At 38.3% G+C, this 72,089-nt stretch overlaps 2 protein-coding genes and 1 long non-coding RNA gene across 4 annotated transcripts; all 3 read right to left on the bottom strand.

Annotated features, from left to right (window-relative positions):
• Positions 1 to 11,562: 11,562 nt before the first annotated feature.
• Positions 11,563 to 27,883, bottom strand: LOC131989807 (uncharacterized). 2 transcript variants are annotated; one of them, XR_009395989.1, is made up of 3 exons: positions 27,751 to 27,883; positions 12,577 to 12,662; positions 11,563 to 11,779 (listed from the first exon to the last, which is right to left on the bottom strand). It is a non-coding gene; the product is annotated as an uncharacterized LOC131989807 (long non-coding RNA). The 2 variants fall into 2 exon arrangements; XR_009395988.1 differs by lacking the exon at positions 11,563 to 11,779 and adding an exon at positions 12,358 to 12,465.
• A 9,781-nt stretch (positions 27,884 to 37,664) lies between these two features.
• LOC131989800 (carboxypeptidase Z-like) lies at positions 37,665 to 51,137 on the bottom strand. Its single transcript, XM_059355132.1, has 11 exons — positions 50,668 to 51,137; positions 50,186 to 50,215; positions 49,297 to 49,671; positions 46,017 to 46,244; positions 45,200 to 45,432; positions 42,543 to 42,704; positions 42,224 to 42,382; positions 41,352 to 41,487; positions 41,070 to 41,209; positions 40,096 to 40,195; positions 37,665 to 39,056 (listed from the first exon to the last, which is right to left on the bottom strand). Exons 1-11 carry the CDS (start codon positions 50,738 to 50,740, stop codon positions 38,707 to 38,709), a joined length of 1,986 nt encoding a protein of 661 aa, XP_059211115.1. The 5' UTR covers positions 50,741 to 51,137; the 3' UTR covers positions 37,665 to 38,706.
• Positions 51,138 to 54,108: 2,971 nt separating this feature from the next.
• gpr78b (G protein-coupled receptor 78b) lies at positions 54,109 to 60,780 on the bottom strand. Its single transcript, XM_059355135.1, has 3 exons — positions 59,446 to 60,780; positions 59,224 to 59,337; positions 54,109 to 56,723 (listed from the first exon to the last, which is right to left on the bottom strand). Exons 1-3 carry the CDS (start codon positions 60,114 to 60,116, stop codon positions 56,486 to 56,488), a joined length of 1,023 nt encoding a protein of 340 aa, XP_059211118.1. The 5' UTR covers positions 60,117 to 60,780; the 3' UTR covers positions 54,109 to 56,485.
• Between the last annotated feature and the right edge of the window lie 11,309 nt (positions 60,781 to 72,089).

The following is a 72,089-nucleotide window of genomic DNA, read 5'->3' as shown; positions in this document are numbered from 1 at the left end:
ACACATGTGGGCACTTGGAAAAGTGCCAATTTGTAAAAAATAATTTATCAGAAAAAATCTTTCAAAAATGTTTTCTTCTTTTTTATGATTTGTGTCATTATAAATGTGTAATTCTGCACAAAAACATTTTTGAGTTGTTCCCACGTCTAGCCATAGTTGTGCTGATTCCCCAGAGCTGCAGGACTTATATATATATATATACATATATATATATATGTATATATATATATATATATATATATATATACATATATATATATATGTATATATATATATATATATATATATATATTTAATAGGCTCTGTTGTACATACAGCAGCCATATAACCTCTCACTGTGTGTCCATGTGTCCTGACGGATCTTCATCCTGTCTTGGTTTGAGCAGCTCGACATGTTGTCACGTTTCATTTCATCTCCTTCACACCGAGTGACAACTCTGATTGAGATTTCCCCATCAATCATTGACCAGCGGCCTCCATCGTAACTAGACCTCAACGTCTCAATGAAGGAGCCATTCAATCTCTGCACTACTTGTTGGTGCTCCACGCTGGAAAAAAAAAAAAAAGAACAGGCCTGTTTCGCCTTGAGCTTTCTTTGTGCATTCTCAGATGGGATTTATAATTACTACCAATTACTGTTGGAGCTGCCTGGAGGAAGCAGCTCCTCACTGTGAACACTGAGCTGTTAACATGATGCAGCAGAAGTCAGCTGGAAAATACTACAACTGTTTGTTCTGTCTTCTCATTGAGGCAGATAGTAAACAGTGAGTGTTGGCAAGTAATGTGAGCCAGTGAATCAGTATTTTAGAGCTGCCAGATATACACGAGACCATTAAACACCAATGTGATCAAAGGGATGATAGATGGCAATGAGGAAAACTGGCTAACTGATGTTTTTGGATTATAAGGCAGGACATTAATTTACTTATCATTTTTTCTCACTCGAAATGGAAATTGAGATTATTGTAATTTTCTTTTTTTTACTCTCTCTGTATTTGCTACATGGCTGTTGATTGTAATGGGACAGAGCATTTCCATTGTATTGTCTATATTACATTACAAGTAGTTGGATATTTGTTTTTTGTGGCCACGGTGTGTTGTTTTGTTGTTGTTTGTGTCTATGTTGGAAAATGTAATAAAAATATTATTCAAACACCAATGTGATGTTGTCAATTATATAATTAATATAATATTATGTCAATGCATAATAAAAATAGACTTTAAATAAAGATGGATGATGCATCTACTCTCCTCTCACTGTACAGAAATGAAGCCAAAATAATGTGGATGCCCTGCTGCTGCATCCAGGTCCACCCAGACACCTGCTGCATTCACCTGCATGTCATTTATAGCATCGAGTCTATCTATAACAGCAAGAAGTGTGTGTGTGTGTGTGTGTGTGTGCGTGTGTGTGTGACCGTTTGTCAGACTGACCTCAGATTTCCTATGTGGCTTGCACATGGCACGAAGGTGTGCATCCTCGATTTTGAATTCATTTTTCAAAATATCATTATTTACGTAGGACGTGTTGCTGCATTGCACTGTTTCCGATCAGACGCCTTTTAGGGGAGCTCCGCCCCCTTTTAGGGGAGCTCCGCCCCATTGTGTGATAGGCCTACACCTGGTCAGTAACACAATTCGCTCTGGATTTACACCCTGACTCATCTCATTTGTAAGTCTATTTAGCCTACCTATCTTTAGGAGTTTAAAAGTGGCTTCAAGGTTTGAATAATATTCGTTTCCAATAATATTCGAATAGTTCCCAGCGAATACCAATGTTCAATGTGTGTGTGCTGGATGGTGTGCGTATCATATGAAAACTAAGTGTTTTATGGAGTTGCAGATGTTATTGTGGCGCAATTAGCATGCTAAGCGGAGATTTAGCTTTATTCACTTCTTATGTTGCATTACTATGTAATTCAGGGATGACATTCATGTTGCTTACACACAACCTCATTTGGCCAGAATTTAAAAATCTACTTCATCTCCCACAATAGGAATACATACTTCCTATGGGCACTGCACTAGTAGCTAATTAAAAAAACTAATCTTGCAACATTAACAAAAGTGAAAAATAACTTGTGTATCAGTCCTGTGATTCGCATCCCGCCATATTTTGGTGGGTTCATTGTTGGCCAGTAGTTTTCCCATAATCCTTCTGACTCTCCTTGACGGAGCTCTTGATGATGTAAAGGGACAGTTCACCATCAAGTCAAGACTACACATTTATCCTACCTACAATCCTACAATCCTACAGTGTCATTTAGCAGACACTTTTATCCAAAGCGATGTACAAATGAGAGTTAATACTACACAAGCAAAGATGAAGTCAAGAAACATAGCAGAGTCAGTGCCGTGGGTCAGTTTGAGTCCATTAGGAAAGGGAGCCACAGGGAGCCACTGGGAGCCATTGCAGACGGCCTGAAGGGCCACATGTGGCTGCCTCCGCCTGGTGTAGATAGTTTGGGTGTGAGTTGCCGTGTGAAGGAATGTGCATCAGGGATGAGAGGCTTGTGCTTGTGTGACGTTAGCTAGTTTAGGAAAGTTAGCAGTATGGAACTCTACCTTCAGCATGATGATACGGGTTACAGCTGTAGTTCAGTAAAAAGGAAAACAGTGCCTTTGTTAAACTGCTCACAACAAGGGCTGTGGACGATCTTGAGAAAAGCAGGTTGTGATTTCTGCAGAGAGATATTACTGTTGGGTTTACCAAATGTATTATTTAGTGACATATAGTTCAATGATATTCTAGAGAAGGCAGACTTCTCTGCAGCCAATCTCTCCAAAACTCAACACACTGAACTGTCGCTTTAACTTAAATTCTGCAGTGAAATTCCCCATACTTACTGTTATTACTAATAATTACTGTTTCAAGGTTAATGAAAGGGTGTGTTTTGCTACATGACATTTGAAGAAATCCAGAAAATATAGTCCAGGAAACAACTTATTATCCCATTTGAGAAGAGCATGCTGAGTGACCTTCAGGTCTCTGTAACGTCCGGACTACTGCAGAACTACAGCGACTATAAGGACCAACATGGTGTAAACCCACTGAGGGGTTGAGATGTTTCATTTGACCCACCAGGAAATCCCCAAACAGACAGATTTCTACCTTTAATTTCTCTCACACCAAAAGCAAAATGTTTCACTGTTGTGCCATGATCCTACAGTCAAATTACATTTAAATACTCAAAACAGTTCTTCTGGGATTATGGTACAAGGAGAAATAAAAGCAGAACAAGAGCTATTTGCTCCAAATCAGAAGCTGCTTTCTCACTAACACAAACTCAACAGAGAGTATTTATTGGTAAAGATGGAAACATGACACATTAAATGTCACCCAAAGGGATTTATTGTTCTGCTGCCACGGTGTCAAAATAAAACTGTACCTTTATTCTATTTTTTATTGTTAATAGAGCTTAAATGCGGACACATTATTATCAGCAAAATAAAGAGAAAAAGTACTAATTATACAGAATATCGCCTCTTAAGGCACTATAATTCTTTTTTATCACTATCAAATTCATGTAAGTGCCCTTTAATTTTAGATACTTTGTTTGCATACTAGTAAGTCATTTACTAGTATAGTATTCCATCATATCAGCATATTTTTATGTTAAAAAATAACTAAAAGTGCTCAATAAATGTAGTCGAGTAAAAAGTACAATAGTGAAATGAAATATCTAGTATATAGTCGAAAAAAATGGACATACTAAAGTAAAAGTTTGTCAAAATTATATTTAGCACATAACTATTCCACAACTTTTTATAAGCTATTATTAAGAATAACATTTGGGTTGCCAGGTTGTAAAAAAGCATCCCTTTTGGTTGGTGTTTATGCTCCCAAATGTTGGTGATCATACAATAAATAGAAGCTCGGTGGTTTCTTACTTTTATAAAGCATCAAGTATGTGATTATAAATATTATTAAGTCATTCATAAAGTGGTTTTACAATAATCAATCATGGCATGTAAGAGGAAAATGACCAGTTAAAATGAACTTTTCACAACCTGGCAACACACAAGTTCTTCTGATTAATTGTGTATCAAAACGTTGGTTGAATTTTTCCTCATTTTCCTCATCACATCTCTGACACTGAGATGGCGGTTTGTCCAGAGGACTCAGTGACGCTGCACTTTACAACATAAACAACAGCCCATTCATTATGACTGGTAAGTTGATAGCCACCGGAGGGATCTGGTCCCTCCGCCAGGCTTTCAGAGGGTTATTGATCCATTAATCTGGTCGACTTTAGTGGTCTGCAGTGACAGAGTGCCTCTGTAAATTGAATGGGGGCTGAGGGATTACAATGACCGTATCTGATGAAAAGGTCCTGCATGACATAAATAAAGCCAAAGGTCGTCCATCTTCCTCTCTCTGCTGCATCAGGAGGGTCTCGTCTCTGACGGCCCCTAGCGGCTAATATGACACAGCAGTGAAGAGCCACATGTCAGCATATGCTCTTCACACTTTGAGACACACAGGAAGCAGTCTGGATTTCTAATTGATTGGTACTAACTGAATCAGGCTGTTTCCTCAATAAATGGTGCTTTCTATCATATCAAACAGAGCCATGAGCTCTTAATGATGACACTCAGATCATGTCTGAGGCTTCTGAAAGTTCCTATTATGTGTACATTTCAGTTGTTCAGTCAAATACTAAAAAGGAGCCAGGATGATAATCATCTATTTTATATCAGAATTATCTCACTAAGGAGCCTTCTGTCCCATAATTAACATCATCAGTCCATGCCGGCTTAAACACTGAAAGTTCACTCTTTATCTTGGAAACAGAAAATGACAAAATAAAAATCTGACTGGGTTTGTTGTGAGATTTATTTCAGCTATCCATTTTATACATATTTTACATAAAACATAATACATAACTCACAAACATCTTTGTTTTATGGGACCTGTTTTATTTGCTGCAGAGCATTTGTTTTTTTATTACATCATTTAAATTAATAAAAAACCTGTTGTCACTTAAGCAAATACATCTAAAATGTTTTAAATATTACATCCACGGGCCTACTGTTTCTCATCTTTTGATGCAGTAATATTCATATTAATATTTTGTATATGTTTTGTATTAGAAACCTTTTAAGTATGACTTTTAAGTCACAGCCTCGACTTTTTGCATAAACAACAAATTATATACAACTCAAATATTGAGTGTGTATATTTCCAAAAACAGATATGTATTAGTTTGAGCATCAGATATATTTTAATTGAATGCAAGCCGAAAAGGATTTGCAAATCATTGCATTCTGTTTCTATTAATTTTTTCACAACGTCCCAACTTCCCTGATATATACTCTATGTAGTATATATCATATTGATTTTAGTATTTTTTTGTTTGTTTTTTATGATTTTATGTGTATACGTGCCTATTTTATTTTTTGCAGGCAGTGCATTATATTTATTGTGATCTTTTTCTATTTTATCTTATTCTATTTTATCGTTTTATTGTCTATTTATCTTTTATTGTGTTATCTATTTATTGTATTTATGCAGCACTTTGACAACTCTGTGTTTGCTATAAACGTGCTATATAAATAAAGTGGATTGGATATGGTCATTGTATGGGACTTTAGCTTTTGTAATGTCTATATTTAAATCCTTAATTTCTTATTCCGTTTTATTTATTAAGTAATTCTGTTATTTGACTCATTTCCTGAGACTGCTTCTTGTGCTGCTGCATCACATTAACCCTTTATCAGGCGAAGAACTATATTTGGTAACTTCAGTGGATATCAAAATGGGGTCGAGAAAAAAGTTGCAAATTTACTAGATTAAAGTGGCAAATCTACAAGAAAAAAAGTCGCAGATTTAAGAGATTTAAAGTGGTAAATCTGCGAGAAAAGTTGCTTTTTTCCCCACTTTTTCTCGTAAATGTGTGACTTTTTTCCATGCAGATTTGCCACTTTAAATCTCGTAAATCTGCAACTCTTTTTCTTGTAGATTTGCCACTTTCACATAGTAAATTTGCAACTTTTTTCTCAAAATATTTTAATTTCGGATATCTACTGAAGTTACCAAATACGGTTCTTTGCCTGATAAAGGGTTAAAACAAACATCACATCATATGTCATTATCTTGTCTCATGTAGGACACTTCAGTGTTTCTGAGGTCTGATGTGACACTTTAAAGCAACAGATGCAGGCGAGTGTTGGAGAGACGTAGCCTCCAGGGACGTCGCAGCATGTTGTGTTTGCTGTGTGGAAACAGGTCACTTCTCCGAGGCCTCGGAGATGAAAAGCCCTGACCTCCCAACTCTAAACTACAAGACCTTTGATCCAGGATCAGATGTCACCACACCAAGATGAGCAGTAATAAGACTAGCAGAGCCACTCAGAGTGACAGGAGTTATTAAAACCATTCAATAAGTAGTAGAATATGGAGGAACTTGGAGCCCATCAAGCTGTCCCCGTCTTTAAGATCAGTGCACACGCTCCGTTACTGAAGACACACCGGGATCAATAGTACAAGTTGGAGGAAACAGATACTTGAGACTAATGGACACTGGGAACTGCAGCTGATGGGCGCAAAGGGCTGAAATTCATATTGATAGGAAGATCACAGGCAGTGGGCTCCAAGGGGGCGAGAGGAGGTCACAGGTTGCTTTGACAACCTCGCCCCTCTTAATGGAAGCCTATCGACTGAACTGGGAAGAAGCTTCAGGGACGAACTGGGAGGCTCCTGGAGCATGAACGTGTCTGAAGGGCTGCTGGTACATGTGCACCTTTAATGTGACTGAAATGAGACGGATCAGTTTCTCAGCATCCTGAGAGGCTCTCTGTCATCAAGCAGGTTATTAGTGGCTCAATAAGACGTTTTCTGCTCAGGACGGTGCACTGGTTGGAATATGAAAAAGACAATCTTGCTTTTTATTTGTTCTCCAGTAAGACATATTATTTATTTACTGCTGTTTAATGATTGTTAGTATGATTTGCAGGCTTATGGGGACAGAATGTACTGTATGTTTTCTTCAAAAGATAGCCAAAAATACACCGTTTATGTTAAAACAAAAGAAACTGTTAAAACAGGCGTTATCATTGGAATTTGAACCGTCTTTGAACGGATCATATGTTAGGAAATATTTACTGAAATCACAGAGCTGCAGACTGTTTACACAGAGCAGAGGGGAGAGGACAGGAGAGTTTGTACAAGTAGAGGTTGTAAAAATGTAAATAGTTCAATATTTATAGCATGTGAAGACCCATTTTCCCCCAATACTCATGACACTTGTGGGACCATTGTGAGCTTCAATGCCTATTTTTATTTAGTATTTTTATATATTTAATATTTATTCATGTTTTTAGTAAGTTGTGGTACAGTAGTGCACATTTTTATTTTTATTTTTTTACTTTTTTATTTAAATTTATATTTATAGATGGAATGTTTGTATTTTTTATTTTCTCATATTGTAATTTAAATAACATTTTCTTTTTGTTGATATCATTCATTTTTTTCAGCTGAATTATATTTAGTTTAGTTTGAATATATATATATATATATATATATATTTAAGTGTAAGGAAAATATATTATTTTTATTTTTGTTTATTTGTTGTTTTTATTCTACACGGTCGCCCATAAAGTTGGAATAATTTTGTTTTCAGACACTATCCTCATTTTCCTTTTGATACGTTTGGGATTGATTAATAACGTTTTGAGAATATATACACTTTATCTGTCAAGAATAAATCACATTGTTACAATCGTTTCATGGAAAGAGGTAAAAAAAAAAAAAAACATTATTCCAACTTTATGGGCGACTGTGTATTTTGTTACATTTTTCTTATTACTACAAATGTTTTATTCTTTTTTAACATGTTCACATAAAGAGAGATCAATCAATCAATATAAAGCATGTTGAGCATGGTTTCATTTGAGTTGGAGGAAGTAAAACTTTACAAAAAAAGAAAAATAAGCTAAATTTACATGTATGAACAGAAAGTAGTTTATTCTTCTTTTCTGACTCATCAATAATCTCATGGCTTGTCAGATTTATCTCTTCACTGCAGTGTGGAGTCCCAACCCTCTTTTGGTGTACTTCTTAAATATGCCTGCAGCTCATGGCCACATAGAGCACAAAGTTAATGGAGAAACAAACGGAGCAAGAAGCTATTTTCAGTGTATTTTACTAAGCCTCAGTTCAATATACTGGATGTTTTTACCCCAAGCACAACTTGAACCTTTACCGCCAACTGCTAAAACATCTTCCAGTAATAATACTTCAACTTTAGTCCACAAAGTGCTGACTCAGTATGGGATTGGAGTGTGAAAGTGACAGTTAAATGACAGCTGGTGTATTTCCTGCTGATTTAGCCTCCTCTTCCAGGCAATTGGCGACAGGACGGTAACCTGACCCACATCTCTCACCACAGAATGTCGTAATGTGCGCTCTAACCATTTTGCTTCCTTCTGAATTGGCGGCATGTGCTCCCAGCCTCCCCGCTCTCCCCGAGGGCCGAGCAGCTGCACATCGCTCCGCTCATCCAGTGTGACAGCCCGAAATCACAAGTGCAACAGCCCAGTCATGGGAATTTATCATCGGTAAACACACATATCAGTGAGCAATCAGCGGCTGAGTGGAACACAAGTGGAGCCGTGGTTGATGCAGTGAAAAGGACAACTGCTCCCCAAATAGGGATCATTGGATTGTGAGCTAATAGCCCGAGTGGCAGCCTGCCAGGTAGATGCACCTGCGGCTTTAAACAGGCTGTGTCATCACTGCAGTTAAAGCATTACACATCAGAGGACCAAGAGAGTGGTTTACCCTCAGCTGCTGAGAAACAAGCTTCACACTCAGCAGCACAACAACCACATCTATTCATCATCATATCTACGTATCAACACTAAATCATGATACACTTACTGTACAAACATAGATTCAAACAGATTACTTTGATTTACCAGTCTAAATAGAGCCCTGAGTCTTACTGTGTTTGTTAGAAAACAATTCACTATCATAGACAGCGTACACACCGCAATAAAAGATAATATAATAAAGTTAAAAAGTAGAGGTTACTTGTTTCAGTTGCAATAAATTCCTACATTACAAGACTGATTTGAACAATTAGAATCATTCCCCCAGACTGAAATAGGCCATTAGCCCTCAACATTTTCATCTGGCGAACTTTTTGGATTTACAGCAACTCACAGGATTGTTTTCTTGCTCTGACACTATTTTGCAGCTGAAAAACGTCCAAGCCCACTATATGACAACTAGCAACTACTGTACGAATTTCCATGCCATTAGATGCAACATGAGTGCATATTTAATAGAGTTGGTCATAACAGAGGTGGCTTTGATATTAACTGCTTATTACTTGTGTTTGAATACCTTATACCAAGGATCATATTAAAGAGGAAAAAGAGGATGCACAGGCACAAACTGAAGTGTTTTAGTTGTGCAAAGTAGAAATAGACCCTTTTCTGATGTATACAATGATGACGTAAAATTCACATCATTCTTTAGCATTTTGCAAACAATATGGTCACTGAACATAAAGCATAATGTGTGGGCTGTGCAGGAAAAACCTTCTTATAACTTCGCTATGAGCAGTGGTGGAATTATTCAGATACCTTACTAAAGTAAAAGTACTAATACACACTGTGACATTACTCCACTACAAGTAAAAGCCCTGCCTTCAAAGTTAATGAAGTAAAAGTACAAAAGTATCAGCATCAAAATGTACTTAAAGTATTAAAAGTAAAAGTACTCATTATGTTTTCTCATGTCAAATAATTTTCATGTCAAAAGTAGCTGTCAGGTAAACGTAGTGGAGAAAAAAGTACAATATCTTAGAATGTAGTGAAGTAGAAGTATTAAGTTACATAAAAAGGTAATACTCAAGTAGAGTACAAGTACCTCAATATTTTACTTAAATACAGTACTTGAGTAAATGTACTTGGTTACATTCCACCACTGACGATGAGTGACTGAAGTTTTATTTCAGCTGTGTGCTGTTTGATTCTGTGGCCTGATAGTGAATCCTACCTGTTCCCCACTGACAGCCACTCTGGTTCAAAGCTTCACCCTCAATCAAACACAACCACGTCGCACTGTTTGACAATAACCCAGACACCATGTGACAGTAGGATTGTTTTCAGAGTGAAGAATTAATCAGCAGTTTCCCGCTCCACTTGCCCTCTAAGGCAGCACTGGTCCCATCAGAGCTGCACAACAGTCTCAGTGATGCTGCACAGTGATGCTCATAGTGCTGCTGCACAGTGATGCTACACAGTGATGCTGCACAGTGATGCTGCACAGTGATGCTGCACAGTGAAGCTGCACAGTGCTGCTGCCTCGCTGCCAGGGCTCTGACCCGTTCACCAGCTCTTTGGCCCTCGCTGGAATCCCAAATGAAACACAATTTGTAACAGTCCAGCTCTTTCTGTTGGAGCCACTCATCTGAAACAAATGCCGTGGCTCTGGGTGATATGCAGATACAGATGGTGCAACAAGACAAACTGTTCTGTTAATCACTGCATGACGATACTCTGATATGATGACCTGTGCAGAAAACAACCGTCTCCATTTAGAAAATGCCAAAAAGTCAACAAAAACAATAAAGAAATGCGATATCTGCTGAGACGGGGGATGAAGGCCTGAGGATGCTCTCCACACTGCATCTCAGCTGACAAACGCATCCAGCATGACAGCAGCCTGAGGTTGAACTCTCATCATGATCCGACGCTCAAAAGACTCTCATAGGATCCGTCATCTGCTCTCCAAGCCTCTATTAACACGGCTGTCACATCACTCATCAGCTGGGATGAATGATGAGCAGCAAAGGCTGCAGTTCACAGCCACTTCAGACTGTCAACAAATGTCCAAGTCCTTTCAGATCAGTGTCAAAAAAAACACTTTCATCTATGTTCTTTAAATCATTTAACTTTTGACCTATAAATCTACTATAAACAAAAACTGAATGTGTTAGCGTTGTGTTAATTTGTCAGATTCTTTTCCCATAAATTAAAAGCTCAGAAACATCTTTTTTATATATATATCACAAAATATAACTTTCTAGGCACAGAAATGATTAAATTCAGCAAATCAGAAGAGAAGGAAGTTCTCTGAGGGAGAGTACAACAAGAACTAATAACAGTGTATTGATAAAAAACAAACAAACGTTAAAAAAAAAAAAAATAGTGTAGCTAGAGGTTTAGTTGTACCTCTACTATTCATTTCTGTCACGTGCTGTGAGAAAAGTAGGTTATAAATGAATAAAAGTCCAAACAAAGCTAAAGATCTCACACTTTTTCTTCAAATTTTGATGTCTGACTCTACAAAGGTGACATCATGTTTAAAGGGGCACTCAGGTAAATTAGTATGACACTTCGATTCTCTGCCTGATATAAAAAGCGATGGGAGTTGGATGGCCTACATTTCCCATAATGCAACTTAATAAACTTTTTTTAGACCCTCTATGCCTAGCAAACGCTCATGTATTAAAACTTCATGTGTCCAATTTGTATGAAGATTGTTAGTATATCGCTTCACAATGTTTTCACATAGTTATTACTCAACATGATACGCAAATTGGCCTTAAATGTTTAATGTTGTAAAAAGTGAGATTTTCATGTCTTTTTGATTAAAAAGCAGGTCTCGATGCTGTATAAATACTGTGAAAGGATCAAAACACTTGCACACAGCACATATTCAGAAACGGCCTTAAAACGAGCTGTCAGGACTTCTGTAAGGTTGTGATGTCGCAACTATATAGCGCCGTTACAGTCATTCCCCGGCTGCAATGATGGTGCAGAGATGCTGAAAGCAAAGATGCAAAAGACACAGAAAAACTTACCAATCAGAGCAGACTGGCCTCTTCGGGGGGTCTTAAAGAGACAGGCCCTTAAACGAACTGACTGAGGGTGAATACAGCTATATTCAGACAGACAGTATGTGAAAAATAATGTGTTTTTTAACATTAAAGTATGTTAACATGCTCTAGTAGAAACCCAAAATGCAAGTATGACCCTGGAAATAAACAGAATATGTCCCCTTTAAGGCATTTTATTTTGAAGACAAGAGAAGTCTAGTTTTCTGGTTCATAGTTTCTAAATTACATAAAATATGTCCTCTGTACTACTGCATTCAGAATTTCTAGTAGAAACCCAAAATACAAGTATGTTCCTGGAAGGCTTCCGGTTATGAAGCAAATTTGCGTCTTTGTATCACATGGAGAACGTTGGCCAGCGATTTCTGACCTCTGCCAAAAACAAAGATTGGACTATAAACTAGCACTCCAATATCAATGTGTGTCACATATTGATTGACCACATTAACCTCAGTAGGGGATGGACCTCACTGTCTGCCTAAAACTAAAAGTCTTCACTGAACCTCTCATTAAATTCAGTACAAACTCGCTGATATTTAATATGATTTTATCCATGATCCACATACAGTATGTAATAACTTTCTTTTCTTCTATAGCATCAGTAGGTTGCCATCAGCTGGGAAAGAACAAAGCCAAAAGGTGATTTCCTGGGTTATTGTGTCTACAGTGCTTTTAAAACAGTTGAGTGGTGACTGGATAGTTTGTTGTGGAATCAAACAACACTTACCTTCAGATCCCTGCTGTCCAGAGGAGGCAGCTCAGAGAGACGGATGCTTTCAGCCATGTATTATTCACCACTTTAATTCTGCAGCCCTACAAAAGAGAAAACAGAAGACTTGGTGTTTATTTTATTCATCTCTTAAATCCACAAATAGATAGCTGCAAAATGTTCCTGGTTAAAGATTTATAGAGAACCTTTGCTCGTGTTGCCCTGGAAGAGTTAGGGCCAATATCTGCGTCCAAACAATCGACAAATGTAGAGGGGAAAAAAATCAGAAACTGAGGACTTTTGGTTTTTCATATTTCTTTTTCGTGCAAAGTAGAACTTGCCTGAAAAAAAAAGTCCTAAAAATTAAATTCTCTGCATTTGAGAGCCAGTTAATAACACTGAAATTAATTGTCAACTCCCCACAAATATATCTCAGTATAAGACAGAATAGTTTGCAAACTTCAAGTTTATTTGAGTTCTGAGAAGATTGATAGCACCCTCATGTTAGTACGTCCATTAGACTACAGAGATGAAGCCAGGAGCTGATTAGCTTAGCTTAGCTTAGCACAAATACTGGAGGCAGGGGGAAACAGCGAGTCTAGCTCTCTATGAAGTTCAAAAACACACTGTTAGAAATATGTTTGTTTAGTCCTAAAACAAACAGTCAACAAGACAGTTTATAGTTTTATGAGGACTTTAACGCTGCAACTGTTTCTTGGTAAATAAGGAGCCAAACTGTCCGACCTGACCAGTGTGAAGGCATATACTTGCTACTCGCTCGCCAAGGATATTTTGGGTGTCATGTCTATGCTTTTTAAAGCTTTTTGAGTGCCATTTAAAATACTTGGTTAGGTCTATTAATCGATTATGGTTTGGGTTCAAATATGTGTGTTTTTATGCATTAAGTAATTTCAACGTGGGCTTTTGGTTACACATGGGACACAAACAGCAGTGTCCTGGGTCAAAGTCATGCGTTTGTTTGACCCATACATCCACCCAGCCTCCTCCCTAAGAGGACGTTGTTGCTCATTATACTAGCATACTAGCATTAAACGAGCATCTAAACGTTCTGCTGCGTGAAAAGCATATATATATATATATATATATATATATATATATATATATATATATATATATATATATAGGGAAAACAGGCATAATGACATGCTTTTCAAAAAAGGAAAATGATCAAGATATTAATTTGCCATTTGGTGATATCAGGCTTCACCAGCTCCCTACATCATTCTCAGTTGACACTTGGGCTGCAGTGCTGCTTGTCAGAAACATGTTTACATTTAGAAGAAGAGTTTATTTCTGGAAGTCAACAATAACCTGTACAGCTGCATACATCTTATACACACTTGTTGTCATTTTCTATGCTTATTTTTATCAATGTAGCTGGATTGTTGGCTCGCTATATGAGGACGTCCTTTTTCCTATTACTGAGGTCTGATTGACTGTTTCATTCTCCAATTGGTGGTAATAATTATCGATGAGGAAAAACAACAAGCATATTCAAAACCTGAACAAATTGGGATGCAGACAGAGAGAAAAATGCCAACAAATGACTGGGTGACTTCCAGGAAGTAGCCACAGCCAACTCTGCTTCCAGCCTATATGCTAAGCTAAGCTAATCACCTCCTGGCTCTGGTTTCATATAAACACTCTGACTTGTACCAATCTTCTCATCTTAATTTTAGGAAAAAACAGAGCTTGCTGAAAATTGGCAAAGTTTCCCTTTAACACTATTAATAAACAGCACATGTTGTGCTATAGGAACCCTCTCAGTGATCCTATTGTGTGCCGTTTTTTTTCCTCTAAGGACTTTTACCACTGTGACATGAGGAACAAGGCAATAAATAAATAAATAAATAAATAAAAGCTGTCAGAGATGAGGGCCAGTCAAAGCCATATTTCAAACTCAATTGTGTTTAAACTCATTCCTACCGAGAGGTTTTCAAACCATCCGCTGCTCCCGACCCAAGCGCTCTCCAAAAATGCTTTGAGATTTAGAGGGAAGTGGCTGAACAGATTGTTATGTCACCATTAGGGAGCTGTAATAAAGTCATATTTCTTTTGCATTTTGCATGACTGGAGGGCCTTCCACTCTCGCCTGTCTGCTCCTCTCACATCAGCCTCCTTAAGTGGAGCAGTTCTGGGCTGCAGGTTTCGCCTCGCTGCTGCCAGAGAGTGTCTGAGCCAGATAGCGTTGCATGATTACACTCGGCAGCGCACAATTTTGTAGACAGCGTTATAGCAGGAGAATAAAATATCTTAGGCCTCATTAAACGCCCACACATTTTGGAAATTAGAAACCAGTTATTCTTCATTGGGGATATCAAAATTAAGTGGTTTATAACGGGTTATTTAGAAGCTACTGCTTAATGAAAAAGCTGTGTGATAACGGCCGAACCTCTGCTCCAAATTACCCATAAAGCAGCAGTGAATGGACAAATTCGACTTTAGAAGATGCTTGTGATGTTTTTTTCTTTAAAATGATCTTGTGTGGTGCTTTTACAAGCTGAGAGATGCACAACAAAATGCCCAGTATGTTTTCCTTCCTTATTGCACCCTGGTGCCAGATACAGAGCATCGCTTGCATGTGTCACAGCTTCTGGAGTAAAACTGGAAATGATTCTGATACTGATAAACAGTGACAATGAAGTGCATAAAATTCATTGTGTTTCCTCTGAGCTGTAAAACACTAAAGCTGTTCTGACAGATTTTTTTTTCCTTTTTTTGCCAGGAGCTGATGCAAACAGAACAATAATGTTTTCTGCTGTTTTTGTGCTTTAAAAAAGAGACTGCTGTCATGTTAATGTTCTGATTTTTAAGTGGTTTTCTGCATATGGGGCCCAAAGTTTGCATGGCTGCTCATGAATATTTGACCAGTTGCTAAATTAATAAAAAATCCTCATTGTCAACTAGTAAATTATAAGGCAGCGGGCGTCTTTATGTGGATGTCTCCTTTTGGTCTGCTGCTTCAGGCAGAAAGTCTTTATTTTACCTTAAATTTGTGAAATTTAGAAGGAAAATAATTATCTTGAATACTTAAATTAATACTGAAACATTCACTGCAGTGAATGTTTATCACTTAATGGATTTTATATTATAAACGGACAAAAGACCTACATTGCACCATAAAATGCCAGCACAAGTGTCGTTTAATGATCGAAAAGAGGTTTATTTATAACGAGTATAATGAACATAAGTAGTGAATAACACAGTGAGGTTAGGGTTAGAGAGAAAATGGCCACCTCTGAAATAGATCAAAGAAAAGCTCATCTGAAATCAGAAAAAGCACCATTTACTATATCTGCCCATCACCTTCACGGTTATTTTAGTTTTTGTAAAAGTAAAAGTAGCAATCTACAACACATGTATATGCTTGTTCTATATAGACTATTAAAATGTTATTAAATCAATAATTTCTTTGGTATTTTTTTGTCATATACTGATATGCAGTGATGATTGCTGGGTAATATGAATGGTGATGTTGTCTAATGCCTCTGTTTGATCATGTGACAAAACTAAACCATATATTTTAGCTAGTAAAGCACAAAATCTGTCCAGACTAACAACCTGCTTTCTCTTTGACCTCTCTACTCTCCCATTTCAATAAACAATTCAATAAGTAACTCATTTCGAGTATGTTGTTGGAAAAATATACATATACATATGTCTAAGGGTGTGTGTTCTTTATTACTACTAACGTGTGTGTTCTAGCCAATGGTGGAATGTAACTAAGTACATTTACTCAAGTACTGTGCTCAGGTACAAATATGAGGTAGTTGTACTACATTTTGAGGTAAATATTGCACTTTTTACTCCACTATATTTAGCCGACAGCTTTAGTTATTTTTCAGGTTGAGATTTAACATAAAAAACATGATCAACTTCAAATGATTATGCTTTATTTTAATAAAGTAAACAACATAGCAGTATATTAAGTAGTTAAAATTAGCCCTAGCTTGAGAAAATGCTAACGCTGCTCACAGAAATGCATCAATAACAACAAACTAATCATATATATTTGGAATATATAATGCAATCTAAGTGCAGACATTCAGCATAATGATTACTTTTACTTTTCATACTTTAAGTACATTTTCTGATACTTCTGTAATTTTACTTAAGTAAGTTTTGAATGCAGGACATTTACTTGTAGTGGAGTCATTTCACAGGATTTCTGAATACTTCTTCCATCACTGGCACTAAGACCTGTCATAAAAGCATGCACTCAGGTCCTTAAAGATGGTTACGACTCAGTAAACACACGAGACAACAGACTGAATCACTGGACAGAAACATCTGGAGTTCTGACGGCAGACGATCCAACAAAACCTGCTAGAACACCAGTTGTTGCACCAAAACAAAGACGGATGGCAACCAGCAGCTTGTGCTGTTTATATGCTGTGTAACAAGGCCAAAAAGTGAAGAAACAAGCAAGACCTGGTAAGATCCTGGTGGTCAGCTCAGACTGGACAGGCTGCAGAGTGAACTGGAGCTGAGTGAACCTGAAACGAACTTCAGACTTGAGATTAGAATCTTTACATATCACACACTGTATGATTTCTGACTGTCGACACCAGTGTTCATAGAACAGACCCGCCACAACTCGGTCCCACTGGATTCATGTCCCCCTGTTTTCTAAGCATTACTATAGAGAGAACTGGTGAAAACAGAGGAAGAAGTGGTGTCTTTAAAGCCCTCTGTGGGCTTCAAAAAGTCGACACCAAGTTTCAGGGACATGTAAACAATCCACCACTAAGACTCCCAGACCTCAACGATATTCATCTCTTTGATCCAGACTCCGTAATGACTATAGTTAGCTATGAAAAATGAATGGTGTTCAGAGAGTCAGGCCCATATTACCCACTCTGTGATACCGAACAAACTTGTTGAAGGATTAGATTACGGGCCTTTCTCAAGTGGGCATAGCTGCAGCTCCGGCTCTTCCTCGTGCCTCTCTGGGTTTGATTTGAGCCAAAAGAGCCACAGGATACAACTTCCAAGGCATTAGCATTCTCAGCAGTCACCCGAAAACATTTCAGATCATGCTAGTTCGAAGTGACAGGGTGCTTAAACTATAGTACATGGGTGTGAGAAACAAGCGCCTCATGCTAACTACAAACACATTATGTAAGGAGCAGTGATGGGCTCATGGCCTTTCATCTGTTTCTTACAGTATTTCCCAACACTATAATGTTACATCTCCTGGCTACGCACATGCTAATGCCTTTCAAGCACTGATTTTATGATGTGGTTCAATTGGAATACTGTGATGAGACCAACAATTGATCTTTAACTCACAGTCCAAGTGTTTTGTCTAACTCAGGCAAGATAAAGACTTCAACGTCCAGCATTTAACTCAACCTGCCAGTTTATCTGTTGTTGTCGCTACATTCTACTAAAAAGTGGATTCCACTTTTATTTTGAAAGGGACATTACTCTGATTCTACTTGGACATTTAACCAGACCTTAATGTTAAAAACACATTATATTTCTCATACTGTCTGTCTGAATAACCTGTATTCAGCCCAGGAGAGGGTCTTAAAGAGACAGGCACTAAAATGGAGCATTTCAGCCAGTCTGCTCTGATTGGCCGGTGTTTAAGGGTTTCAGTGTATTCGCACACATCATTGCAGCCGGGGAATGACTGTCCCATCACCGGGAAAACTTAAACAGGCACCAGCACGTAGAAAGATCTCAAGCTTGTAGAACAGCCTATAAGAAGTGTTAGAAGGCACTTCATCACATCTTTTACTCGGAAAAGGGGCAACAAGGGAGGCGGTCCTGCACCTCACTTTTTACAATATGGGACTTTTACAATAATTTATAAAAGCAAAGTTTTCGCTAGAACCTGCAGAAATGACTTGATTACACACAAATGCATCTTTAATACAGCAGTGCTATGCAGGATATGCCAGCTCTTATGTCAGATCTTACCGAATTGTTGGAACGTAATAGGCTAAATCAGGTTTCTAAAACTTTGGTATATTTCTATTATAAGAAAAAAATACCCGATACCTCTTTTTATACTACAGCAATGAAGGAAAATGTCCTTCGCACACAAAAAAGGATTATGGTTTTCTTTTCTTTTTTGTTTAATTTACAACCTGCACACTGTGCTTGTACAAAAAGTCACTGAACATATACCAGCTGTAGCAGCTCATTTCTGTTGCATCTCTGCATCCTTGGGTTGAAAGTAGCTAAAGGAGATCATAAGTTGTGCTTTTCAGGTGACAGTGTTTAATATAAAAATAAAAACTGTTTCAAGATTTTATTCTACTTCTTCTATTTTTAGATTTATCTTAGCTTTACTGTTTCACTGTGATAACAAACAAAGTTGGTTGAGTGGATTATTTATCTGCTGTTGTATGCTTCTTCTCTTTTTCTCCAGGAATCAAACACATTTAAGCTGAGTGGAGAAGTAACAAATATATGGACAACAGTACGTTTTTTCCTTTTATCCGTTTGCCTTTAAGCCATGCCCGCTGCTACACCCCCTTCAGTCCAGCTGGAATGACTGGTCTCCTCTTTTTTCCTTGCTCATAACCACAGTTTCCACAAACTTTCAGTTGAAATCCATTCATAACATTTTGAAACATCCTGTTTACAGGCAGAGTGGGCTGGAAACAGAGCCCTGACTGACTCCAAATGGTGAGAGTAATTTGGTGTAATTGCACCACGGTGAAACCTTTGAAGAGCCAGTTTGCTTTGTGACTGAAACAATGATGATTAGAGCTTGTTCACTTGTCAACTGCAAACAGGAGAACCAGCACAGCAGATCTTTCTATTATGCAAAACTCCATATTAAATAGAACCTTAAAAAACGTGTTTAATATGACAACCGTTTGGTTTATTAGCCCTAATTATCCAAACGACTGACCGAGAGGTTAACCAACTATACACATTTACATTTTACCTGCAGGGAAAACTGTTTCAGTGACAAACAATAAGAGCAGGAGCTGACTCACACCACATGATATAGATTAGCTTTAGAGAAATCTGGGCACCAATTAACACGGCTGTTTGATCTCAGTGGCACAAATTGATCCAAGGTGAAGAAATTGTTGCGTAATTATGATTGATGATGACAAAAGGGGGAAATGATTTGTACCTTTGAATTCTCAGTAAGAAAGTTGTTCCTGAGTTAAAAGTCGAGCTTCAGGAAGCGAAATGTGGAGATTCAGCTGGTGAGTAGTAATTGTAGATCTACAATGCTTTACATATGGTTGATTAGATTATTTCCTATCATTTAGGTCAGAATAACTTATTCTTATTTTTACAGTATTTTTATCAAAGTGAGAGGGTATTTAGCTTCTGGTTGGTTTCTGATTATGCACAGTCCCACTAATACTGGCCTTTTGAGGGCAATAAAGAAAGAAAATACTGGATGATATTGGTATTTATTGGTAATTATAAACAAACACGGTTAAGGATTCTTTCAAATAATGTCCTAAAGTTGAGCCTAAAGGTTAAAAAATATACCTTGAAAATAGCAGTTTGACAAAAAAGTCACAGCACAAAATCCACTTGCTGTAAATAATCAGGAGCTTTCAGGTTTTCAAACCTTGTGCTCAAAAGTTTTTTGTCAAATTGTCTAAATTTAAAGAATTGTGACCAAGATCCACACTGAACAAGCCTAAGAGTCTGCTTAAGAGAATGTTTAGCAGGTTAGCATGCCAACATTTGCTAATTAGCCCCAGTTATAAAATACAGTTGAGGCTAATAGAGAATCTCATCAATTTTGCAGGTATTTGGTCATAAACCTAATATAAAAATAATATTGGTCATTACAAAAAGTCACAAAGTCCTTTAGAGTGGCGCTAGAGAAAGGTTTATAATCATAATAAATCAGTCTGACAGCTGTTACAGGTCCCACATTGTAAAAAGTGACATTTCCATGTCTTTTTTAATTAAAAACAGGTCTTAGTGTCATAAAAACACAGAAAGGGCTTAATCTACAGAGAAATACACACTGCCCGTATTCAGAAACTGTGCCTTTAAACGAGTTGTCAGGACTTCTGTAAGGCTGTGATGTCATCATGATACTAATATATATATAGCACATTCTACCTATATATATATATATATATATATATATATAGGTAGAATGTGCTGCCACAGTGCTGAAAGGGCCGTTCTCCGGCTGCATGACAGTGCAGAGATGTCAATATGTGGAAGACCCGGAAACACTGACCAATCAGAGTAAACCAGGCTGTGGACTATAGGCTGTTAGAGAGAGTGAATACCGGTATATTCAAACAGACAGTATGAGAAAATATAAAGTGTTTTTTAAACATTAAATCATGTTAAAAAATATTATACTAGAAACTCAAGAATTATAAGTCCACTAGTGTGGCTAGAAATAAAGTCTGGTTCACGGTTTCCATATTACATAAAATTTGACTTTTTTATTTCTGCATTCAGCATTTCTGTATTTCTGCAAAGTCGTATTACGTATGAGCAGATACAAATAAATGTGTGATAAGCTAATATTGCTGTTTATATCAGCTAATTGCTGGTCGGGCTGCAGCACACTGAGGACAGTTTAAGCTACATGAAGGAAGTGGATACACTGCTTTTGCAGGAAATTGACAATATGGAGCACATTACACCCCATGCACATCTGAAACACATTAATACAAGTACATTGAGGTTTATGGCCAAGCCCCATGGCCAAACATTAGTGTGAACGAGAGCACATTTCATAAAGGATCCTGCTTGTTAACAGATGCATTAAACTTCTCGTAGCTCTGTGCTCAGCCCTTTCATTGTTACATCAAGAAAAAAGACTCTATTTATGTTAAAGTGTCGGCATCCTCTGTCTCAGGAGCAATATAATGTCAGCAGCCCAAATCTGTGATTTATTTACAAATGAAAAACCATGTTGGAGACAAATAGAAAAGCATGATTGCTTTTCATACTTCCCCCCGCAGAGACCCGAGCCTTCAACATTTCCCTCTAACAGCCTCAATTGAGCAGGAAGGATTTCTATGATGGCGGGGCATCTGTGACTCAGTGTCTAGAATAACTCTCTAAATAAAGAATAAAAGCAATCTGCTCTCCTTTCACTCAATGCACCTTTCCCCTTCCCTGTTGCCAGGGGGATGACCGAATGCATTTCATATGCAAGAGTCGCGCTTCACTGCCTCCTGAGCACAGAACCGAATCATGTTCCACTTTAAAAGATGTTAATTCTGCATTTTTAATGACCGGCTGATGGCTTCAGTAAGTGAGTGCCGCTTACAAGATGTGATGTTCTGGAAATCCTCCTCCACACACCTCCAAGTCCTTGCCCCGAAGATTTGAAAAATTGTACATTTTTTGAATGCAAACTCTACTTTGTATTGAGTGTACACATCATGTGTTGCTGCAGTGCAATCCAGCCAAAGAGATTCCTCAATTTCATGGCTGATTAGCCTGATGCCAGGATTATCTCTTGTTATTTTAAGGCTGATAATACAAGATTATGACTTAATGGGATCTGTGAAATCAGCTGGAAGACAGCGGGGGCCTCTCCAAGACAGATCTGCAGTTCATGCTAGTCAAACTATGAATTGGTGAGGTGAAACAGTTGACCGAAACTCTATAACCAAAGGGAGTATTTGACACATAAATCATCTATGTGCCACACATTAAGAGTTCACAGCTCGTGCAAATTACACAGATTTTCAGCTTGAGGTCATGTACAATTTTCTGAAACACCTTTGTGTAAATCCGGCACTTCCCAAAGGCGAGCCAGCTTCCCAATGTTGGGAAGAGGCGTTTCAAAGTGTCTCGGACATGAGCTAATGGTTTATAGCACAAACTCTGCTCTCTTTTTTTTAAGGTAATTAGCTTGTGCTCAACGCTGTCATATCCAGAAGTGCAGCTGCTTTTGAAAAAACAGGGCAAGAAAACAGGAGGCCAAGCCTCCCAGGGTCAGCGCCCACCACAGCCTGGATTATGGCACCAAAGGAATCCTGGGAAGCGTGTATTGATTTGGCCTGACACTTGCTGCCACATTTAGCTTCGCCGCTGCTGACGCGCAAAGGCTTCAAGCAGTTATCTGCCATATTCTCTACTATCTTTAAAGAGCACTGAGAAATTACCTCATGCCATAGAAGATTTATCATCACATAATTAGCTCGCTGCACCTAACGGCAGATCTCTTTTGACTGCGAATACGAGCTTAAAGTTCATGTGCAGAGGACTATGCTTAATTAACTTGTTAGCATGAGCATGCTGTGACGAAACACTGGCCTTTATAAACTGCATTTGTTTTACAGATTGTCCGGATGCTGTGCTGCTGAGATGTCGCATATCTGCTGGATGCTGCAGACAACACGATACATCAGCAGAAATATTAATTAAAATGTTGCTGCAAGTGGCGATTTCAGGGTTCAAGCCAACACACAGCGTTAGAAGCTGAAAGCGTGTGATCTGGACCCGGTCCAGTGAGGTTTAGAGGTGAAAAAAGCAGCTTTTGAGGTTTTGAGATCAATAAGAAAAAACTCACCAAAGTTATACAGTTCAGGGTGATGATAGCCTGTGATGTCCCCGTCATGTTGGAGTGTTGCTCTCTTCACACTTTTTAATATGACGCATGAGGATTTCAAAGTACTGCACATATGCTTCAGCATTTTTAAACATTTCCTCCAAGTTTTGTGAAAGATTGAATATGATTTAAATTTTTTCTGATTTATAGTCAGATTTGCATTATGCTACACCCATTTGTTTCATTTCTTGCGCCCCCTAGTGGCCGACTTAAATGAAACTTTGCAATGCAATTAAAAACTCCTAACTGTCCTAACCCCTAACTGTTGATTGTGTCAGCCATATTATATATTTAATAATAATAATAATGCATTTTATTTATAGGCGCCTTTCAGGACTCTCAAGGTCACCTTACAATAAACAATTAAAAACAAAACAATAATAATAAAACAGCAATGGCAGTAATAATAAACAATATATATTTGCATATATTTGTATTTGCTATTTGGTTAACATTTTCCATTTAGTATTTAATAAAGACACTGCCATATGTCTGTATATCTAAAAGGAGAATTATTGTGTTTTCATTTGGTGTGTTGTTAAAGGAGCAGTGTATCAGATTTTGTGGCAACAAGCAGTGAGGTTGCAAGTTGCAACCAACTGAATGCCCCTGCACCTGCCCCTCACTTTCCTAGTGTGTAAATATATATATATATATATATATATATATATATATATATATATATATATATATATATATAGTAACAGTCAGGCAGTCACGTTCATAACACTTATTAGACAGGAAGTGAGCATCATTTCATGCAATTGCTGCAGATTAGATGTGTCATCTTCTTGTAATAAAGTATCTTAAATCCAAACAAACTGAAAGTTCCTTATAGTTGCTTTAATTTTGCTGTCCAACAAGAAAAGATAAGACGAAACATTAAAAAGTAACCAACAAACAGAGGTGGGAAAAGTATTCAGATCCCTTTCTCAAGTACTAATACCACACTGTGAAATTACTCCTCTACAAGTAAACTCACTCATGTAAAAGTACAAAAGTATCAGCATCAAAAAGGACTTAAAGTATCAAAAGTAAAGGTATTCAGGATTATTAGATTATTTGTATTGATGCATTTATGTAAGCAGCGCTATTGTTTTTTTCAATCAAACTAATTTTAACTACTTAAAATACTGTTATTTGTTATAAAATATAATGGAGTAGAAGTATAAAGTTATATAAAATGGAAATAATCAAGTAAAGTAAACATACCTCAAAACTATACTTTAGTATAGTGCTTGAGTAAATGTTCTTAATTACACTCCAACATTGCATTCATGTCACATAAAAACTGGAAATGAACTCTCACACAGACTTGTTTGTCTGTTCTGGGCTCCTGTAGAAACATGGCGTGCTCTTTAACAGCAGCAGTGTTTCCAGCGTCTCCCCAACACAAACGCTTGTCAAGATCATGTGTTACACCAGCAGCCATCTTTAAACCCTACACTCTATGTGTTGGTAATGTTCAGTGAGTTTTGTCCAGTGTCATGAGCAGATTTGACTCCTCACATGCCCAGCGTTCACATTTCTGCTCAGCTGTAAGCATCTCATCACCCTGTGTTGTTGCTCTGCATGATTCTGGGCAACTACTCTGTGCAAAGAGCAACCTCTGGCAAAAATTCAACTTGAATCATCCAACACTTTACCCTTTAGAGCCCCCATTGGCTTTAAGTGGCCAAACCGTCTTATTTTATTCATGAAATGGCACTTCTGCAGCCTTTAGCCTGGCACTCTCTGGGAGCAACAGTAGAAGTCTCGCCCCTCTCCCTCTCTACCACTGTCAGCCAGATCTGATTTCTCTTTTTATAGTAATGTTTTCCATTTAATTTAATTCTGGGAGTAACAGTTGTAACATCAGGAGGCATCTTCTTCTGCATCTCTGTCAGCTACAAATGCAGTTGTGGGAGCGCGCTGGATGAAATGGGCTCAGACAGCTTCACAGTCGCCAGGGGTGTTATTCTAAGATCAGGCTGGAATCAGAAGTTTTGTCGGTTTCAGTTAACCAGGGCACTGCTAAATGGCTTAAGCCAAGCATCAGTGCACCCAGCGAAGGCTTGGAGATATTGCTGCATGACAGCTAAAGTAGCTGGCTGCATCACAGACATGTACCCAGCCTAAAGAGCCCTCAGGCTTTCTCTTCTTCATGACTGACTTTTAAGTGTTTTATCCCTGGGACACAGCGATAATGTGCATTAAGATCAAGAACACTTATTTCAATTGTGCTTTATGTTTTATTCTGGCCTTAAATTCGGCAGTGTCTAGACTGTGCTTGGCTGAGAAAAGCTCACATGGAGGGATCACATGACTTTAAGTATGCTGACAATAGTCTTCACCGTTAATGTTGGCAAGAAGGTTTTTAAACAGAGTTAGTGGAAAAGAACAAGCAAAGCCCAAAATATGTCCTTCTATAAAGCATGAATTTACAGAGTCTATTGATAGGAAACCAATTTGTTCGTCAAATTCTGGATAAAACGTACACATTTAGAAGGGTAACGTCATTCTATACTCCAACAAAAAATCCAACAATGCATTAATCTGTCAAAAGCCTTTAACAAAAAGGCTTAAAAATGTCCTAAAACAACTGACCACTCCAGAGTACTCAAGCAAAAGTAAATAGTGCATTTGTTCTGCACTAATTTCAGAGCCAGATTTGGTACTCTAATGAGTATTTATAAATGGCAACAGGACGGTGTATGGGGAATTAACTCAAAATAAACTACGGTGACCATGTTTATTGTTAATGAAAGAACAAAGAAGAGATGTCAGTCGGTATAACAGTGTGGCCCACTGATGTGTTTTTAATAGTTCGGAGAACAATAGACTCTGTAGCACAGAGAAATGAGATGTGTCCCGGCTTGGCTACACAAACAATGCTTGTTAGAAGGATCACTTCATACTGAATACCACCAAAGTTATCCTTTGTACCAATTCTCTCTAGAAGATAAGAAATATGCACGTGAATGTTGATGATTCTGAATGATAATTTGGATATGACATTTGTGAAAGAGATACTATAATAGCTAGAAAACATGCCATTTGTGCAGAGAAAGCTCTGCAACATTGCTAAAACTGTTCAATATCATGGTTTTAATGTTATCACTCAATTCAATAGGCATTATCAGTGGTTATTAGCCTAAAGTTTGGGTTAGAAGGGGTCTGCTCCATCTTCTAGTAGGTTCAGATTGCTATCTTACCATTAATTCTACTGGAGCGAAGCAGGAATAGACATCGTATAAGGAGCGACAGCATCCATGCAAGGAGGAAGGTTTAAACACAGGACAGTCGCAAGACCAGATTTGCATCCCGTTTGACACTGAAAAGTAACTTTAAAAGTCTTTTTTTTTTATCATGCAAGTGTCCCGACATGTTCAGTTACGCAAGTTCAATCCAATACCGTCTAAACTTTACCATGTACCGGTTTTTGCCTAAACATAACCACATATTTTGGCATCTGAACCTTAACAAAAGTGCAACCAGGATTAGAATATCTTTCTGCACATATAGTATGAGGCTGATAGCAACCGATGACGGCCATTTATTGGGCTGATAATGTATGAAACAGGCGCTTTAATCACAATCATGTGGAAACCACCAAAAGGTCTTGTTCATTTATGACCAGTCCACTCCTGGAACATCTAGATTAGACAATAACAAACACTAACAAGCAGAATAAACAGTACAAACCATATAAACCTTAACAATAACCATGAATGAAACCTAATCAAGCATGTACTGTATTAAAATAAAACATAGGGCATTGATATATTTTATAAGCTGGTATGCGGAATTCTGTCAAATTTAAGCACCAACAAAGACAACAAGTAGTGCCCAACACTACAATGCTGTTTCCTCATGCCATACTAACTGTTTATAATATTTACTTTTGGTATATTTACCAAAGCAAAAGTTATCAAATATATTCTTTGTAGAGTTTTAAATTGGATTTATGTCAACAGATTAGCGAATAATCACATTTGGAACCAGGGTTGTTTATATTTATCTGTATAATGTACCATTTTTGCACTGGTACGCTACACACCCAAAACTCAACACTTTACTGTTTTGCCTCACAGGAAGTGAAGGTAAATGTGCCAATGCAGTTAGACAAAACTGATTTCCAAGATATATGTGTGGTTAGAAGGGGTGGAATGTGACATTTTTTATTGAAAATTGCACAAGTATTCAGTAAATATTCTCAACGCAATAAGAAGAAAAAGTGTTTTGCATTTACTGAGCTCAAGGCCCAAGGCGTCAGATAAGATGGAATATGAAAGCAGTGTAATACAACACCTGATAATGTGCCAACATATTCCTCCTCTCTGACACCATCAGTTTAACTCAGTCCATCTATTAATATTCATAGATTCATGGGAAAGCTCCAGATACTGTCACTACCTAAACACACACACTGAGACCTGATCAATGAGCCCACAGCCTGGGAATCCTTCACATCTCATCACAGCAACACACTGTTGGATGGCTCCTTTATTCCAAGCATCTTTACACCAAAGCAGACCAGAGTTATCCACACAGAGCAGCTCAACAAACAAATGGTCATCACACAGACATGTGCTCCCCAACAGGCTACACATCCAAACAAACAGGAACATAACCAAGCTGTTGGATGAAAGAAAACACAATCTTACCTATGATGGAAGGAGACATGTCCCAAATTCAGACCTTTGTTTTTTAGTTAGAAAGAAGTTTGAAGATCCCTTCCTGGCAAGCTGTCACTTCCTGGTTGGTGTCATCTCAGGTGGGCGGGAACAAGAACTCCAACCAATCAAACCATTACAGCCCTCTGACCTTCCTGTTTTATGTCATGGCAAGTCTTCTGATTTTATTTATTTTTTACAGAAAATTATGGAAGAGAATAAGGGCCAGGTAGGAGAAAAATAATAATAATAATAAGAAAAATATAAATTATTCACTTTGAGAAAAAAGTTGAAATGTTGAGAATGAAGTTACTTTTTGAGTTTGGTAAAGTAGACTGCAAGTCTACCTAACTGTTCAGATAGAAAACAATGTTTCTCTGATGACTTACTGACACAGGAACAACCAACCGGTGAACGTCTTTACAACTTTACAGAACACAAAAAGTTGACTTTATTATCACCACTTTTTTTAAGGTCATTTCTGACTTTTTTCTCAAACTGCATAATGAAAAAATTTCCTCCTCTCATTAGTTTTTTTCTCCTATTGGCCCTAATCCTCTTCCATAGTGTTTACAATTGACAGTGTTTCCATAATTAGTAAACCAGATCACCATACTTGCCTTAGGATTTAAAATAAACTAAAAATCTTAAATAAAAATGTAAATAGCCATACTGCATTTTGTTTAACAGAACAAATAGAATACAATTTAAAAATATATTTTTTTTTTATTTTTATTTAGCAAAGCAGTCACAAAGTATATTGTAATTGTTTCCTGCTACAGTCATGTCTTACAGTCATATTATCATATTTTTTCGTTCATCTGCATTATTCATTTTTTGGTCCAGAATCAGTGGCTCTAATGTTTCAGTGGCTGTCAGAGTGCATCTCTGTTGTGTGAGCCTGGTCTGTTTCTATTCACTCTACAAGAATCAGATGAGACAACATGTTGAATTCAGACCTTGCAATAAATCATTGCATAGGCTCAGATCAACCACAACTAATAAATCATCTTGTCTACTATGAATACAAAGCATTTGTACACAGTTAAACTAGAAACAGAGAAGATGCATGTAGATACAGTAAAACAAACAGGGTTTGATGCATCTAATCCCTCTGTGCATATGTTGTACTTGTAGAAAACCATTTAGTTCCAGACTGAAAAATCTCAACAACTACTGGATGGAAATTTGATTTCCTTCATGTCTCCCTTAGGGTTATTTTTAATTAACACTGGTCAATTACTGGCTCTTCATTTAGCACCATACAGTCAAAATATTGAATGTCTATTTTTTTGTTTCAGGACCACATGCAAAGGTAATGACATTACCGTCACACTCTGCTTTGTGTTCAGTGCTAATTAGCAAGTGTTAGCACGCTAACAGGCCAAACCAAGTTAGACAATCTGGTAAATAATACCTCCTAAACATCAGTGTGTTAGCATCGTGGGAATGTTAGCATGCTGATTTTAGCATTTAGCTCAAATCTCCACTGTGCCTTGTCATTACCCAATTGTTCAGGTCCTACACCTTGATCAATCAACTGTGCTGACACTAACCATCGCAACAAATCAGGTTTGCTTTAGTAAAGCCTTACAGAGCTGCTAGCATGGCTACTGATGAAGAAAGACATTTCACCAACAAATCGATGAGAGGAGTCTTTGACTTTGGTAACCATTCCAGACAACAATTAACACAATGGTCGATGAAGTTCACTGTTAAAGGAGAGCTTTGTTCACATCAGACACGACAAGTTTGACCACAGCATCACATTGGTGTTGATTCACGTTACCTGTGCGAGACTAGCTGGTGTAGACAACACTGGCTTTTCTTTCAGTCTACAGCCAAGACCAAAATAACAACTATCGCTGCTTCGTGCCTGTTGAGGGCAGAAAGTCTGAGAAACCACTGCCGTGTCGTTCATGACAACATCTCACCACCTTTTCCTGCATCTTGGTGAGTGTTGCTATGACGCAAATACAGTAGTATGAACAAAACCATTTTTCTTTGATTTAATTGCAACAGATGGATCAAAAGGATTCCGAAATGACTACATCATGATGTTGTTGTGTAAAAAGTCTGTATTCATGCTTTGCCAGGTCTGTCTATTCGGCGACAAGCAAACAACTTTTAAAAATGATTGTCTTCTAAATGGAGTTTGGTTTGATCAGAGAATCTCTGATGCTTGTAGATTTTTCACTCCAGCTGAATATCATTTATACACATAATGGGATTTCATTCACATGGGACACCACAAATAGCAGTGTTTATTCATGTCTTTGTGACTGGTGTGAGCTCACCCAGTGTTGCCAACGCCGCAGTAAGAAAAGTAGCTATTGGCTGTCCTAAAGTCACTAGAAGTAACTAAATTATGTCATCGCCTAATTTGCATAATTTGCCATGTGCATGTAATTGTAACGGACGCTGTAGGAGAGAGGGATAACGTTGTGGGGAAGACAAAAAGTGAGTAGAAAACAATATGTTTAGAACTGCAAATGTCCTGTCTTCTGTCACAGTTCCAACCCTCCTCCTCTATCCGGCCTCGGGACCGGCTGAAGTGACCCAGAAGAGACTCTGACTGTAAGCCAGCCAGCCGCTCCTTCCCACATGCACAATCTGCAGACTCGACACGGAGGGGTTAACATCTCCTGCTCTGACTGCAGCTGGGAGAGACTCCTGCAGAAGGACTGTGCCACTTGTGAGTGCTTTGGGATGAGAAAGGAGCTGCCGGCAGCCCCCACTCGTTAAGAAGAGTAAGAACAAGTCCAAAAGTCTCCAATAACACCAGAAAAAGACGCTAGATTTCTCGCTAGTAGCTTTTTTGTAAAAATAGTCGCTAGAGGGGTCTGAAAAGTCGATAAATCTAGCGACAAAGTCGCTAAGTTGGCAGCACTGAGCTCATCAGTAAGTATGTAAAAACATTAAAGGGTTCTCTCTAGAGCCAGTGTTTGGTTTGTTTTTTCTGGGCTACTCTAGAAACATGGTGGTTCAACATGGCGAGCTAATTCTAAACTAACAAAAACAGGATTCATAGGTTCAGGGGATTAGACACTAAGGAAATTCCATTTCTGCCAATAAATCCCCATAAATCCTAGACATTGCTCCTTTAAGAGACATACTGTCTATCCCGCCCTGTTCCAACAGGCAGAGGCCTATATGACTTGACAAGACCTGAACAAGCATATGCCATCTCCATACACATCTCCCCTTTGATCCCTTTCTATCAGAGCGTATCAGAGCGTTGCAGGAATAAATCAAAACAAATGAACACAATCAAACTCAGGAGGAACATGTCAACAAACATGATTCTTCATCTGAGCCTGCAGGTCAAATCAAACAGTGACCTCTGACCGTCACGCTGAAGGAGAAACCCCAAATATACCAACAGAAGAACGCAACAAAGAAACTCTCCAATACTCAACGTACCTCCCAAGTTCATAAACACCAATCGACCCGGACACAGCCTCTTATTTTCAAAAGGAAGTGACTTTCACCAAGGAGCAGCTGTATTTTCTATTGTTAGATTCTGTTGTGGTTTGGGATCCCAACACTGTTAAAGTGGAATCACCTTAACCCAGTTGGACCAGCTTTTGTCATAGCTGAGGGCTTTTCTACAAGAACGATTGGTGGGGTTTTGTATACACTCACGCTCGACTGGTCGCATTATCTTTGCTTCACGTGTTTCCCCCCGAGTTTGTTCAGGGTCTGTAACAAAGAAAGTGGCTTATTATCACCCACCGGAGGAGTTGTCTGCACATGTACGATTCGGTAATTGCTGCCACTTAACAAGCAGACTGAATTGGACTTGACATTGAGCCATTATTAGGAAATGAAATGCTGTTTTTGCAATTATGGGAGTTTGGCAGGGCCCAGTGAATCTCCTCTATAAGGATCGTAAGAAGAGAATTCAGTTACAGCCACAAACATGTAGAAGTATGTGTGATATTCCAGTTTATTTCAACATTTTCACTTGCACTTGCTTTGTGCAATAAGCCTGTGGGAATTTATGAATGGAAGGAGGTTATGAATGTTTTTTCCACTGAAATGTTGTTGTTTTTTCTGGAGGAAGTGTAATTTTACCTTAAACAAGACAGACTCTTGCTACTTTGTTACAGGTTCAAAGGACTAGATTGAATGACTTGCTGTTGTTCAAACATAACTGTAACTGTACATGAATCTGGGACAGCATTAGTACAAATCAGAATTAGCTCTACATGTAGATGTCGACTGAGCAAACCAGATTTATGTCCTCAAACAATAAATGCATAAGCATATATCAAAACTTTGGCATGCTCACTTTGTTTGATGAAATACCTTTTTAGTGTAAATCATATTTTCTACAGTGATCCGGTTTGCACTTGACAGCATGCAAAGAGTTTTTGTGGAACTCAAATACAGAAAGAAGACTGCAATCTATATTTCATACTTTTAGAAAGCCTGAAGATGTTGACAAGGAATAGAATTTGTGCTGCTGTATCTTTAACCCTGCAGAGACTGCTTCCACTTCTAACTCATTCTCTCCTGCTTTCAATTGTGAGAACAAAGTCAATAGAGAGGCTGGATGCTGAAAAGTAAAATATGCTGTATGTGTGCAAAGAAACTCCCAATACAAACTGTGTTCATCATACAAAGAACTGCATCCTCAATAATGTTTCTCGGGGAAACATAGTGACAAGCACACGTTAAATCTGAAAAGGTCACTGTTTTTAACATGTGGATAATGTGTGAACTGAAACAAAACTACCAGGTTGGGTTGGTAAACAGTTCATGGTTTGAGTAACTTAAGTTAAGTACATTAGGCAAACAAGTCAACATTGACTTTTGGCTTCATGTGGGACATAAACAGCCACATCCATCCACCCCAACCTCCTCACTACACAGACTTTGATTAGAAACATAAATGTGATTTGTCAAAGACAAACATAATACGAGACAAAATATGTTTTCCCCAAAACATGCTTGTGAATGCAGTTTTGTTGGATGGGTATGTCATTTTCACAAGGCTTTGTTTGTCTTGAAACCTCTAAATTCCCATTCTATGTTATTTAAAGGAAGTGTTTCAATGTCTAAACCAAAATACAAATAATCAATTTAAGGTCAATTTACAGATAAGCTACTTGTGAATTTGTGATGCAAAAGATCACTGACTGTATAGTAAAGACGTACAACATGACAGCTCACAAATTTGAATCCAAAACATGTTGATGGCCCCCTGGTGGCTGGCTGCGGTAGAGGTCATAAACCCACCGCCCCCTCCTCCATAGCTCACAATCATGGTTGCTGTCATTTTAGGGAGTTGTTATCACATTGATTTATGTTCAAGTGTTCATTTTTCAGCTTATTTATTTATTTATTAATTCTTTGAATAAGAATGAAACAGGTGTAACGTCATGATTGACAGCTGTGGTTGTCAGGTGGGTGTAGTGGTGGGACCTCCACAGCTCCACCAGAGGATCCTGCCCAGACTCCAGTGGCTCCAATATGGCACCTCCCATATCCAGTATATTTTGGCTTCATTTCCGTACAATGAGAGGAAGTGGAGACACTTCATGCATTCCTTATCAACAGGTTATGGACAAGATTTTCAGATGGAAAAGAACTGTGATTTGTTACGGTATTTTTTCACTTTCTTGATTTTATAACCTTTTCTTATCTTTTATACACTATATTTTCCCTTTTCTTCCTCCTTTAAAGCATGTTGTACCTTCTGTTAGTCGTAAATGTTAGATATAAATGAAGATTGTTTGATTCAAATTATTTTTAAAAATCCTTTGGGAATGTTGAAAAATAGTAGAAGCTGCCAGTTTCATACATTTGACACTAAAATCAGTTTATGTGTATTAAAAACTGAATAAATGTAACCCCCTGCTGTGCTAGTGGCACCTGGTGGCACTGTGTTCACACGGTGGACTGAGCATTCATAAATAGTCATAGTTACAAACTGATCTGGAGCAGGGACATAAGCGTATTAAAGCTCCTTTGAGAGCAGCTTCAGTGAACTGAAATGAGGCGTTACCTAGCTACTCGCCAGCAGCATGATGCTAACTCAACATGGCAGCTCTGGGCGGCTCTACGCTACTTTCTCAGCCTCACCAAGTAATTGGTGACCCAGCACCCCACCTGACATCTCCAGGAACTGGTCCTAGAAAAGCAAACAGGGTCAATCCTACATGGGAGTGTTTTATGTTCACTAAAAAGCATGTGACAAGTAAAAGCAGTCATTCATACAGAGAGAGGCACACAGTGTTTGGTGTGGTTGAGTCCCATCACTCTGAACGTTCTGTGGTGGCATTAATGTCAACTTTCAACATTCCTTAAAAGGGCTAATCTGTGCAGCAACATTTCCTTAGCTAACTGACACATACACTAACTGCAGCTATGTTTCTTATTGAAATCTCAGAATGTGACAGAAAATCCACCTGTGAGATTCTTGCAGAACATTATCCGTCAGATATCTTTAGACAACTTAAAGATCTTATAGATCTCTTGATCCCACAGCGTCGCCCAGCTCATCATATATTCATTTGATTCCTGAGTGCTCTTCTTTTACACCAAGGCAAATGGACATATAGGTTCTAAATAATGAGTAAGCCCGGTTTGTTCCTCATGTAAAGTAATTAAATCTGTAAGCATTGATTCTATGTGCACATACTGTGGCTAATCAAATAAACCTAGATGAACGTTGTTGTCTTTTTGTTCTTCAGCATGCTCACAGATTGTGTCTTGTCCCTGTTGTTCATCCTGCTGTATCATTCATTCATGTCATTCAGATCTGGTCGACATCAAACACCATCACATGAGAGCAACGAGACAACAGAAGTAGAGTTTAAAGCTGACACAGACAAATCTTTGTCAGGTAAGTCATCTAATTAGTACAGCTCAAAGTTGAATAGATATGAGCTGAGTTTCCAATAAAGTTGAAGTGAATTCTGAAGCGAAATTTTTCAGTGATGCATTAAAGAAAATGCAAATTAGTGATGTTTCCATCAACTGATTTAGAGCAAATAAACAAAGCTGCATAAACATACTTTGGTCAGAAGATGGCAGTCTAATCCGTCAGTAAACAGAAGAAGAAGAAGCGATTGAGTGAGAGAGAAAAACACAACAAAAAAGAGATAATCAGACACCTTTGGCCACCCACGAGAGGAAGAGAAGTCTTCAAGAATTAGATTCAATTGGGCAACTTAGAATTCTTCTTTCCTGTCAGCTGGTCTTGAGCGGCAGAGTGGAACAGCAGGAGTAAATTCATTTTGTTCAGACCTGTCTCCATCGCAGACACTCTCACCAGATTTGGCAACAAATAAAGAATTATTGTTCCCCAAAATCTTGTGACCGTTTACAAATGTCCTAACTGTTACTAACTTTCATGATGCCAAATGTGACTGTTCGCTGTAAAAAAATAACTGTTAGCAAAATAAAATATGAATTATTCTTAACATTCACAACACTTTCATGCGCAGGTTGGAATGTGTCATCTTCTTGTAATAAAGTATCTTTGATTTAATCAACTGATCATTAATTTAACAGTTATTTAACTAATTAATTTAAATAAGTTGCATCTTTTACTCACTCAAAAAACAAAAATGCACACATTAACTAGATCAAGAATTTTACAACAAAAGGTGCTGGTGATCAAGATCAAAACAAACTGAAAGTCCCTTATAGTTGCTTTACTTTTGGTGTCCAACAAGAAAAGATAAGAAGAAACATTATAAAATAACCTACAAACAGTGGTGGGAAAAGTATTCAGATCTCTTGCTTCACTAAAAGAACACTGTGAAATTACTCCACTACAAGTAAAAGTCCCGCATTCAAAACCTGCTTAAATAAAAGCACAAAAGTAATTGTGCAGAATGGCCCCACTCAGATTGCAATAAATATTCTAATATTATTGTATTATTTTGGATTAATTTATGTAAGCAGCGTTATGTTATTCTAAACAACATCTCTTAACTTTCCAGTTACTTCATTTTCAACTAGCTGAACTGCGCAAACTCTGTATCAAGACACACTGAGACAGAAAAGGGACGTTTAAAAGAAGCTTGACGGATCATTTATTGAGCTCAGAAACAACACTTTGGGGCCCATTTACTTGTTATTTTCTGGAGCTTTCAGCCACATCTTGAGTCTTCCCTCTGCTAAAGGGAGTTGCATTTTTTAGTCTCTCCTCCTTTATCCAACCACCTGTTATCACATGGGTGAAATTACATATTTTAACAACCATCTCTTTGACAATGGAGCAACAATCATAATCAGCTGATGAAGTCCACCAGATGCGACTGAAAGTACCTGCATCACTAAACAACGGACACCAATAACAAAAGACAATATCAGTTTCCACCATAAAGCCTGTACAGTATAAAATAAACCTAAAACATACTTGTGTCATGGCAGATGACAGCAGGTTGTGTTACAGTGTTTCCCGCTCTACTGTAGGCGGAGGTCTCTCTGCTGTTTGGCTGAGCCGCTTTGATGCCAAATCATGTGTTTGTGTTTTGTAAATCCCCTGAGAAGCCTGGTATTTCTTTCACTGACTCGTCATGGGTCAACTAGTTCACCCAGCAGACTTCTCTCCCATTCTCTAATAGTATTCTTCGACCTTTATGCAGGGGTAATTTGCTTTTCCCATGCTTCTTTCGTGACCTTACAGAAAAAGCTGTTTTGTTTGTCAGATTTGGGACTTCAGTGAGCCTGGGGCTGGACACGCTCTCGCACGCTTCACTCCATTTTGTTAGGCTTTTTATTGTGGCGATTCTGTGTCCACTTGGCTTTAATAAGGTGCGTTGTTCTGACAAATTTGGCTTTGCTCTTATTATTTCCAATACTGTGAGTTCTATGAAGCAGATCCTCCAGTTTGGTTGCAGTAAGATGCACTCACACCTCTTTATCATCCTCCTTTAACGCCTGGACATGGTCCTTGGAGCTACGAAACAGACCCGTTCTTTCAATTCCTTCCTTCTTTTTCTGTCTTTACTGTGTGGATTGCATGGTTTTAAAGCTATAGAAGAATCATATCAAGTTTAACATGTCATAACATGTTAGATGAGCTTTGCACAGCAGGAAGTGTTTAAGGCGTAGATTAACTCCCACATACAGCTGACGGTTGGAAATGTACACAAACAGAAATTAGGTTTAAGCTAAAAAAACATCCGTCCTGCTCAGGTGTGTGTGAGGTGGATATGTAATTATATAGTGACAGAAGTCTCAGTGATTGTCCAGGATTAATCAGGTCATAAAGGGATTTATGTTGCATACAGGGGTGTAAAGTCTGTAGTGGGGAAGAAACAGGATGAAGCTAAAGGTGCTGCAAGACAATAACAGGACGGGAAAGAAGACAATACATATTTCTACAAAGAATTATGTTTTAAACTTTTTTTCTTTGCTTGTTTTTTTGTGAAACAACTAGAGTTGGCCTTTACCTCTTCAAGTCTATAAAAAACGAATGGATCTTTTTTTAAAACATTCAAACAAGGGCTAATCACTAATTAAATTATATATTTTATATTATTATATTAACTAATCACTCATTGGTGGGACTATTCACAGCTCAACATAAATAAGAAACTTTGTCATCACACACGTTAATGTTTTTTAAATACATTCTAAAATAGTTTTCTTATTTATTTTCTTTTTGAGGAAATAGTTAAAACCTTTTATATACCAGTTATTTGTTGTAATACATTCAATTTGAAAATAAGATGTGTAACCTACAAAATAGATTATCATTGTAGCCTAGAATCATTGGAGTTAACTCGTTCTATAGCCAACCACATTTTTGTTTATCTGCATTAAACACGAAGAATTTCAAAAGACATAAGGATGCCTTTTTAATCCTACAAAACTCTGACTCAGCAGAACGCTAAAGAAACACCTGAGTAGTAAAGAGTGAGGGAGAATAAGCAGAGCCATGGTTACTGGGCCAGAGGTTGACTCAGTCTGCCCTCTAGTGGCCTCATGCTTTAATTACTTAAAATATAATAGTTCAACGAAGTTTGCAAGTGGGTCGTTCAGATAAAAAATTAGGACATAATTGTTTTCTTTGGCCATAAATTGTTTTTGGAAGTAGCTGTACAAAACAAAAGTGCAGTCACATTGTGACTCTATACAATGAATGACAAAAGTTCTTTATTTCTGCTGTGAAATTGCTGTAAAAGTCTTTAACGGTGCGTTATTTCATGATGGTTATTGGAACATTGATGTGGGGACAAAGTGTGAAAGCTAACATAAAGGCCAGCCAGCTAGCTTTTACACTTTCCTGCGGTGTAAAATGAATAAAAAGCAGTTTATTTATTAGACGACAGCTGGGTTTGTGTGTATATTGTAAAATGAGAGAATATTTATATCAGAGGTGTCAAACTCTGGCCCGCGGGCCAAATTTGGCCAGCAGTATAATTATATTTGGCCCGCAAGGCAATACCAAATTATTATTATACAGCACAAATAATACTACAAATCCCAGAATGCTCTGCTCATGTTTTGGCTTGAACACAGTAGATCAGTGTGTAGCAAACTGAGCAACAATTAAAGTTGTCTTTATGCACTTTTTCTTGCTAGTCCAAGGCATGGGCTTGAATGGTTGCACATTCATTGAAGGATATTATTATTAATCAATTGGTTTATTATTGTTATTTTATTCCCACATTTAATTTTAGCCTGTGGAAAAAGATTACTGTTAAATTTAAATTTAAAGAAGGCCACATATAAAATAAAGGGACATACGATTTTTATTTAATTTTTATTTAAGAAATGAATGCCATTGATGTGTTTGTTTGTTTTATTTGATATTCGATTTTGCAATATTAAGTTATATCAAGCTTTGCTTGTTCCATTTCGTTTGAACTTGTTGAGGTCAATTGTTTCAATAAATATCAATGTTGGCCTGTGACTTTGTCCAAGTTTTAAATTTTGGCCCACTGTGTATTTGAGTTTGACACCCCTGATCTATATGATCTAATAGTGTTTGAGCAGCCAGGTTGGAGCAGGAGCTCCCGGCAGGACGAAGTAGTTCCACCACCAGGGCTTCTCTGCTCTCTCTTCGCGGGTGGAGCTCATGTCAGCCATGAGGGTGTAGCGCTCGTACTGGTTGTAGGGGTCAAAGCGGTCGTAGGAGCCCATGAGGGCGTCTTCCTCCTCCTGGTTGTCCAGTTCTACTGCAGCTTTCTGCAACACAAAGTCCACCCGGCCCGCTGTGGCCATGCGAGGCAGCTGCACTTTCTTCAAGGCTCTGGTGAAGCCCGGGGCCGAGGCGCTCACGATGTGGGTCCCAGGAGCCAGGAGGCGCCAGTAGTCTCCGTTCTCAGCTGGCAGAGAGAAGCAGGTTATATCTTTATTAACAGGAGAGTCTAATGCAGCATGCACGGCAGAGGATGGATGGTGGAGAGGTGGAAGATTGTCACATCTATAATGTTAACGATCAATTAATAGATTATTGGCTGTGCATACATGGGTAAAATAATGTATATACAGTACTGTGCAAAAGCCTAATGGACGCTTTTATTTTAAAAGGACGCAAAGAGAGTTGATCCTGTCGATCGTTAAACCAAATCAAGTGAGATTAAAGGAGATCAATGTTTCATGTAATTCATGTAACGTAATTCATGCTAGCAACTTTCAGTTCAGTGAGTTCTGATACGCAGTCAGAGATAAAATTAAAATTAAAGAATACACATCCATTAAAAATTCCACCTGATTGACCAAATTCTTAACGACCATTAATGGATCATCGATTAATTATTCCAATCCCTAATCCTTAAAACTCAGGCTTTGCTGCATCGATTTTGACCTCCACATTATATTCCATTTTTATTACAATAATAATAACTTTATTTATAGAGAAACTTTAAAAAAAAATGCTTTGACAGAGAGCAGTTATGATGCCATAAGGCCAACAGAGCAGAGATAAGAAAACAATTCCTACATTAATAAAGCCATAAAAGACAGCACAGGATCAATTACAAGACAATCTCTATTAGTAATTATATATATTTTTACCCATAAAGTACCCTAGATTAATGTGCCCAGTGGGATACTAGAGGTTCTTTCACATCCACCTCGTTTCATCTGGACTTTTTGGTTTGCTGGAAACCAAAATGACCAGTATAAACCTCCACCAGTCCAGTCTGGACCAGAGGGGATGCTGACATGATGTCACTATGTATCATTCTTTAGTGCAATCGCATGATTGTGAAACCAAAATTAACTGTATAGAATATTATAAAAGCTTGAACCCTGGACAATTAGACAGGGGAACAAAACTAATGTCATAGCTTCAGCTAGTTTAAGAAAATACAAAATAAAAAGAGTCAGTGTCTGAATAAATAAGCAGCTGATGTGTGTTACCTGTGGTGACGTCATGGCGGATTCCTCTCACTGATACTCGAGCTCCTTTGATTGAGTTTCCCTCCTCGTCCTTCACCACGCCTTTGATGCCTCGATGGGCCTGAAACACATCAGTGGTGGAAGAATATTCACATCCCTCAAGTACTAATACCACTACAGTAATAGTACTAATACACACTGTGAAATGACTGCACTACAGTAAAAGTGCTGCATTCAAAACTTACTGAAGTAAAAGTATGAAAGTATCAGCATCAAAATGTACTTAAAGTATCAGAAGTAAAAGTACTGGTTATGCAGAATGGATCCACTCAGATTGTTCTATATATTCCAAATATATTATTGGATTATTATTGATGCATGTAAGCAGCGCTTTCTCAATGTAAGGCTAATTTTAACTACTTAAAATACTGTTATATGCTGAAATTTATAAAAATAAAAAAAAACAGTCTGATCACTTTAAATTTAACAACTTTTTATGTTAAATCTCGACCTATAAAGTAACTAAAGCTGGCAGCTAAATGTAAAAAGTGAAATATTTGCTTTTAAATGTAGCTAATTATAAGTATAAAGTTATATAAAATGTAAATAATCAAGTACACATATGTCTAATTTGTACTTCAGTACAGTACTGGAGTAAATGTACTTGGGAACATTCCACCACTGCTTACAGAGAATGACTTCGATCGACTTTAGCAACTGTTTCTTAGTCTCGGTCATTTAAAAAAATCAGAAGTAAGACTTTTATTTAGATGCTTGGTGTCGCAAAAATCTGCCTGTTCAGCAATATTTGCCAGGAGAAATTATTCTGTAGTTCAAACAAAATTCTCACTGATATCACAACATGAATAGAAACTTACACTATAGTATGCAAGGGATGTTTTAAAGTTAAGGGAAAAATGATCCAAAACAATCATATAGTATTTTATCAATGCATCTCGAAGCCAAAGAAGCAAAAATAATCATGATTTTCTTACTGCTTCCATAAATGTGATCAGAGCCTCAGCGTTTTCATGCCAGGCGATGAAGAGTTCCTCTTCAGGAGGAAATCTATCACAACCCAGCTCCACCGTCACCTCAAAGCAGTTGGTGTGGAGGTAGTTGAAGTCTTGCATGCCTGACAAGAGACAAAACTAAACAGCTTCACACAGAAATCATGAGAACCCACGCCGACCTTCCCCCCTCTCTGATGTTTTAACTGATGTAACAGCGCCCTCTAGTGGCTCACTGTGACACTTCAAGACTCGTAGTGAACTCACCACCTGAGATGCTGGACCACTGAGCTCCATTAACGGTTCCTTTCTCACTGTGAGTACGAGAAGATCCACACCCCGCATTTTCATTCGCCATCCTCTCGTGTGACATTGCATATGTTTTCGCAAGAAGCTTGAATACCTACAAAATAAAAGCCAGGTTGTTATTTTCCTCTGTTTTAAGTTCGTTAACCCTCCTGTTATGTTGCGGGTCAAATTGATCCGTTTCAAAGGTCTAAAAGAAATAGTTAAAAGTAATTTTTGGGGGTGAAACTTCTTCTGCTTGGCTTAATAAGTATAAACTACATATAAAATGAAAATGGTTCATTTCACATATTTATATTACATAGATTCTGTTCAATGGTCAATCTGACCCTGAACAGAACAGGTGACTCGTGTTAATTTAAATTGTTTTATAACATCACTCCATAAAAGAAAAAAGAAAAAAATGTCAAATAAAATTTTCAATAAGTCAATGTCATGGAAAACCATTGTATTTTATATGTATGTTTTTCCAATGTACATAAAAAAAGTTTTAACGTGCATTTTTTATGAAAACAAGTGAATTATCCTCATTGATCTGTGAGAGGTTAACAACACCACTGCACTAAATATAGATTGAGATGTTTAGTAATGGAGTAAATGATGAAATATAAACAATATTTATTGGGAATACTATTGCTATTCCTGAGAAAGGAACAGAACAGGAGGGTTAAGATGATAACATCAACAACACGTTTGAATTATTTTTTTAAAACTGAGGACAAAAGACATTTTTTAGCAGCTTTTATTCATTTAACATTAACAAATCTAAATCATATATTTTATTCAGATTGAATGGATTTAGGCGAGCGATGTGTTTCAGAGAACATGTTCACCTTGTCGTCCTGTGTTGGGGAGAACATGTTCCTCTCCAGCGGGTGTTTGGACAGGTCGTAGGGGTACGACACCACCAGGTCTCCATCATGGAAGTTAGCAGACAGCACGAAGGGGACGGAGCGGATCCACTTCATCACAGCGTAAGTCTCTGGTGCTACCTGGATTGCAGCATTAAGACTTATTCGGAGCAAGAAATGAAACAAATCAGGTTTATTCCGTTTAAAGTGGAAGAGCGGTTCCTCAGTGATGTCACCAATCAGCTATAAAACATCATTATATGTATATATCATCATATATGGACAAGGACTCATACTGTACCTTACCAAACCAGTAATAGTCTGGGATGGGGACGTGGTCGGAGCGGGAGCCCTTGTGTCTGCGGCGGCCGTAGACGATGGAGGTCAGATCAGGGAAGTTCCTGTTCAGGTCCAGGTTCTGAGCGTTGTTTCTGCCTATGTTGCTGGAGTCGTATCTGGGCCCCTGGGGGGCAGAAACATTAGGCAATGATAAATATCACTAGTTTAAAAGTATAATAGGCAACTTTCTTTGACAAAATTTTAATGCCTGGTATAACTAACGGGTACATTTGTTTGGACAAATATAATGATAACAACAAAAATAGCTCATGATAGTTTAATTTAAGAGCTGATATCTAGACATTTTCCATGGTTTTCTGGATAATAACTAAAATCATTATTAAGAAAACCATGGAACATGTCTAGATATCAGCTCTTAAATTAAACTCTTATGAGCTATTTTTGTTGTTATCATTATGTTTGTCCAAACAAACGTACCTTTAGTTGTACCAGGCATTAAAATTAACAAGAAGTTAGAGAAAACAAGGCTGGTCTAATATTTTTTTTCCATGACTGTATTATGTTTCATTTGTCAGTCTGTCAATTTTCTGACAGAATCTCTCATGAATTGACTTCTAATGCAACTTTAAGCCACACTTTTAGAATATTGGTTGTTTTTAACTATATACTTTATATAAGTGGATGACTAACTGGAAGTATTGCAGTCTTCTGAAGTCTGGATTTTAATCCCTCAACCAAGCTGAGACTCAGCCAGCAGCCCTCAGAGGCTTCCTGTCTCAGACAAACAGCATCAGAAAAACACTGATTTCTCATGTGAAACGACTTTGTTTTCACCAGTTTTAATCACAGCTCTGTTTGTTTTGGAGAGGAGGAGACATCTGCAGATACTTTAGCTCCCACTAAAAAGCCCTCATGAGCGATGATAACTGAAGGAATCCTAACAGGAAACAGTGACTACAATGATAACAACAACTCCCATGATGCCACGCTCCCTCACTAACACCTCTCTGGCTTTTGTTACCGTTCTGATTCACAAACCTCTAGCTGCCAAAATTAATTTAAGTGAATATCTTGACACTATGATGCCTACAGTATCTGCACACTGTTTACTTCCAGCATATTTATTTACAACAATACCGTCTCATCAAAACAACAACTGTTTCATAAACAGAGTTCTGGGTAAACTATCCAACCAGTGTTATATGGGTTCATGCAGACAGGCACACATATAGTACAGGGTTGCAAAGGGGTTGAAAATCTTCGGGAAATTTCCAGAAACTTTTCATGGAAGTTTAAACTGGGGAATTATTTTAAATATTTCAAATTGGAAACTTTCCATGATAACTCTGGAAATGTATGCAAATTAACTGGAAATTGGAGGAAATTTAAACGAACTATATCATATCCAAACATGAATATAAACATTTTGTTTTGTCATATTAAATAAATAAATTATTTTTTTTAAATCACAGTTTATTCCTGTTTATTCCCATAAATTGCTGAAAGTTTCCAACTTAGAATATTTCCGGAACTTTGCAACCCTATGCACATATAAAAGGAAAACATTTACATTTAGATGACATGTTCTTATTTAATTATATGTATATATATATATATATATATATATATATATATATATATATATATATATATATATAGGGGTTTGGGCTTGTTATATGGATGGCGCTGCTCTACATTGGTCTTTTTGTGTTTAACCCTCCAGGCTCCTTAGGGGCCAAACGTCTACAATCTGCTAATTTTATGCTTTTGATTCTCAATATATGGGTCAGTTTAAAGGCTAATTGTATGAAACTTGCCCAGTTTTTGTTTTTTATTATAATTTTAAAAAATCCAAAATTCCTCTTTTGCAAGGTGTATAGAATAGGAGATACGCATAACACTCACATTTTGACCCATTGACTTCCATTATAAACACATATTTTTGATACACTGTAATCCTGAAATAATTTAATGGTTTTCCCATGAATACCTAATAAATCTAAGCCTCTCCCTTCAAAATACATGGACAATAGGTTTTAGGTCACTCAGACCACCAGGGGCAGCAGAGATAAATCACATCCAGTTTCAATGGAGGCCTGCTTCTGAACTTGCAAAATGCAGGCAATGAAAAAGCTGTGTGTGGGATTGATATAAAGGAGTCATCAATTATTGACCTAGTCAAGGCTGTAATAACCTCACCACAAATATTCCACTTTGAACCTTATTTTTGAAAATATTGCATATTTTGTGTTTTTGCCCATAGAGAAAACCAGGGGTTCTTATGACAAAAGGGCATTAAAACATTTTATATGAATGTTAGGTCGGAAGCTGCTAAAAGGTTTGATGCGGTTTTTATGACACTTGAATGAGAGGGACCATTTCGGGCCCTTAAGGTGTAAAGTGAAGGGTAATTTAAAGAGGCCTCTAGGGTTCATTTAAGATCTTAATTTATGGTCTATATTGGTATGTTTGCCTGTTGTTTTTAAATGCTCTGCACTTAATCAACAAGGTATTTAAAAATCTTAAAAGCTCAGTTATGTTTCACATGTTGTTTAACTGTAATTTCACGAGGATGTGTGGATTATTAGGATATTTGGTCGGTTTTCCAGATGTGTTGAGAGAAAAAATATGGTTATCACAAATGTATTATAAGCTGACCTGCTCCTCATCATCACTGTAGTTGTTGTCGTGGAGCCCAGAAACAGCCAGCTCGTAGCCGTCAGGGTTCATGGAGGGCAGAATGTGGATGCGGGTGGTGTTGATGAGCGTCTGGATGCGTTCGTTGCCCAGCAGGTACTCTGAACACAGGTACTGAGCCAGGTAGATCAGCAGCTGCCGGCCCAGCACTTCGTTTCCATGAATGTTTCCGATGTACTTCATCTCTGGCTCCACTACAGAGAGTCACAGAGGAGACATTTTAAAATGTTGCATTCAAGAAAATGTGAATTAGGGACGTTTCCATCAACTGGTTTAGAGCGAATAATCAAAGCTGCATTACTGAACCTTGGTCAGTAGAGGGCAGTGTAATGTGCTGCTGTAGGATAAACCGTCAGTAAACAGTAGAAGAAGAAGAGATTGAAAAACAACAACAAGAAAGAGGTAAACTGGAGAGAAGTCTTCAGGAATTGGATTCAATTGGGCAACGTATGACTGTTCTTTAATGCCAGAGTGGAAACAGCTGATCAGTCCTGTGAGTTAAATGTTCTCTATGTCAGAACTTATTAGTGTTTCCATCTCCCGTTTAGCGCATTAACTATATTTTGAAAAAGGCAAAAAACACCTCAAGCGATCGTAAAACCCTTTATGCACATTTTTATCATGCAAGTTTTATCTAATTGTGTTGTTTCCATCAAGCTTTTCTCATGCAAATCTTCAAAATGTGCAATAAATGTGTTGGTGGAAACCCAACTACTGTTGATGCTAATGAAAAGATCCAGATAGAACAGATCAGAGTTTCTAAAAAGACTTTACTCACGCAGTTCATGTTCTCCGGGGTTGTTAGAGAACTCGATGACCAGCAGCTCCCGGCCCTCCACGCTGCGACCGATGCTGTAAGTCTTGGCGATGTCGGAGCATTGCTCCTCAGTTTTCTTCAACACGCTGATCATCTGAGCGGTGGAGTGATAGGTGAACTGCATGATGTTGGCGGGCTCCTCGGGGGAAAGAAACTCCATGCTGTCAACAGCCTCTGCATCCTGCTCCGCTGTAAACAATAAACAGATCACAGTCTGATCAGTTTAGATCACCGGCTGTAAGATCTAACAGTGACTGGCCACATTTTAGATCAAACTAAAATTCTGTCTACATTCTTGTGAGGCTGCCAGAATATAAATAGAGCGTTTGAAGAGTCTGGTATGTACAGCAGCATCCAGAAAGAGAGTGTGGAAAGTTGATGCCCGATGGTCCAGCTGACACACTAAACTGGTGAACCAGCTGATTCTTGTATTCACACTTAAACCAATAATAGCTCCAGAACCACATGGAACAAATTAAACCTTCGTGCTGCCAGATTGAAATGAACTAGAAGACTTTCTGTCAGAAGTGTCACCACAGTGTCAAACCGTTATGTAGCTATATAATTACAGGCTCAATCTTCTTCAGACATCCCTGGGCACAGACATGCAGAAGGCCCAAACATCCTTCCTACAGGAGGAAGACACACAGACTTTACTGCTTCGTAGCATCTCTCTTTGTTGATTTTAAGTCTCTGTGTAGTCGTTACTCATCACTCTGTGGGTTTGTCTCTTTGTGGTCAATTTAAAACTCTTCATTCTTGTTGTTTTGCCCCTTTTCATTGTCTTTGTGTGTCTCTTTTTAGTAGTTTTATGCTCCTTTGTTGTCCATTTGAGTGACTAGAGTCCCAGTTGGCCAGGTTTTAGGGAGTGCCATTGTGCCCTAGTATAGTAGATCCCAACCTTTTTCTTTAAGGATAACTAAGTAAACTGATGACTAAGTGACATTGATTCATTCAATATCCGTAACCGCTTATCTGCACTCGGGTCACGGCCGAGAGGCGGGTCCACCCTGGACAGGACTCAGACTATCACAGAGACAGACCACCATTCAGGCTCTCATTCACTCCTACGGGCAATTAAGAGTCACCAATTAAACCTACATGTTTTTGGACTGTGTGGGAGGAGAACCCGGTGAGAACCCACATGCAGACTCCACACAGAAGAGCCGCAGGCGGGAGTCGAACCAGCAACCCTCTAGCTTGTTGTGAGTGCTAACCACGACACCACCATGTAGCCCCTGCTTCTCTTTATGCTCATTTTAAAAGTCTTTGTTGTTGTTGTTGTTGTTGTTGTTGTTGTTGTTATTTTGCCTCTTCCCATTGTCTTTGTGTGTCTCTTTGTGTCTCATTGTAGCTGTAACTGTAGTTTTATGTTTCTTTGTTGTCATTTTCCTAGTTGCCACATGTGTTATTGCCATTACCATTGTGCCCTAGTAGAGTAGTTCCCAACTCTTTTCTTTAAGGGTGTCCTTCTCGAATAACTGAGTAAACTGACGACCCCCGACCAAGTGACATATTTTATGGATATTTGACCATATATATATATATATATATATATATATATATATATATATATATATAAAAGCTGCAGGATGCAAAACAAGCGATTTGGATTAATTTGGAGCAGACTATTTCCTGTGAATATTGCTTTAGAGATGAGTTTCCCTGTTACTTTTAGGAACTTTTAATAAAATTTTCTGTGTTGACGGGTAGATCCACACAGTCATCATGCTGTAGCTCCTTGTTACAGAATAAAACCGGTGGATCTTCCTGGTTTACCTGATTCAGTTTAGTGGCAGCTGATGAAAAGCTGATGTCCACTCTAAATGGAGAAATATATTGATCTTAAAACAGGACCATAAAAGACAACTAAGCTCTCCAGTACAGTGTGATTGTGTATTACTATTGCACTATATTATATATATATACTATATTTTATGTATTCTCTCTCCCTTTTCTCTGTTTTTATTGGTTTATTTTAGTTTCTTCTCAATTAAATATTTTTCCGCCAGTAACTTTTTTCTGTAAACATTAAAAAAATAAAATATTTGTCACAAAAAAAGTCTGTCTGAAGTATCATTATTTCTGATTAATTTTTTTATTATTATATGTTTTTTTTAATATATATACATACATACATACGTCATAGGCTTCTTTGCCATTGTTCTATTAGCTCTTTGGTTGTTTGAACTGCAGATTTTTCTAATGCAGGACGAGACTGACTAGAAAATATGAATTTAATTTATTTTTTGACACAGAAATGAATGAGATCAAGATGTCTTTGCAACAACTCATGAAGCTTTGGCGACCCCTAGTGGTGGTCTGCACCCCAGATTAGGAGCCAGAGCCCCAATATAAGGAGGCAGCATCCATAAATACCCTCATCTATTTCTTTATTATTACTTATGGACCCCCAAGGCACATTGAATTTCAGGGATAATATGTTAACATTTACATAAAGTGAAACTAAATATTGCAGCCACTTGCCTTTTGCTCCATGTGTATGTATTGTGTACAGCATTACTGTGTGTGGACACTGAGGTCACATGATATCAAAACAGGAACAAGGACATCAGTTTGAAATTTGTGTGAATATGGAAATAATTACACAGCTCCAAGCTGCTGCCAGACATCTGAACTTAATTGTAAATGGCTGGAAAAGTTTTGTAGCACAATAAAAAGTGAGACACTTCCATACAGTAGTACAGGTTAACATTTCATTGGTTGACTTTAAGACCCTTAAGACCCTTTTCACATTTTACTGTACACTAATGCTAAAAAATGATACGACTAACTGCTCAAATCAGTTCCTTCTGTGCTGCATAAGTTGCTGCTCTCATATGGCTCACACATGCAGCAGAGGATCTTTTTATCTTTAGAAACCTTCAAGAATTTACAACATTTTTAGTAAAAACAATGTCAGACAATGTTTGCCTCTCTGTGGTGCATTCAGGCGCTGTTTATCTGGCTCGGCTGCGAATGAAAACACATGATAATAGCCACAGGACCCTGTGTGAGTGTGAGTGAGGGTTTATATGGGAAATAAGGCGTTCCAGTTGGACTTTACTTTGAGGTGAGCCACAGAAGCACGTGTGTGAACCAGATGTCGGCTCGAGTGAAACTTAAAGAATCATCCTTGTATTTCAGATCAAAATATGAACAAAGATGTAGTTATTTATGGCCAAATCTGAGGTCAGCTAGCTAAGATCACAATGCATGTGCTACAATACTTAGTTCTTACCCCTGAGGCCCTCCAGTGGGTCATAACATCCCTCTTCGTCACTCACAAAGAAGCGATCACAGTCCAGAAAGTAGGGCCACGCCATCTCTATCCCCTCGAAAACCTGGCTGCACCTCTTACGCACCGTCTCACAGGTGGAGCGGCAGGGCTTCAGCACCGTCTCCTTCTGGCAGCGCGGGGTCAGCACGGAGCAGCCCAGCATGCGGATCTCAGGGTTGCACTCTCCCTTGAGCAGAGACTCAGCGACGCTGATGAGGAGGTACTCGGCGCTGGCCTCGGCGTCCTCACGGGTCTTGTGGCCGAGGATGTTGGGGAACATGGTCTCAGCGTAGGACATGTCGTCGCAGTAGGAGAGCAACACATCTGTGCATTTGGCTGAGAGAGGAGCTAAATGATTAGTCAGAAATGTAAAAAGAGGGGAAAACAGTCATCAATCTCATTATGAAGGATCCAGACATGCATCTCCATCTGTCACACACTTAATGATGAGCCTCGCTGTGCTGTCTTCAATCATCCAGCTCCAAATATTTCTATTATCTCTGGAAATTAGAATTTGAATATTTCATAGTGCCATTGCTCATCTAAAAATACACATGATGGTCTTATGGCTTTCGGGGCCAGATTTCATTAAGACTACACCCAGCGTAACTTATGATCTCATCCTTTTTGTTATTAAGAACACTGACTCACAGGGATGTGACTGTACAAACACTTGACCTGTCAGCAAGATTTAGAGCCTGCTCATTCTCAGTTTCAGGCTCAAAACCCTCTAAGAAACGCTGCCACTGATGAGTCCAGAGAGATGATGAGCTGCTACAACACGAGGCGAGCTGGATGACAAACAGCTCACGCAGGACATCGCTCTTTCTCCCAGCCCGAGGGTACTCACGTTTTTCTTCCACTATTGGCTTGCACACTCCTGCAAGACACATCAGCATGTGATCAGCCGACACTGTGGCAGACACTAGATGGCAGAGTGCTCTCTGCAAATACCTCGATGTGGCCTACACAATACTGCTCTTGGTTATGCTTCAGCAGCTACACAAGTACTGAGTCACTAGAAGAACATGTTTACATGATGATAAATCTGAATATTTAATGGTGAAAAGCAAGCTTTCATATAGAGTATTAAGACTATTATAGATATGCAGACATAAAATCATATTTACAATCATTCTGTGGCTTAAAAAAGTATTTTTTTTTTCTTTCTTTCTTTTTTTACAAGATTTAGTTTGAAAGTCAGCTTCTTGATCTTGAAAACTACCTAGAAAACGTTGCGCATGAAAATATGTCCTATAAGTAATAAGTCATGCAGCAGGTTCTGGATGCACGCATGGGAATAAAGTATGAAAAGCTGGAAAAAAAATGTACCTCGAAATGATGGGTCACACCGTGGAGGAGCACAAGACACAAGGACCAAGAAGTGCAGCAGGACGAGCAGCATGGTGCTCTTTTCTCTTTATATTTATATTCCCGTTCGATGTGGCAGCTCACCACGCAGCAGAGGGTGTGTGCGGCAGTTTCACAAAGTCTGAAGAAGAAGTTCCCCCTGAACTTCCCTCACTTTATTACACGTATTACGGTCCACTCTCAAGTTACACACCGAGGAAGTGGCTCTGAGGTGAAGTCGGGACATGGAAACGACGACTACATTTTGCAAATACGGCGCATATTTTCGGTGATTTAATTTTTTTTTTTTAAATAGCACGCAGGGATATTTCTTTTTCCCCTCTACTTTTGAGTTTAGCCTAGTTGTTGAGTTTTTAATAGAGGTTTAAAAATAATAAAAGTGCAAGTGCCTGCCTCTTGAATAGATTCATTTACTGTTCTTACCTGGCTTAATTAAAGTGACGTTCTTCCTTCTTCAGTCACATGACGTCATTTGGTCCTTAATTCGTGGGACAAAAATGGTTGTCAATTAAAATGCCTGTTCGGGTTACTCCATAAACATAAATTATTAAGTATCATCCCCATACCAGCAGCAGGATATAATTAGTTTTTACACGAATAAAGCAATAAGCCACGTGAGGCCATGGTTTACAGTGGTTTTAGAAGAGGGTTTACAGTGGTTTTAGAAGAGGGTTTACAGTGGTTTTAGAAGAGGGTTTACAGTGGTTTTAGAACAGGGTTTACAGTGGTTTTAGAACAGGGTTTACAGTGGTTTTAGAAGAGGGTTTACAGTGGTTTTAGAACAGGGTTTACAGTGGTTTTAGAACAGGGTTTACAGTGGTTTTAGAACAGGGTTTGGTGCAATGTTGGAAAACCAATACGGTTTCAGGGACACTTCACATTTATGACTCATTTGTGCATTAATTAAATAACAAAGTTGCATTCTTGTTGTCAGATTGTTATTCTTCTTGTTCTTGTCCTGGCATTTTGAAACTTGTTTGGTGCAGTAATACTGGTGTAATGTGGTCCCACAGTGTGTGTGTTTATACCATGGTTTATACAGTAATTTAGTATTTTAAACACAACTTAGCCAATCATAAAAACAGACTGGAAGCATTCGGTATAATCAATGCTATAGCCTTAAACAGCTTCAATTGTATATGTGTTTCTATTTGGTTATCATATCACCTTAATATTTTGGTTGCATGCACACCAATGTTCAGCAGCAAATAAGAAGAGCAGAGCGGTCTGTGAAAATATTGGATTTATGTAAACATGGTTTCCATCTTTGGTAAACATTTAATTATTCTGTTCCAAATGTACTCCTTAAAAAATCAACTCAAAACCCTTTTAAAAACAATTCAAGACCTGACTCCCACTGCTAAACCTGAACTATCATAAACTGTCATTCCTGTTTTTGTTCTCTGTATTTTGTATCTGTATTTGTCTCGTGTCTTGTCTAAAGTGACTTGAGATTAAATATATATAAATATATATGCCTGGGTGCAGCTGGGGAGTGGGAGCTGCAGTTGTGATAGGCTACATGGCAATCAAGCATACAAGTCATTTAAGCCTTTAATTTCTCCTTAAAGATTAATGGAACAATTATTCTAAAAATTACTCCTCAAATCATCGTGAGGCAGAACAAAAACCCTTTGATTGTCTCGAGAGAAGACTTCATTTGCTTGAAGACTGAGCTGAGGTGATTGCCTCCCGACCTGATTTCTATCAGATTCATCGTCAAGTGGGCGACTCGACATCCTAACTCGATGAGCCAGACTATCACACACAGAAGACTCGATCACTGCTACCTACGTTGAGCTTCATTACATTGAGCTTGTTTTACTTAGTCAACTAATTATAGGGTCTTCTCTCCTTCAAGCTGCGCTGATCTGAATTAGCATAATGGAAAGCATGATTATTCATCACACAGGCAGAAGCAGAACCCCGGGGTTCAAGACTGGATAGAGCCGAGAGAGAGAGCTCGGCCCTCTGGCTCTAATGAATGGAGAGGGTTAGTGAGAGAGTAAAATACTTCAGTATCCTTTAGCAGGAACATGAATTAGATCCTTAAAATGGTTATTTTATATGATAATTATTGCATGGTCCAGTGTAGTAAGTGTATTTTCTTACTGAATGTTTTTTCTAGGATTTCATTTTTGTTGTTGTAAGAAATCAACTTCCTCATTAACATATGTAATCTGTCATATAGATAATCACAGTTTCATTGTGGACCAGAGTGTCTTTAGGGTATCTACCATTGCAGTAGCTGCAGACTTTATGTTTTTCAGAGGTAAATATCTTCAAACTATCCTTTATCATGAGTTTATACTGACGTGTCATGCACAAAAGAGTAGGTTGACGTTTAGTTATTGTCCTTTTAAACTTGAGAAGCAGTGACACATACAGTGTTTCTCTGTGCATTCATTTTCCATTTGAGCAGTTTTAATCACCTATCTCTCCTTTAGCAGTTTCTGATGATTGGGGGTTAATTAAAGGATTGCCAAACGCGGCTTCACTACAACCTTGAGCTGCTTTTAGCATCAGCTGCCTGACTTCAGAGGTGCTGCTGTTTGAACAATGCAGATTCCTGCACTCTATGCAGCAGATAATTACTGCTAGTCTGTTTACAAGCATCAAATTAATTCTGAGCAAGAATAAACCAGAATGACTAACTGGCAAAAAAAAGATCTTTGACCCATCCCTTTAATAACACTTGGCAATATCTGCAACAGAGACATGTACACCATATACCATCTATGATATAATTAGGACCACGAGGCAGAATGGAGCAAAACAATGTGATGTAAATACAGGTGACTAAGGAACCAACAGAGTTTTATTTGAGACTAACAAATTATGTTTCCTTTCAAATACACCTTTGTCCATCAATTTAAAATATTAAATATATATTTTTTTCCATAATCGTCATCTATCATTTGAATTAAAGTCCTGCTTTTTGTCAATTAGTGTCCAAGACTTTTAACTGCACTTCTTGGATTTAATTTACAAACTTCAAATTCAATCAAAGGGCTTTAACTAGATTCAATGAAATTACTGTGAAACCATTAATATTTTTATTAGCTTTGTAATTGACAGCTTTTATTGCACATATTCCACTAATAGCTAATCACACTGCCAAAGAACAGCAAGTGGCTTACAGGAGGAAAAATACATGTGCATACAAAGGAACAGATTTTTAATAATAAAGCTGCTATTCTGGTTAAAATATAGAACTGCTGAAAAAAGTCACATATTCAAATCTGGCACAGACACAAAACAGTGTGTTTAAAGCACTTTGAAAGCATTCCTATGCTACATCACGTTGCTCCCTTTTTATCTAGATAAAAAGTTGTTCCTGTACAGTGCAAAATATATAATAACATCATTTAAATATCCATAGAAACATTTTTCTCCAGTCAACTGGCAAAACAAAGCACTGTTGTACAAACGCATTTCAGTCAAAAGTGGCCTATCTCTAGTACATTCAGTTACAAACTCACACTTAAAAGGATAAGTCAGTGATATTCTGTGTTTTTCTTATTGCCAACAAATCCCATGATGAAAAAATAACAATAATAAATTGATGCTAGCAAGTGTGTAGCCTCAATCTTCAAATAAACTCCCAATATCATTATCTCTGCCTCCTGGACTATGAGTTCACTGGTTTGATTCTCAAGAGATTTAATACATGAAACACATCAAAATGAACTTGGAGCACGGTAAAAAGCCCTAAACAGTTCACCTGGCAGTCAAATAAACAAATCTCTCAGTCTTCTTGTTTGTCAGTTGTACAAAATGTCTGAAAACACACCAGTAAACCAGTTAACTGTTGCACTGGGTGACATGACTCTTCATTATCATGAGCCAGTCAAACAAACCCGTATTAATTAAGTTACCCATGTTACTACCCAAATATTCCTGTGTTTTCCTATTCAAGTATTTTTTTGCAAAAAGTTTATAAGCATACGGTATAAGGGCAACGTTTTGATGAACGTTGATTGACAGTTTGATTCTGGCCAGAGACCTGTACGAACAGACTCCATGGAAACACAGTAGATGTGACCTCTGGGTTTGAAAAGTTAGGCCTTAAACCTGCATTATTTCTAAGAAGCCTCCAAAATAAAATTTATTATTATTATTATTATTATTATTAAAGGCCAGCAGGGGGCGACTCCACCCGTTGCAAAGTCCAGCTGTTTTAAAGTCTATGAGAAAATGGCTTCTCACTTGATTTAATACCTTAGTAAACATTTTCCTTGTTGATGCTCACAATCTTATATTTCAAGTTTTCTTCAATATCGCATGATGTTCTTTTAGTAAATTATCGTCCCATTTAGAGTAAAATAGACGATAAAGAAGGTGATACTTTCAGGTGTGGCCATCTTGTTTTTGAGAGAATCGCTACAACGGCATCCCATCAGTCACAAAGAGGTGTTGTATCCTGTCACTGTAGACATTTAAAAAGCCACAAACTTGTTTTTGGTGTTGTCTGTGTTTTTGTCTTTGAACTTTTACCCTTTCACTGTTTGCTGTTAGTTTATGAAAGATAATTGTAACATTTTAGTTGCCTAATAAATGTCTTGTTCAGTGTTCAGTTGTACTAACAGACACTCAAATGAGTTAGTTGTTCATGTTTTGCTGTAAATACATTTTGTTTAAAGCTTGTTTTTAGCTAGCCAAAAACATTAGCAACCCAGTTACTATCACAGTTAATGTGAATTACGAATGCACCTTGCTCACCAAGCTAGCGCAAGCGTTGGCTAATAACTTAACTCGTTCCTCCTCAGTTCAACCCTCTCGTCCAGATATGGTTACTTCTTGCTCCAAAAAGAAAAAATGCTGATGAAAAGTGCCAAACTCAAAGCTTCCACTTCTCATATACATCTATGCCTGTGTTGCATGTCATATACTCAAACAAAAATCTTAAAAACGGTTGAAACTAATGAGAGATGGAGTAACACATTGTTGATTTTGTTGCTTGTTGACAATAAAAACAGAACAATAGAATATCAGCGGCCTTACCGTTTGATATGGGGTGTAAATATTATTTGCCTTTAGCTCCTGTAACTATAGTAGCTCTGAGAGAATTAGACAAAGTGCATCAATATTCAGTGACTGACATGACACTGTAAAGTATCTAACATGGTCAATACAGAACATGGCAATAATGTGCAGCAGTTGAGACTCCACACTAAGAGTACATTATCCAGAAGCAGGAGAACATACTGTCGTCTTTCACATTTCACTCCAGCACCTATCGACCCTCAGCTTCCAGCTCTGGGCCTCCTTCTATGGCAGAGGAAAGGTCACTACATGTGGATTTGCCAAAATCATTACAAAGTGGTTGGTATGGTACAAAAGGCCACTTTCTACATGTCGCAGAAAGAGAAGAAAGGGGGCTGTGTCCAGCTGAGTGGTCCATCAGTTAGAGATTAATCTGAACCAGGACTGATTCCATGGCATTGATCGGTCTGATCTGTGAGTCTTTGTGTCTCCGATGAATCACAGATCTCTTGTTTACCGATACTCTCTGAGGCCAGCGTCTGCTCCCTATCTGTCTTCCCCTTCACACCTTCCTCCTCCCCCTCATCATCGTCTCCTCATTCTTCTCCGCCCACTATCTTCTTTATTTTCTCTCTCTCATCGCCCCACACCCACAATCTGTCCCCTCTATCTGCTCTCTTCCTTTCCTAACAATATCCGTCTCTCTGCCTCATTCTTTCCTCCGCCCACCTTCTTCCAGGAGCCAACCTTTATTTCTGGCCGTAGTGTGTATGTGCCATGTTGGCGTTGGCCATTAGCTGATCCTCTGGAGACAGTAGTCGTTCTCTGTGTCTAGAGAGCTGTTATGGCCTGATGAGGGGTACAGGTCACGGCGCAGCAGCCTGTTGACCACAGTTACCAGGACTTTTTTGTACTGCTGACGTAGGAGGGAGTAGGCAAAGGGGTCGGACGCAGCCTTGCTGTAGGTCAGGCACTTACTGATGATTCCCCAGCGGCGGTTGACGTCCACGAAGGGAAGAAGCTCGGCCAGCCTGAAGAAACACCAGTAAACAAAAGTACATTTATTCTTCTGTTTAAGTTGATTAGGTAACACTGAACATACTTTAGAGCTTTTAACTCATTATGGAAACTAGAAGAGGACAGACGTTAGGTTTTTGTTTCCTTTCTGTAGAAAGGGTTGGCTAGAATTTTACAGTGAGCAGGAAAAGGTCTGACAGTTTATTTGTGCCTTCATTCGATCACTTAAAGTGGCAGAAATTGTTTATTTCATACACACTATTCTATGCTCACCATGATTTCCTATGTGTAATTGTATGCATTTATGTGGATGTTATGAAAGTTAATGGTCCACTAACATTAAGAGTATTCAATTTGTTTTAAACTATTTTAAATTCTTGAAATCACACTTTTTTGTTGTCTAAACGAAATATATGGAAGATTACATTTTTTTGCATAAAGCGAAATTTAAAAAAAAACAGTGTTAAGAGTATTAAATACATTTTAAGTTATTTTAAATTCTTTAAATCATACTTTTTTATGTCTAAACAAATTGTATGGAAGATTCAAAATGCCTGCATAAAAAAAATCAATGAAAGCATGCTTCCTTTTAACTTTTATGTTCATAGATATACCATCATAATTAAATGGAAACATAGCTTAAAAGGTAACTTAATTTTCTCTGATAACTGAATTAATTGTTTTTCTTTGTGACGTGAATTTTCATAATAAATTCTAATCACAACACATAAAAGGTGAAGAGGTGTATTACATGATTCATTATTTTCATTATTATCATTACATTTATGTAATTTATGTGGATTTTGTGAAAGTTACTGCTCCACTAACATTATGAGTATTAAATTAATTTTAAACTATTTAAAATCTTTAAAGAGATTCGAAATGTCTGCATAAAAACATATCAAACAAAAAAATACAGTGGAATACAATTGTTACATGTTTTTCCTTTTCACGTCTGTGTTTATATATTTATCGCCATAATTAGGTGGAAAAACAAAAATAAATAAAAAGACATTATATCTTCTCTTATAACTAAATAAATTGTTTTTCTTTGTGATGTGAATTTTCATAGTAAATTCTAATCATGACTCAGAAAAAGTGAAGAAGAGTATTATTTAATTACATTTAAAAATAAAGTAAAATACATAACACATTGTAACATGTATTTCCTTTTTTACGTATGTTCATATATTTATCATCGTAATAAATCGGAAGGATTGCTTAAAAGGATTATATTTTCACTCAGAACTTAATTAATTGCTTTTCTGAAAGAATTTTCCCAATAAATTCTAATCATGCAGCTTAAACCTGCTAATATTACATGCAAAGCAGCATCATTAGTTTTCAGAAGGGGAATTTTTTTTTTTTAAGATGACATGTTAAATCCTCCATACAGCACATACAAAAAATAAATATATATGACAATGTCTATTGTATTTTACCCTTTTTAGGCATTTCATATTGTTCACAGCATTATAACATTCAACAGAGTTTTACACTGTATACATGCCCTATTAGTGTCAAGGGAAGATGTGGATACATTTAGGAGGCTTTGCCTGTTTAAATATGTAACCATATGTTCAGCGCCCCTTCACACTCCAATAATTTACATTGAGCACCTTATGTTCTGCTAATTTATGTAACTTTATATAACAAATGTGTAATCAAGGCAGAAGGTTCCCACAGAGAGTAAAGAATATAAATTTCTACTATCAGTAGTTGTATAAATGCTCATTTAAAGGCAGACCTACTGTAGTAAGAGTAGAATTATAATAATTAGATGTTTTGGTTGCAGTGGGCAGGGTCAGGGCTTTACTCCAGTATCTCAGACGCTTTCTCCTCGTTAATGTGTCCTCCCTCTTCCTACGCACCACAAATGTCAAACTGATGCATCATGGCAACACATCTGGCTGACAACTGATTTGTGGGCCTGAACCTCCTCTTTTCTCTGGCCGCCACTATCTGTTGTCTGTACAGTCCTTATTGTGTCACACTGTGTGTTGTGTGTGTTTCAGCATGGTAAGCCACCTGTTAGCAGGCGGTACAGGTGACTAATGAGCCGGGTCACAGAATCTATAATGTGACAGAGCTCTTCAAGTGTTGAAATGTGTGATGTAAGGGTGCCACAGATCTGTTTCTTCTAATGAGTCTGGATGAAGACGTGAGGTTTACACAGGCTTTAGACCACTGTCATGGACGAAGGAAACTCTGAGTCGACTAATCGATTAATTACTTTGATTGACAGATCTGTAAAACTGAGTTTCTCAGCAAAGAATCATGCAAAAGCACCACTTTAAATCTTGTTTGTACCTGAGATACACTTATAAGTTATTGGAAATAAGTCATTTAGCATAAAGAAAGCATAAAAATTAACAAATGCATGAAAGAAATGTAATCTAATCGAGTAAGACTTGGCAGCTCTAATATGTTATACGAATTTTGTAAGTGGGGTCATTTTTCTTTAAAGTCGCACATGCGTTTTGCAGTAAAATAAATGATTTATGATGCACTTACCTTGTAATTACATAAGGAGCAAAGCAGATGATGAATGAGCCGATGAAGATGCTGATCTTCTTTGTGGCTCTCTGCTTTCTCCTCTTTTGCTCTGCTAAACATCTTTGTTTCACACTGAAAACAACAAAACACTTTTTAGACTGTGAACCATAAACTGAATGAATAATAAAGAATAAATAAAGAATAAGAAGGTTATTATGAGGGATGCTTTAGGTAAAATACCTCGGGTGAATGTCGACCAGGAGGAAAAGAGTCTGCATGGTGATTATGTCAATCCTCTTGCAGTGAAACCTGGCCACTTTCAGCACCTTCAGGTAGGTGAAACACAATATGAGCAGGGAGAGCATGAAACTGGTGGCGTGGAAAACGACGGTGAAGATTGTAAACTTAATCCTGTCGCTGCTCTCCTGGCTGGGCTGCAGCGTGCAGGACGCATACACGTGGTTGTAGTCGAGCCAGGAGAAGAGCAGCGCGGTCAGGGAGAAGGTGAAGGAGTGCAGCCAGGAGTAGCACACCATGATCAGCGCGTCCTTGTAGCGCATCTTAGTGGAGTAGCTGAGCGGGAAGACCACCGCTATCCACCGGTCTATGCTGAGGGCCGCCATGCTCAGCATGGTGTTGGCGGTGAGGAAAGTCTCCAGAAAGCTCACCGTGTGGCAAATGCAATCCCCAAAAGGCTGCTGGTCCCGGATAATCCCCACCAGAGTGGCCGGCATGTTGAGCACCGTGATGAGGATGTTGCAGAAGGACAGGTTCATGGTGAAGACCCCGGGCACCTGCCGGCGGATCTCGGTGCTGTGGACGAAACATAACAGCACCAACAAGTTGGACAACAGCGAGACGACCGCGACCACAACGATGAACAAAGCGAAGAGGACCTCAGCAAAGTCCATGTCTCACTCCGGACAGTCCGCTCTCGGGTCACCTGCTGTTGGTAAGAAGCTCTTAAAATCCACCATGGTCCCCCGCTCTCATCGCTCCTTCACTTCCACTAAATCCTCGCGTGTCCGCGCGCAGCCGTCCTCTCCAACTTCCACGAGCGCTGTCCAGCGTGCTGAAGCGACCATCTCTGTGCTCAAACTGGCCGATTATTGCCCGTTTACATCCGGTAGGTGTGAAGCAACATCTGGAGGGGACTGAGGAGGACCAGCAGCCCGTTAGAATGAATCCCAATCACACTCGGAGACTTGGGAACAACTTGTCCCAAACTCGCTCCGTCTCTCCTACATATTTCTTCTCAATCTATGTCGAGATTTCTCCTCTGCGCGAATACAAATCCCTGCATAAGTTATTCACGCGAGTGTCTCGATTGAAAATCAATGTGGATATGGAGGTAAAAAATGTGCAGAGAGATCCGGAGGTGTGCTCCTGGACGCGTCTGCCGTCACCAAATGGCACCAGGTGCACACGCGCGCCACAGAGGCACGGGGGCAAATAGATCCTTTTCCTGAAATGAATTATTTATAGCCCGGAGGCTACTGTAGATTCACTGCGCACCATCATAATTTGTGTCTGGTATGCAAAGATATACAAAAGGAGTGACATTTACAGAGTGCTGCTGTGTGTAAACGGTGTTTTTTATTTTGGCCAATATGAATTTGTGGTTGTGAAGACTGAAATATGGGGAACGTTAGATTTATACACTGGGGAGGATACTTAACAGTTCCACTGTCAATCAAAAATCCCTTTATGATCAAACTCATCAATCCACAAAACAATAACAACCACAAATATCACACTAATGTTATCGAAGTAGTTGCATTTACTAACACTACTACGCATACTACTTAATATGCTAATGATTTCAAATGAATGTGAGTACAACTAAGTATATTATAATGTGCTATTTTGAGACATTAAGATCAACTTAATTATACTAAATTAGTAGTTTTTAACGACTGCAGTACTTTAAAAATAAATATACTTTATACCAACTTTATGTCCACTTGAAGTATATTTCAATTCTACTTTAATTGCACTTGAAAGTAATTCTTAATTCTCGTTAATAATAAAAGACAGGTATCATAAAATGATAACAAAGAAACACAAAACAAGTATGAAGAGATAGAAAACAGCTGCAGAGACTCACAGCAGCTAGGGGGAAAGGTGAAACAACTACAAGGAGACAAAAATGACTACAAAAGAAATACAAAGAGACTTTAAATGGTAACAAATTAAAATGAAGCAGCTACAAAAAGACACAAGGCAACTGCAAGATAACCCCAAAGAAACCTAAAATTATGACTAAGAGGCAGAAAACATCTAAAAAGAGGTGCAAAACTACGAAGACACAAAGAGACTCACAATGACTTTGAAAAGGTTCAAAACAACCACAAACAGACAGAAAATGGCCACAAAGAGACACAAAACAATTACAGAGAGACACACAAAAAACTTAGATCACAACGACTATGAAAAGGGGCAAAACAACCACAAAGAGACACATGGCAACTACAAAGCAACATAAACTACAAAAATGTGTAAAACAGCTGCATAGAGGCACAAAGAGACTAAAATGATTATGAGAGAGGCAAACTAATAAGAATCAGACAGCAAATGGCCAAAAAGAGATGCAAAACAACTACAAAGAGACACAAAACTATTACAATAAAATGAAAAACAGCTGCAAAATGGTACAAAAAGACTCATGACTATGGAAACACTCAAAACAACCCTAAAGAGACAGAAATAGCTACATGGAGACAGAAAATGGCTAAAAAAGAAATATAATTAACAACGAAGAGACACAAAATAACTACAAAGAGATTCAAAACAGCTGCAAAGAGGCACAAGAAGACTTACATGAAAATAAAAATGGGCAAAACAAAAAGAGACAGAAAAATGGCCACAAAGAGACAAAAAACAACTACACCTACTAAAATATAAAAAATAAAAAAACATTTACAAAAAATAAGACCAAAATAATGACAACAAGACACAAAACAACTACAAAAAGATACACAAGACTACACAAAGAGACAGAAATGACTTCATGGAGACAGAAAATGGCTACAAAGAGACACAAAATAAATACAAAGAGGCACAAAACGACTGCAATAAGATGCAAAACAGCTGCAAAATGGCACAAAAAGACTCACACGACTGTGAAAAGAGCTAAAACAATCACAAGGAACTACAAAGAGACACAAACCGACCACAAAAAGATACACAAGACTACACAAAGAGACAGAAATGGCTTCATGGAGACAGAAAATGGCCATAATGAGACACAAAGCAACTAAAAATGAGAGAAGCAGCCACATACAAAAATAAGACAAAAACAATTACAAAGAGACACAAAACGACTACAAAAAGATGGAGACAGAAGATGGCTACAAAGATCACAAAATAAATACAAAGAGACACAAAACAGCTTCAAAGAGACAAAAAAAACACGACTGAAATGGGCAAACAACCATAGAAAAAAAAACTACAAAATAATCAAAAAGAACAATTACAAAGAGACAAAGCAACACCAAAACAGTCTGAACATCTCTAAGTTCTGTGTGTTATGGTGGTGGTGGGGCCTCCTGCACCCAGGGGCCCGTTGTGTCATAATGCATGAACCTTTTGATGCATTAGTTGAATAAAGAAAAGGCTTTACACCATAAAACAAAGCCGCTGCAGGAATTGAAAAGCACTGTTAGTTATAATTCATGGCATAAAAGACTCAAAAACCCGAACAGGAGTAACACGCTGCAGTCAGAAGTGTTCCTGAGTCACGGCCGTTCTGGAGAAGCCTGAGCAGACAGTGACTCACTGGGGTCAGACGCAGCCTGCAGGGGTTTTATATCTTTTCTGCTTTTCACTCGCTTCGTACTCCCACTTGTTATGAGGCTTATGGGCTTGTGGCTGAATCCCAATCCCTTCCAATTAACTGCTCTGTGTTATTTATGTAAGCGTGATACAGTAGAAGCATGGCTCGGCTCGTGGAGATGATAGCTGAGTATTTAAAGTGATTAGGTGAGTCATTATTAGATGTAGTCGAGGGAAACCCTGCAGCGCAGTACCTGTGAAGAAGTAACTGCCTCTTAAAATCAGGGCAGCTGATGATCTTTCTCACAGACTGAGGCGCTGTTGAAGGCGTGTGTGTGTGTGTGTGTGTGTGTGTGTGTGTGTGTGTGGTTCATACGAGTGTTTCCAGTCAGAGAGTCAGAGACACAAAGCGTCAGCGGGTGATGTCAGTCCCCCTACAAACAAGTGATCAAACGCCTGGGAGAAAGCTACAGCTGGGTTCCTGGAGGGAAAGTGCAAAGCTATTTATAGGCGTGATGGGGTGTCACCTCCAATATAACTCTCAGCGCCGGTGTATTACCTAACCGAGGTATCAGAGCGCAGCGCTGAACGCAGCTTCAACCACAAATCAGATCACTTTTATGTGTGTTGAGTAATCAGCTGCTGCAGTTTTAGGCTTCATCTGAAAGAGCTGTGGCAATTTAACAAAAGGATTTAAACACAGTCAGATATCTGCTGTTCATCAAGACACAGAGAACCCTGTGTTTCTCTCTCTGCAAATTTGTACTATAAACTAAATCTAGTTTATACAGAAACAAAGATCTCCAGCTCTGAGTTTGAGAGAAATACACCACATTGCAATAGAATCTGAGACCGAGTCAAGCAGAGAGAAAGATAAAAGATGAGCTGGGCAGTTTACCGTTGATTGGGAATTAATACCCTGCAAATTTACATTACTACAACTTACATTTATTTTGACTTATCTGTTACCTTTTTCATCCACAACATGAATTAAAAAAACTGTGAAAAATAGCCTGTCACATTTCCCCAGAGCCAGAGGTTTCATATAAAATGAATATTTAAAGATCCCCTTCACTCAGAAATGTGTTTTTCTTATATTTATGTCCCCTAAAATGTCTGACCTTGACTATACTGACTTGTATCTGTGCAGTTTGTTACAAGTTGAGGTGTTTCGGTCTGAGATTCAAACATACACCAGCAGGGAAGCAAAATTAGGTACGTCAGAACTTCAAAAGCATATTGCTTTCTAATATGAAACCTCCAGCAGAGATCAGAGCTGTCAGTACAGAGAGAGAACACACTTTATTACTGTTTGTTTCAGAACCACTAACGGTGTCAGCCACTGCTATTCACAAGCTAACAAACAAAAAGATGCTAACTGCCATTACTATTTTGATGCGTCTGCTGGTCAGCGACTCGCCATCAGAGACTCACACACATATGGCCAACACAATATCTGACCTGAACGACGTACAGACCGTTTGTTACTTCCACCCTTAATGATATGTGCCTTTTTCAAAATGAGAGTTTTGCAGATCACGGTACCACGGAGCATTCTAGAAATGGTACACGCGTCATAATACATACACGTATGGCTGGCGGTTGTAAAAAAGGCTGCAGTTTCTGTGAATTTAAGCTACAAATCCACTGACCAAGGTTTAGGGCAAAAAACGTCCTGGTTCGGCGTTATAAAAGAGAGTTTAAACAGTAAATAAATGTACGTAAATGCCTGATGTGAAGTAGTTACAAGGGTGACGTGAGCCATTGAAGTCAAGTAAAAAACAGAAGATATGTCAAATTTTACTAAAATTGACTTTTGTTTTCACACAGGACATAAACTCCATTCTCCTGGGTGAAAGTCCACAGTGTGTTCGACCCATCCTCCTCCTACCCTGAGGGTGACAGCCGCCATTTAAACTCTGCAGCGCCGTCAACCATTTCTACTCCGTCAGCAAGACGCAGCAGAAGACAGACTAAAACAGACTAAAAGGTAAATGTGTATCTCTTTTTGCTCCATGGACAAACGCCCTGTATTGATGGTTTTGAGGGGAGACCAGTATCTATATGGCTGAATTTTATGTTTACTCTATTTGGTGTAGAGCTCCAGATATTGATATACTAGATGAAGTGTCTATGCCCCAAGAAAGTGGAACACCCTGCCTGACACAGTCAAACATGCCACATCAGTAGCCATTTGTAAAGAAAAATTAAAAACCTATCTTTTTTCAACAGCATTCGGTTGAACTGTGTGCTTGCGTGTGTGCATGTGTGGTTGTGGGAGTGGGTGCACATGTGTGAGTAAGTAAATGTGTATGGCATAGCTTGTCTACCTGCACTCATCAATTAATTTGTAATTGATTTTTTCTAATTTTGTTTGTTTTCTGTTGTCTTGTTGTGTTTTTGAAACTGTAATTATGTATATCCATTGTGAAGCACATTGAGTCTGCCTTGTGCATGAAATGCGCTCTATAAATAAAGTTGAATTGAATTGAAAAAAAATAGAAACAGCCACATACAGTCTCCACTGAACACCAGGCAGCAGAGCTGGCTGTGCTGTGTGCCAATGTTCTGGCTGGGAACCACTCAACAAATATTTAGATATTCATTCAACTGCGCATGTTATTACCAAAGAAATATGCCAAACATGTGAGAATTCGCTTCTTGTCTCTGCCTTATATCACTGAAAATAGATTATCTTTGGTTTTTGACTGTTGGTTGTCCAAAATAAGCAATTGTTAGACTTTTTTTCCTTCATAGGCCCCAGGGTCAACCCTGAACAGGCTGGAGGGACGATGTGTCTCATCTGGCCTGGGAACGCCTCGGGTCCCCCAGGAGGAGCTGGACCTTGTTGCCAGGGAAAGGGACGCCTGGAATACTTTGCTTAGTCTGCTGCCCCTGCGACCCGGCCCCGTTAAGCGGCTGAAAATGGATGGATGGATATTTTTCAGACTAAACTAATCATTGATTAATCCTAAAAATGGTCAACCAATAAATTGCTGGCTGCAGTCCTGACAGGCTCCGATTGTTAGATCAAATTAAATCATGAGGAGAGAACAGAGCACAAACAGAGCAACAGAATGAATGTGGTGGTTTCACTCGGAGAACCACACTGGAACAGAGCACACAGAGAGCAAAATGGATCTTTGTGGGCACCTCACGACCTCAAAACAAAGATTGCACTGAAAGCTTTCAGTTTCTAACCAGTGATCTTATGTAACAGCTGCTGACCTTCATACAGACTAACACGTTGATCACCTTCAGGCAGCAGGAGAAGTGCCTTAGAGCCTTAGATGTTGAGGAAAGAAAGTGTGATCTCAGCACGGTAGTAAAAATCCCCCCGCGGCCCTGCAGATATCTGGATGTCATTGGGAGCTTGTACCTGAGCTGCACCTTCTTACATTCACTGTGTTACAGCGTCCCAGGAGTCAGAGTGCAGCCCGAGGCCAGGCAGCGGGGGGGGGGGGGGGGGGGGGGGTCACGTGTTAGCTAACCTGGAGGAGTCTTGTAGAGTCGCAGCAGCAGATACAGTGGTGATATAAAGCCTTGGACAGCTTCGTGTCACAGCGACTCTGCAGCACAGAACCTGACTTCATGTGCTATTCATCCACTGAATCATTCATAGATTACACAAGTCATTTTGCAGATCTTACATCTACTACTAACTGTTTTGTTTCCTTTGTGTTATAAACCATTCTCTAAAACATGCCAGTGATCAGTCATCATAATGAGCTTTTAGTCACCTGGATGTAGTCTTCCAGTATTTATTAACCCTTATGGCCTCTTCGGGCATTTTTAACCATTTTTCTCTTCTTTTTTTTTTCTTCATTTGGTGATCAGTTTGGCGGTGTTACAGATTGAGGCATGAATTTTTTGCAACAACTTTTCTTTTTAGTCAAATTTTTGAAATCCAATGTCTTTTACTGTTACATGTCTTTTAAGAGATTTATGGGGGAAAAAAGCTGAAAAAATATTGATGTATGGTAATAGCAGTTTTTGTGTGCGTGGCCATTCACGAGAGGGTAGTACATTTGAGGAGGGCATCAGGGTTAAGTAATGTTATTATTGGTTAATAGTAAAAAACTGAGCATTAATTTATAGTATTTCCAAAACACTAAGATGCACAAAAGCAAATTAAACTATACTAGTGCCGTAGGAAGCATGTATTCTATATTGGGAGATTAAGTCGATTTTTCGTGTGTGAAAGTGGGATGTTCAATGAGGTGTAATACTCTCTAATAGTGTTAATATACAAAGTGTATATTGGGTAATACATGGATGTGCATTGAGATATAAAGAGACACAGAAATAGCACAGAAAGTAACATTAGACATACATACAGACACAGATATAGGAGGAAATTAGTTTACATGCAGCACAAACAGATGGATGTGAATAATGTTACTCACATTATTCACATCCATCTGTTATTAGGGTTATAACAGGGTTATTAGGTGTGTTAATGTGGAATGTGTAGATTGATTGATAACTATTGCGTTTCATATATTGTGGCTATGCAGACCACTGCAACGTCTATAGCTCCATAATACACTTTTCATAAGGTATGCACACCATCCAGCACATATACATTGGACATTGATATTCTCTGGAAACTATTTGAATATTATTGGAAAATCGAACATTGTAGCGCACTTTAAAACTCCTAAAGATAGGCAGCCTAAATAGACTTACAGATGAGATGAGTCAGGGTGGAAATCCAGAGTGAACCTATCACACAATGGGGCGGAGCTCGCATAAAGGAGGCGGAGCTCCCCAAAAAGGCGTCCGATCGGAAACACGTCCTACATAAATAATGATATTTTGAAATAATCTTCAAAGTGGAGGATGCACACCCTCGTGCCATGCGCAAACCACATACAAAGTCTGAGGTCAGTTAGTTAGGTCAATTGAATCTAATTCCTGAAGACTTCTCTCCATTTTCTTTCGTGGGTGGCCAAAGTTGTCCAATCAGCAAGCTCTTATTTTGTTGTTGTTTTCTCTCTCATGGTGTCTTCTTCTTCTACTGTTTACTGACGGACTAGCCTGCAGCAACACATTACACTGCCATCTTCTGACCAAAGTGCGTTTTGTTTGCTTTGTTTGTTTATTCACTCCAAACCAGTTGATGAAAACATCCCTAATTCACATTTTCTTTAATGCAACATTTCACGATTCCGCTTCAAAATTTGCTTTGACTTTAATGGATACGCAGCTAGAGACTGTATAGAAGAAGTAGATGTAGTCAACGTGATATCACCCGTTGTTTGTAGACATCCATTCTGAAGCATCGTGTTTGATTTTAACCTAATGGTATGCGCTCTATGGGGACGCCTGTGTTTGATATCATCTTGGTTTGACTGAGAACTCAAGGACACTACCCTCATTAAAGCTATGCCCTAAATTAAATCCTGCTGTATCTTTTTATTTACACTAAATTGGACCATAATTTACAAAATGAACATCGTGCTGCAATGAATAAAACCTGAAACTAGTGACTGAGACCATAGACACGTTAGGAAAATGTTTGCTGAAGTAATAAATCAAGTGAGAAGTATGGTCAATATCTCATAGGCCGCTATAATCTATAATCTGACTTCTTTTTGCAGCCAATGGAGTCGCCCCCTGCTGGCAATTAGAAAGAATGCAGATTTGAGGCACTTCCACATTGGTCTTTTTTGTTCTTTTTATGGGATATGTGCACAGTAAGATATATATTTTTTTTAAAACCTAACCCTAAAAAACAAGCTTTAATCTTCAAGTTGTCGTTATTGTATTTTCTTAACACGCCCTTAAGAATTCATATTTTCCAGAGAAGTTCCTGCTTCAAACTGCATTACAAACTTTGGAAAACTAATTTTTTTTAAAAGTGATGAATTATATTTCTCAAGCAACTTTCAGTTGTGCTCAGGTTGATTTTCTTATGATATCAAAATGAATTAACCACTGGTTGTCTAGAAGGTGGTGCATCAACTTAAAATCTACTCATAATGCTTTGGAAAATGAACAAAAACCACCAGCAAGATCCTAATTCAGCACACACTCTGTCAGCTCAGTTGCCTGCAGGTGTGAGTATAAATAGCTCAGTCAGTGTGCAGGTTTGTGAACATGTGATCTCTTTGTACTCAGTGAATACAGTTACAGCACAAAAGCTAAATGTTGTTCCTTTGCTCTGGAGGAAAACAAACATCAGCAACTTTACTGTGCAGTTTTTAAAATAGATTTAACTCATGATATTAATGACACCAACATTTCAGTGGAGACGCTCACATAAATAGAATTTGTACTTTTGTGAACCCAATTATTTCAGCCTGTGTTGATGCTGACCAGAGGTCACTTCATATTGAGTCAGTATCAGGGCGGTCAGTAGTCATTAACCTTTAAAACATGCTGCGCTCACACTCATACTCCAATGATCCATCATGTACAGGTCAATATCTGATCTTAAGGTTAGTGATGGTTTGAGGAAAAAAAAGAGGAGAAAAAAAAGGCAGTAACTGATCCATCTCATGAATAAGTTCACCTGAAGTAGCACATAATGGATATTCCCAGGACAGACATTCCTACATTTTGTTTTTCATTGCAGATGTATTTTCACAGTAACCGGGCAGGATAGAGAAGACGTGGGCCTGTTGTGAACGACAGCTCAGGATTCTGCTTTCAGGGTTGGTGGTGTGACAGATGGCCTCCTCCACACTACTCACTGTATGACAACATACCTGAGGCTCCAAAAGAGACAAAACTGGCCTCCAACACCTGCCACACACCTACAGTGTGTGTGTGTGTGTGTGTGTGTGTGTCTGCTGTTGCAATGTTTTCACACAAAAAATCCCAAAAACAAAAAATGTAAAATATTCTCATTAAATTCGTGATCATATGCTTCTTAAAAAACAGTTTAAAAAAATAAATAAATCAATTTAAAAAATGCTTGGATTTTAGAGGATTAAAAGCTCTTGAAAAAAACTATAAGTGGATGTTGAATCAAGATTTTTAAGATTTTTGTAACTCTTAACTTTTGTAACATATTCTGTATGTGTGTATGTGTGTGTGTGTGTGTGTGTGTGTGTGTGTGTGTGTGTGTGTGTGTGTGTGTGTGTGTGTGTGTGTGTGTGTGTGTGTGATTGATTTCATACCAGATTTTAGGTGAATCATGTTGTCTTACATTCTTATTATTATTATTTGAATACATTTCTGATTCACATCTTAATATGAAATGTGACCAAACATCATATGTGATTCCTACAATGATCAGTCAGCTTCTTGATTACTTGATGGACAGAAAAAATATACTGTTTTGATGACTAAAGTAAATTTTTTTTACGAAAAAAGACAGAAAATGCTGTTTTCATCCTGTCAAATAGAAATCCCTCCTTTGCTTTGTTTTGTATCACGGTAAAAAGAATATCTGTGAGTTTTGGACTGACAAAACAAGACATTTGAAGACTGTGAATGATTTATAAACAACTGCTCTGCAGAAAATCTTCAGAATATGGATATGAATAAAAAAGGACAGCTTGGTGTGTTTAAGTGCTCGTGAAGTGGAGATTTCTGGCTTTAACGGACTTTAAAGATATAAATACAAAGATATGGAATGTGAAATCCCATACATTACTACTGGTGAATAGAGAAATAATCCCTATTGGACTTCCCAAGACAAATCTACAGATGTAAATAGACAAAGTGAAGTTACATAAACACCTTAATGTTCACTTTGGATGTTTTCTTCCACTAATCTAGTAAATTACTGATTTTAAAGATTTCCAAAAGTCATGCAAATCAGCACTGATACATTGCAATCACATGCATTGTCTAAGAATCCCTTCTGTTCTGTTCTGAGTTGTTCCTCATACAATCAGAGTCTGATTGACTGATTTTGATTCAATCACAGCTTCTCTCTGTTGAGACTCCTGTCCTGAAGTCCCACACAAAGTAAAAATACAATGTTACTGTGACAGAAAAAGAAAAAGAAACAAAAGGCCTTTTTAGCAGCCATGTGTCATTGTGTTTTCCCAGACATCTGATATGATATGTTATTGAAAATTGAGGCCCAGCACTGCTGGTTGGCAAACAAAAGGAGCATGAAATAGCTTTCATGAGTACTGTGCAGCTGCCACAGGTAAAGCAGGAAGGACCTGGGATGAGTCATGTTACCATAGCAACACGCCATTCTGGAAGGCTATCGCACCATCTCTGGCCGCACATGTGGATGTAAATATAATTTACATTGGGGTTGTAAGAGTCATCCCATCTGCTGCTTTTTATGAATTACACTTTTAAAATTAAATACTTTCTCTGTGCAGCTGGAGGAGAATTCTGAGTTATAATGTGTGCATCTCATAGATATCTCATGGGACTTACTCACCTCTGCCATAACCGGATGGTCTCCCCCGAACCTGAGCAAACAGAATGGTTTGGTCCGCTGCAGGTGTCCAAAGCTCTGTCAAACCCTTTGCTTTGTTCACAATGAGCCCTCTTTTATCTGCAGACCTAAAGGAGTGGATGGAGTGATAGCAGGGGTGAGGAAGAGGCATAAATAGATTGCTTTGACCCAATGAGGACAGGACCACACAAAGCCACATCTGAAAGGACTCCTTTAGTGTTTTATTAATGACCCAGTGGGCAGTGTCCTGGCTATTTATTGATTTCTTCATCAATCCTTTCATATACAATCAAAGACTTTCTTTCTTTTTTTTGCAGAGGCTTCTTGGATGCCTTTGCAACAGATATGAGGATCGTGCAGGAGTCAAATCCCCTTTTTTCGACCAATGCAAACATAGTTATTTTACTGGGCTGGTGCTGGTTCACAGTTGGTTCAACTTACAAACCGTCTCAGAACCGGTTTGCTTTGCTCTCTTTAACAATGCTGCTCCTGGCTTTGTGAGCCTACATTAGCATCCAAACACATCAGGTACAACACATTTGTTCTGCTCGTCTTGAATGCTAAGGACAGTGATTATTAACACTGCACAAAGATGCTAATGTTAGACTTTGTTGTAAGCTAACACTAGCCTGTATCAATCACATTGCAGAAGAACTTATCAAATAAAATGAACGATACATGTTTTAGTTGGTCTTGTCGGTCATGATAATCCCGCCCCCAGCCCCTGACGTAAACA

Source organism: Centropristis striata, chromosome 17 (assembly GCF_030273125.1).
Source record: "Centropristis striata isolate RG_2023a ecotype Rhode Island chromosome 17, C.striata_1.0, whole genome shotgun sequence".
Classification (NCBI taxonomy): domain Eukaryota; kingdom Metazoa; phylum Chordata; class Actinopteri; order Perciformes; family Serranidae; genus Centropristis; species Centropristis striata.
Note: the sequence above shows the minus strand (reverse complement) of the source record. Positions and strands in the feature narration are given on the sequence as shown.

Excerpts from the sequence above, each read along its gene's own strand:
- LOC131989800 (XM_059355132.1), bottom strand. The coding sequence starts at position 50,740 with ATGCTGCTCGTCCTGCTGCACTTCTTGGTCCTTGTGTCTTGTGCTCCT. Across the intron at positions 41,488-42,223 it reads CCCCAACACAGGACGACAAG|GTATTCAAGCTTCTTGCGAA; the intron begins GTGAACATGTTC and ends TTTATTTTGTAG. Across the intron at positions 39,057-40,095 it reads CCGCCATGACGTCACCACAG|CTGAGAACGGAGACTACTGG; the intron begins GTAACACACATC and ends TCTCTCTGCCAG.
- gpr78b (XM_059355135.1), bottom strand. The coding sequence starts at position 60,116 with ATGGACTTTGCTGAGGTCCTCTTCGCTTTGTTCATCGTTGTGGTCGCG. Across the intron at positions 59,338-59,445 it reads CTGGTCGACATTCACCCGAG|TGTGAAACAAAGATGTTTAG; the intron begins GTATTTTACCTA and ends TGTTGTTTTCAG. Across the intron at positions 56,724-59,223 it reads GCTCCTTATGTAATTACAAG|GCTGGCCGAGCTTCTTCCCT; the intron begins GTAAGTGCATCA and ends GTGTTTCTTCAG.